The following is a 72,089-nucleotide window of genomic DNA, read 5'->3' as shown; positions in this document are numbered from 1 at the left end:
AGTCAAGAATCTTAATTTTCAAATCTCCTTGAATTTTGATTTGACACTTATATTAGAACAAACAATGGGATACTCAATATAAAATGTGGTTAAAAATTAAGAAAATAATTCTAAATTGTTTATTATTTACTATATTATTTATAATTTTTTTTGATAGGCAGAGTTAGACAGTGAGAGAGAGAGAGACAGAGAGAAAGGTCTTCCTTCCGTTGGTTCACCCCCCAAATGGCCCCTTTGGCCGGCATGCTGTGCCGATCTGAAGCAAGGAGCCAGGTGCTTCCTCCTGGTTTCTTATGCAGGTGCACTTGGGCCATCCTCCATTGCCTTCCCAGGCCACAGCAGAGAGCTGGACTGGAAGAGGAGCAACTGGGACAGAACCCGGTGCCCCAACCAGGATTAGATCCCAGGGTGCCAGCGCCGCAGGTGGAGGATTAGCCTAGTGAGCCACGGCCTTATTTTTGCTTTTTAAATGTTTTATTTATTTGAAAGAGTACAGAGAGGAATAGAGAGAGAGAGAGAGAAAGAGAGGTCCTTCATCCACTGGTTCACTCCCCAAATGGCTGCAACCACCAGAGCTGAACCACCTGAAGCCAGGAGCTTCTTCCAGGTGTCCCACGAAGGTGCAGGTGCCCAAGGACTTGGTCCATTCTCCACTGCTTTCCCAGGCACATTAATAGTGAGCTGGATTAGAAGTGTAGCAACTAGGACTTGAACTGGTGCCCATATGGGATGCCAGCACTCTAGACCAGGGCTTTAACCCACTGTGCCACAGTGCTGGCCCCTGTAATTTATTTATTAATATAAATAGAAAAATTTCATGTAGTTTATAGATACAATTCCAAGAATATAATGATCCTGGGAAGCAGTATGATCAAATTGATGTCTAAAATATATACATAACAAAACATTTCCAACTGTAATATAATGTTATTTGAAAGTTTTTTCATGGAATATTTGACAGTTTATCCTTGTACTTCTGTACAGATTTTATAATTTGTTATAAATAGATAACCAGAGACATGAAGATATAGGTCAATGTTAATTATGATGATGAACGGTGGATGGTCAAGGATAATAATATCAGAGAGTACTAGGAAATTGCAAAAGAATTAAAAAAGAATCTCAGGCCGACATGGAATATCTCCCAAGTTTGCTGGTGAGTGTCTTAACTTGTGAACAGGAGTAAGGTAAATGAAGTCAGGTCATCTGGAGCCATTCTAAATATGCACATGTGGAACAGACAATACATACATAGTATTTAAAGCATTTCATCATTATTGGGATGTGAAGTGTCAGGCACTGGTTTGTAAGTCTGTATGGTGGACGTCTTATTAAAAAATTAGAATCAGCCCAATAAAATTAGGGAGATACTGAGAAGATTTAGGTACTTGAATTGAATTGCATTTGAGAGGTCAATCTGACATGTGTGAGAAGGACAGATGTGAGAAGAATAAGAAAGGGAGACAAGAAAATCTAAAACAGTGATAACAGGTTTCTAAGTCATGATGAATTAGATTGTGAATAAGGCCAAAAGCAAAATGGAAGGAGACAGAGAATAAGGGAGGGAGAAATGCAGGGAGGAACAAAGGGAATATCATTATATTCTTAGAATTATGCTTATGAACAATCTGGTCTCTTTGTATTAATATCACATTAACATGAAAAAAGAAAGCAAGAAAAAATTAGTAAAATCGATGGAAGAGATGGATTGATTCAAAAATAAATGGAGAGTAAACTTGGGGAAACTGATGAATTGTAAGAGAGAGTTAGGGAGAAAAAGTCAAGAATAACTTCTACATCCTAACTGGGTTAATAAACACAAAACTCCCAGCACACAGGGAAAGCAGGGAAATGGGTCCTGGGAGGAAGAACATTTGTTCGATTTTGACATTTTTAAAGTTTTGTGTGTTGCTTATGTTTGTGTAGCAAGCAAATTGTTGGATTAATTAATCCTAGACTGCAAAGAGAGTTCTAGGAGAACAAATAAATTTGGACAAAAGAAGCATATAATTAGTAGTTGAAACAAGGAACGTCAATGTAATCACTTAAAGGTAGTGTATGGAAAGAAAAAAGTCTTGTGTAAGGAAACACATTTTAGGATGAATATAAAGATGTCCTTGAAAGAGAGAGAGACTAGAAACCCTCAAACATGGAAAACAATAGAATGAGTTGTCTCCACCAGGAAAGCTAACAAGAAACTGGCAAAAAGGTAGGATTTTCCAAACTTGTCTCTGACATTGAGCTTCCTAATAGCCAGCCACATCCCAGCCTGGCAAACAGCAAGAGTTTAGGAGAAAGTTAGTATAAAAAAAGCAAAGAAAAGAGGCAAACAAAAGCAAAAATTAAAGTCAAAATTTTCAAACATAAAGACAACTGGGTATAATGACTGGAGATGGAGTCTCAGCTTTTAGAAATAAGGTGGCCAATGCCATAGGAAAGCTAATGAGAGTCTATCCGCCCCCACTTCCCCCCACTTTTTAAGATTTTTTTAAACATTTTATTCAAAATTGAGAGTTGCAGAGAAAGAAGGAGAGATGGAAAGAGAACTTAAATCTGCTGGTTCACTTCCCAGATGGCCACAACAGCTTGGGCTGGGCCAGGCCAAAGTCAGGAGCCTCTTCCTGGCCTCCCCATGTAGGTGGCAGGGATCCAAACACTGGGCCATCTTCTTTTGTTCTTCCTAGATCATTAGCAGGAAGCTGGATAGGAAATGGAGAAGCTAGGATACGAACCAGCACTCATGTGGCGTGGCAGCTTTTACCAGCTCTGGCATCCCAAGTTTATCTATGTTGTTAGCATTCCAACCACCTTCTGACTATCTTGCCAATGAGGAAAAAAAAAAAACCCACAAAAATCAAAACAACAACCAAAAAAAACAGTCTCCGTAAAAAATAAAACTATCAGGCTTACTCTGGCAGAATGCAACTGACCTGACCTAGGCCCAGGAAATACAAGCTGAACAGTTTTTAAATGAGTATTGGAAAGTCTTCTAAAGTGGTCAGATTCTAGCCAGAAATCATATATTCCATGGCAGTAAATTTTCATTTATCATTACAAAGTAAACATGCATTGGCTTGGCCTGAAAAGGTATACGTTAGGCAACTGATAATTTTTAGATAATTTTCACTTGTGGGGTTATGTTTTCACAGGGTGATTGGTTCCGAACACCTTCAGAGTCAGGGTCTCCTGGAAAGAAGGCTATTGGATATTTTTAAGGAAGACATTTCTGAGAACAGACAAGAAAGGTACAGATAAAGGACAAAGGATTACACAAGGTTGCTTCAGCTATGCAAGACAAAACAAACCCTTATGTGCACATCCTGCAAGCCAAATTGACCTGGTAGAAAAGATTAGTAGCTGTTGGGACACCTCTCAGATAGGTCACAGTAAGTATGTTCTCTTGAATCATTTGTAGGCATTTTAGGGGTCGTTTGTTCTCACTCCCTAACCTATTGAAAAATTTAGAAACTAATGAAAGGTAGTGTATTTTGGGGAAAATATGCAAAAATCAAAACAAAGGAGAGAAAGGCCTCATCCATGTAAATCGTTTGCCCCCAAAGTTAGTTACAAATTGATTGATAGAAAGTAAAATTTACAATAAAGAAAAGTAGTATTAAGGGGTTGAAATTCACCATCCTTACAATAAGAATCCATCATTTGATGTCTTTGAATTCTAGCAAAAATAATTTTTCTGAGGTATTGAAAACTGGTTATTTTGTGACTGCATAAACACGGATTAACTAGGAAATTAAGGTGGAAATAAGAAGTGATTGCTGGGAAAATGAATTAGGTAAAAAATCTGATTCTGTAATTGACCTTGGACAAATTAGTTGGTCTTTTTGCATCTAATTCTTCAATCCTGTATAAAATAAGACATTCCTGTATAAAATAAGACAGTAAAACTATATCACCTTGATTTTCAATGCTAAAGTAAATGATTTTAAAATTGCATCTATGGTCAATATGTCAGATAAAGTCTTTCTTAACCCCACACTCGGTCACATACAATATTACACAAAGATAAAATGGCATAAAATGATATAAAACCATAAATGGAATGATGGAGATATGAAAGGAGAGAGGGAAAGAAAAGGGAAAAAATTACAACAAAGAAAAATAAGAAATATGTTCATATATTCCGAAGAAAATTGCAAGAGTAATAAGAAAATGTACTTGAGGGGCTGGTGCTGTGGCACAGTGGGTTAACACCCTGGCCTGAAGCACCAGCATCCTATATGGGCGCCAGTTCTAATCCCAGCTGCTGCTCTTCCGATCCAGCTCTTGGATATGGCCTGGGGAAGCAGTAGAAGATGGCCCAAGTCCTTCCTGCATGGGAGACCCAGAAGAAGCTCTTGGCTCCTGGCTTTGGATCCACACAGCTCCTGCCACTGCGGCCATCTGGGGAGTGAACCAGCAGATGGATGACATCTCTCTCTGTCTGCCTCTCTCTCTGTGTAACTCTGCCCAGCACCTCTCTTTGCCCAAACTTGGCGAGATAGCAAGCTACTGCGAAAAGCACCTGGAAGAACTGGAGGGTAGGAGAGAAGTGACGTTGAGGAAAAGGCTTCCGTTCTTGGAGATGAGTGTGTGTGTGCGCGCGCGCGCGTGTGTGTGTGCCACATACGGAGTTCTGAGAAAGGACCGTCTCTGTAGGATTGCTTTTGAAATTCTTTGGAACAGATGAAAACCAAAACGGTTTGATTTACTGACTGACGTTGGAGCTGCACCTGCCAGCTAAACCCCAGTGGCTTTAATCCCCTCTAGAGCTCGTTTGCCATTTGCAGTTGGATCAGGCTGTGGACTCAGCTCCGGGGGTGGGGTTGGAGGTCGGGTTCGGGGCTTGGGTAGGAGAGAGCCGGTGTGAGGGACAGCGACTGTTCCCTTTCCACCTGTCCTCCCGACTCTTCTCAGCCTTGCCCCCCTTTCCCTGCGTTCCCCACTTCTGGGCGCAGTTGAGAGCTGTTCTCTTATGTATGCCTTGCTCTTGGCACTGACCTCACATCCAGCCCAGAGAACACTGGAAGAGGACACTCCGGTTGGTTCTGCGTGTCCGTTTTCCTCTGTGCCAAAGACAGATAGAGGCTGAGTGGCCACTTTCAGGTCCTCGCAGGAGCCGGGTTTCCCCCAGAACCGGATTGCCTGGGAGGGGCTGGGCCTCTGGAGACAGCAGGAGCCCTGCCCCTCTGGCCCCTGGTGGCCCTCCGGGGTGGTATTACCAAGAGGGAAGGGGTCCATGGGCTGTCGTTGCACTTTGGGGAAGGCTGGGGGCTCCTTCCTGGGGGACCCCTGCTCATCCCCGCCCCCACTGCAGAGATGGCTCAGGGCAGCTCCCTCCTGGCTTGGCAGACCGGCCGTGGGGAGGGGCCTGTTAGCTGTCAAGGGTGCCTTCCCCTCTCCCCGCCCCAGGCGGACCCTCTGCCCAGCTGGGAGCCAGCTGCACTGCCAACTCCCTCGAAGAGCTCACAGGGCCTGCTCCAGCCTCCCATCCTCGGGGGCCGCCTCCTCCCCCGCACCTCAGGCACTCCCCGTGAAGTGTTGGTGGGAGGGGTTCCTAGTGGCTTTATGGTTCCAACTCCATGCCTGTTTTCCCAACTCGTTGACATCCAGTAGGAGGAAAACACCGCCGGTCCTAGTGATTGCAGGAAGCAGAAGAGACCCTCACCCGTGCCAGGGGACGTGACAGCCATCTTCCTTCCAGGGATTCCATGACTTGGATGCATGTTCTCTCGCATTTCCACGTATACTTCCACGAGCGGGAATCTCCCCGGTGTCTTTCCATTGGATACACAGGGCTTCTCCCTTGGGTAACAGGAGGGGGTAGGCCACGCCTAAGCGGCTGGAGAGGCTGGGCAGGGCCCTGGCCCCAGCCCACCCCCGGCCCTGCGACCCTCTAGGCACAGTCAGCAGGTTCAATACGGACTGACAAGATGAAAATGACTTTTTGTTGTTGTTCTTAAATGAAATAGCAAGGAGCTCCTTGGGAGCATGTGTTTTGAGTAACCACAGTTAATGGATGCTAGAGTATAAATGGATTAACTACCTCAATCCTTACAGTCAGATTAAAGCTGAGGGCAGGGACTCGTGCTTCAGGGTTTGGATCCCAGCCGGAAGTGGATTTGAAGCTTGTGCCACGAAAGGTTTGTCCTTGGGGGACAGACACGCCAGCCAGGACCCCCACTCAGACAGGTTGGGTCCCGGGGGAGCTGCTTCTTCTGGCACCCACCCCCGACCTTCCTTGCCCATGTTCTGCCCAGTCAGCTCTCACTGCTACAGCCATGTTGAACTACATGGTGAGGAAAGACGTAGCTGCCCCCTCTCCCAGAGGGATTGCCCGGGCTGGGGCTGGGGTCTGGGCCTGGCCTGGCGCCCATCACTCGGCCCCAACATCAGGAAGCTGGGGGGAGGCAGAGCTGAAACCCTTTTCAGCCGTGTCTGTGGGGTCCCCCGCCTCCCCTGTGGTCCCCCCATCGTCTTCAGTGGGACGGCTGACTCGGGGGCACGGGAGGTGCCGAGGTCCGGACCTCCACCACGCGCAGGCGTCTTGGTAGTGGGGAAGCGTCACCGGGCGAAGCCGGCCCCTCCCCACACGCTGATGGACCTCCTCCTAGAAGCCCCGTTTCACTTTGTTTTACCTACCTCTTAGCAGGCAATAGAGATGAATTAGTAGTGGCAACTCCACTTGCTTAGGTTAGGGGGGGGAAAGATGTCTTTTTCCAAAGGAAAAAAAAAGTTACCTTAAAAATACTTTCCAAAAATCTACAAAAAAATGGTTTTTTTTTTTTTTTTGATAAAAAGAGGGAGATATTTTCCAGTGACCACTAGATTGTTTTAATTTCCCAAACTTTACTTACCCCCCCCCCCCAATAATGAAGTTTCACTCTTTGGCTATTTTCTTCACGTGTTTAAGATAATGCTCTAGCTGTTCCGACAGGTACACCTGTCACTCTGTCCCCTTGGCTCATCTCACCTGTACCCCGTTCCAAGGGGCCCTACCTGGACCCCTCACCTCCTCCCCCTCCCAGCCAGGTGACTTCCAGAGGCTTCACCAGGGACGAAGGCATGTGTGTATGTGTGTGTCGTGGGCACTAACATCTGGGCCCTGCACTGCCTCCGGAGGGGCTGGGGGACCCCTTGTAACATTTCTGTGTGGATTTCCTGGAAGCCACTGCTACGGGAGGGTGTTCGGAATGAATTTCAGCAGCTCATGAGTTGGCATAATGACTGAACCACCTCTGTTACTGTGAGTTCTTGCTCTTTTTTCAGAATCTGAAGCCAGAATGTGTCACAAGAGCCCCTTTCCTGATGTCGGGTGGGTTGGTGTGCATCTCCTCCCATCTTGGGAGAGCGGCGGGTGTATTTTTATGAATGTGGGTGGGGGAGGGCTGAGCACTCCCTCTTGTGACTTGTGATTTTCAGAACGAGTGCCACCTTACTCTGTAATCGCGAAAACTTTGAAAACTGTACATGACTGGAAATCTGCCAGCCATCGCCACCCCAATTCTGATTGTACCTCTCTTCCCAGCCTTGAGTCTGTTCTGTGCTTGTCTGGGGGTGGGGCAGCTGGCTCTGAACTTCCCAGGGCACACCATCCGCTTCTCTTCCCTGTGACAAACCACTGCATTCAGCTGTTTCAATTTCAAAATAAAAGGAAACTTATATTCAAAAAAAAAAAAAAAAGAAGAAAGAAAATGTACTTGAAAAGTTTTTTTTTTTTTTTTTTTCCAAAGAGTAAGAAATTAAACTGAATTGGCCAGCGTGAGGCTCACTAGGCTAATCCTCCACTTGTGGCGCCGGTACCCTGGGTTCTAGGCCCGGCTGGGGCACCGGGTTCTGTCCCGGTTTCTCCTCTTCCAGTCCAGCTCCCTGCTGTGGCCCGGAAAGGCAGTGGAGGATGGCCCAAGTGCTTGGGCCTTGCACCTGCATGGGAGACCAGGAAGAAGCACCTGGCTCCTGGCTTCGGATCGGCACAGCGCGCCGACCGTAGTGGCCATTTGCAGGGTGAACCAACGGAAGGAAGACCTTTCTCTCTGTCTCTCTCTCGCTGTCTAACTCTGCCTGTCAAAAAAAAAAAAAAAAAAAAAAAAAAAAAAAAAAAAAAAGAAAGAAATTGACCTGAGTTGAATTGACAATTGGGAAACAGGTATTTATAATATGTCTGCCATTGCTTTGGCTCTATTGCTGGATGGGGTGAAATTGAAGTGTACTAAATGGTGTCTTTAATTAAATGAGTTTTGATTGCCCTTATTTTTTAAGACTACAACAAATTTCAGATCTGGAGTATTTTATAGATTTACATACTCATTGTTAGATATGAGTACTATGTCAGGACACAAAATCACTGCAAAATCACAGGCATAATTTAGGTAATGAATTTTAGGATTTGCTTTTTTTTAGAACTCAGAAACAGGCAATGTGATGAACATAGAACATCAAGAAATAAAATATGGTGTGATTAAATGGAAGGACTATGATGTCAGTAACACTGGGAAATTGAAAAATCTAACTGAAGCCTATCTTCTGGGATTAAGACCCAGTATTCAGATTACAAACTCCTTCCTCCATCACAGTCCCAAAGCGCAGGTAAATAGCATTTTTAAGTGTATTATTTCAGTAGTTACTTCTTGGGTGTTTGGGTTCTATGAGGTTTTCATGCAGTAGAATTTGGCAAGTAAACATGAAATGCTTCACTTTGCAGAGTCTACTTCAAAAGTGAAAATGGTGTCCTTACCTCTGGAATATAACTCTTTAGTGAAACTCTATCATCCATCTTCTGTCTACCACTGAAGATTTTTCTAACTAATACAGCACCACTAAACATGTAATATTGCCATGTTTTTGGTCAACTCTTCACCTGCAGATGTTTTGCCTCTGTCACAATTTTAGTTACAACATGCATGGGAAAACCTAAAGCCTCTTCACTGTGCAAAGTCTTGTGTTAGAAAGTAGGAGATGATAGGTTATATAGAGTTATTTATTGTTTTTTTTGTGTGTGTTTTTGCAAAAATTTCTTTTTTTTTGTTTTTTAACTTTTATTTAATGAATATAAATTTCCAAAGTACAGAATATGGATTACAATGGCTTCCCCCCATAACGTCCCTCCAACGCGCAACCCTCCCCTTATCCACTCCCTCTCCCCTTCCATTCACATCAAGATTCACTTTCGATTCTCTTATATACAGAAGATCAGTTTAGCATACATTAAGTAAAGATTTCAACAGTTTGCTCCCACACAGAAACATAAAGTGAAAAACACTGTTTGAGTACTAGTTATAGCATTAAATCTCAATGTACAGCACACTAAGAACAAAGATCCTACATGAGGAGTAAGTGCACAGTGACTCCTGTTGTTGACTTAACAAATTGACACTCTTGTTTATGGCCTCAGTAATCACCCTAGGCTCTTGTCATGAGCTGCCAAGGCTATGGAAGCCCCCTGAGTTCACTGACTCTGATCATATTTAGACAAGGCCATGGTCAAAGTGGAAGTTCTCTCCTCCCTTCAGAGAAAGGTACCTCCTTCTTTGATGACCCATTCTTTCCACTGGGATCTCACTCGTGGAGATCTTTCATTTAGGTTTTTTTTTTCCCCCCAGAGTGTCTTGGCTTTCCATGCCTGCAATACTCTCATGGGCATTTCAGCCAGATCCGCATGCCTTAAGGGCTGATTATGAGGCCAGAGTGCTGTTAGGACATTTGCCATTCTATGGGTCTGCTGTGTAGCTCACTTCCCATGTTGGATCATTCTCTCCCTTTTTGATTCTATCAGCTAGTATTTGCAGACACTATTCTTGTTTATGTGATCCCTTTGGCTCTTAGTCCTATCATTATGATCAATTGTGAACAGAAATTGATCACTGGGACTAGTGAGATGGCACTGGTACATGCCACCTCGATCGGATTGAATTGGAATCCCCTGGTATGTTTCTAACCCTACTGTTTGAGGTAAATCAGCTTGAGCATGTCCCGAATTGCACATCTCTTCCCTCTCTTATTCCCACTCTTATATTTAACAGTGATCACTTTTCAATTAAGTTTCAGCACTTAAGAAGAATTGTGTATTGATTACAGTATTCAACCAAAAGTATTAAGTAGAACAAACAAAAAAAAATACTAAGAGGGATAACATATTAAGCTGTTCATCAACAATATTGTTTTTACACAGTTTGTAAACTGAAAACATAATTTTGGAATGGACCAGAAACTGGAGAAAACTTTGACTCCTAAAACTCAGAAAGAGTAACTTAAATATACATAATATATTCAGGTTAGGAACTTTTTTGGAGAACTAATAGCTAAAACTTTCCTAACCTGAAATCAACTTTTTGTCAAACTTAAGTACCATATAGGGGAACTATTTCATTAAATTTTTCCCTAGCATTCAACTGAATAATATTTATATTATAACAACACTATTTACAATTTTCTTATATATTGATTCTCAAGAATCTGAAGGCAAATAAGATTTATTTGTTTGTTTTTTGTAAATTTGAATATAGCATCGTTTTTTATTGGGGCACATTTTTAGTTTCTATTAAAGATAATATACTGAATGCCCACCAGATGGCAGTAAAGGTCTGCAAATGTTTTATTTCCAAACAGAAGAGTAAAACTTACAAAATGACACTCCTAAAAGAAATATATCATAAATGAGTTGCACTGGAAAAATTAAAATTTTTTGATCATCTATGCTTCACATACATCTACTCTAAATTTTTTGAAAATCAGTTTCTTTGAGGTTTTTATTCAAACCAAATACAAATATTTCATGTTGTCAATTTGATATGCTTCTCCTTGCACTGGATTGATAATAAATATTTACTTAAAGTTATAGAGTTAGGGAACTACTAATTGAAAGTTTTTGTAAAAATGAATCTACTGACATTTGGTTAATAAAATTGCATACCTGGAAAATCATAGAAAATTTATTATTCAATTAAAATAATAAATTAATTCTATAAGGTGATCAGCTATAAAATTATGGAGTAAAATATGTTTATTTCCTATATTCTTGGCAAAAATAGAAAATATGTGGAAGTAAATAAAGCATTATAAACAGAATGATAAATGTGCTTTACCTACCAGAGGAATAATTTATAACTATGCTAGCAAACATTAAATAGTACAAAAAAGTGAGGTTAGTGTTGTGGTGTTGCATGTTAAGCCTCCACTTACAATGCTGGCATCACATATGCGTGCAGGCGCAGGTCCTCGCTGCTCCACTTCTGGTCCAGCTCCCTGCTAATGTACCTGGGAAAGCAGTGGAAGATGGCTCATGTGTTTGGGCAACTCTGGCCCTTGCAGCCATTTGGAGAGTGAACCAACGGAAGGAAGATCTTTCTCTTTGTCTCTCCATCTCACTTTAACTTTACCTCTCAAATGAATAAATAAAATCTTTAAAAAAAAAAAAACACACATAGGGGCCGGCGCATAGTCCAGGTTGGAGCGCCGGATTCTGTCCTGGTTGTTCTTCTTCCAGTTCAGCTCTCTGCTGTGGCCCAGGATTGCAGAGGAGGATGGTCCAGGTTCTTGGGCCCTGCACCCTCATGGGAGACCAGGAGGAAGCACCTGGCTCCTGGCTTCGGATAAGTGCGGTGCGCAGGCCATAGCGCGTTGGCCACAGCGGCCATTGGAGGGTGAACCAATGGAAAAAGGAAGACCTTTCTCTCTGTCTCTCTCTCTCACTGGCCACTCTGCCTGTCAAAAAAAAAAAAAAAAAAAAAACACATAGGAAAGAGTAAATATCATTGGAAAACAGGATGAAACTAGAAGCCATTATACTTAGTGAAATAAGCCAGTCTCAAAACTACAAACACCATATGTTGTCCCTAATCCGTGGTAACTAATAGAGTACAAAAACATGTAATGTATGTGAGTGGAGCTGACATTTTGATACTTGATTATTGTTTATAGCCCTTGTATCTACTATTGTGGAACAGTGTTTTCAATTTCTTATTTTTTCATCTATTTTTGAATTCTTTACTTAGTGATGGGTTAAGTTTATTATGCTAAAATAAGCTGAAAGCATGTCAATGTAAAATTTAAGAGAATAAGAAAGAAAGGAGGAGGGAGGGAGGATGGGGTGGGAAGCATCATTATGCTCCTAAATCTGCATATATGAAATATGTGGTTTGTTTATATTATATAAATAAAAATATTTTAAAAGGTTATATGATATGACATAGTTAACATATAAAATAACAATATAATACATAAAGAAATTGATGAAAGAATGTAAACAATGAAATAAAGGTCATAATCACGGCAAAAATACAAGAAAATAGTAATTAATTAGAAGAGGTGATTATTTGTCATCAAAATAGGAAGAAAACCCCTCAACTTATTCTTTTTGAGTTTGAAAAGACAAAATTTTTTTTTTATAACAGGCGGAGTGGACAGTGAGAGAGAGAGACAGAGAGAAAGGTTTTTCTTTACTGTTGGTTCACCATCCAATGGCCGCTGTGGCTGGTACGCTGCAGCCGGAGCACTGTGCTGATCTGAAGCCAGGAGCCAGATCCTTCTCCTGGTCTCCCATGAGGGTGCAGGGCCCAAGCACTTGGGCCATCCTCCACTGCACTCCCGGGCCACAGCAGAGAGCTGGACTGGAAGAGGGAAACCGGGACAGAATCCGGTGCCCCGACCTGGACTAGAACCCGGTGTGCCGGTGCCACAGGTGGAGGATTATCCTATTGAGCCACAGCGCTGTCCGAGAAGACAAATTTTTAACCAGTTTTTGATCCAGTCAAAAACCAATGACATTTTAGGCCCTGATATTTTTCTGCCTAGAACTTTTGCTATTCAATCTGTAGTAATACCTGGAGTAATTAAGTTAGTTCTTTATGAAAACACATATGTCAAGTTCCCACTATGCATCAAGTACTGTTTAAAAGCTCAGTAAACATTTGTGTGTAAAATAAAATATTCTGCTCTACAATTTGCACCATTCACACATAATATATTAAGATTAGGGACTTCTTTGCAAAAGTGATAACTAAAGCTTTTCTAATTAGAAATAAACATGTTTCAAACTTAAGTACCATATGTAGGGGATATGCTTCATTAAATATTTTTCCTCACCTTCAATAGCGTAACTACTTGAAATATGCAAGATGACTACCTGACATGGGCTGGATTTACCTGGCTTATTTACCTTCTTATTGCCATTTTGGTTTCCTTCTATACACTACCTGCTTCTATTGTTCCTCATTTTCTCTGTAATGAAGACAGCTATTAGTCTAAAAATATTCATTAGAGGAAGACATAAAGATGGTCCTGGAGCCATGAGGCTGATGGTTCCCATCTGGGCTAAAAGTTTTCTCCCTAGAAGAGACATTAGGCTCTCCAATATTATCAGGAAGGCATTTGTGAAAAAACAAATAAGTCATTCTAGTTACAGCCTAGGGGCTGGGTACAATATCTAACCAAAGGTTTTCTATTATGCATCTCACTGTCATACTAAGGGAAGAAGGGAGACCTGGATTTGCGATGAAATAAAGGTAGCTCCAGTTTCTAAAAGAAAGTCAACTTGTATTCCTTCTACGCTTAGGACCAGCTGGAGTACTGAATACTAATGATCTGGAAAGTAGGAGCCATAGGAAAAGCCCCATGTCCCTTCAGTCCTTCTGGGACTCTGCGGAGGGGGACTAGAGGCCTTGGTCTCTAGGGGCAGTCAACCCTCCATTGACACCGATTACATATAAGACAGGGCTGTGGGAGCTTTCTCTGGTGACAGGAACATGGACATTCATTCTTGAAGTACATCATCTGACCAGACCCATAGTACTTTGGAGACTCCTGGAGACCCTAAGGTAGGTAAGGGCTTGGGGCCTTAACCAAAGCTGTGATCTTTCCAATACCCAGTTTCTGAATCTTTATCTTAATATTTGAAGTTGATTGATTATTGAACTTATCCTTCAAGTCTTCATTCCCTTCTTTAGAATTGGGAGATAGGGAAGTGTGTGCTTCTCTCAGTTTCTATAGGAAGATAGAAGGGTTTTCCTCTGAACCTTGGTCTATGATGGACAGCTTGAAATAGTTTATAGTGTTGTTCCTGGTTCTTCTTAATTCTTCAAAGACACAAAGAATTAAATGTTTTTATTTCCATTCACTTACAGAGTCAACTGGTGTCCATTTTGCGTAAGGGTTTTCCTGAAAAACAGCCTGTTTTATATAACTATTCCTTGCTTCCTTAATCAAGAAAATATGTAAATGTTATAAAAAGTCTGTCCTTGAAAGTTTCTGCAGGTTGGTGAACATCCTGTTTCTTAGTCTCTGTTGGGGTCTGATTTTATATCCTGTCACTTTACCAATCTCTTTTATAAGTTCCAATAGTCTCTCATTACAGTCTTTTGGAGAGGGGCAATGTTGGAGACAGCAGTTAGGATTCCTGATACCTCAAGACAAGAGACTAGTCATACAAGAGAATAAGAGGGTGTTGTTGTGGGCATGTTCCCCAAAATATAGGGGGTGTTTGTAAGCCCTCACCATGTTGCATACAGACAATAGGATTAAAGTCAAGTAAAGTCTAGCCATAGCATCATACTGTTAGTTGAGGTAAGCGGGTGAACACTCAGATGAAAAGAACTAGAATCCTGAGTAACACTATTAATAAAACAACTGCTGCTCAATGATATAATTGAGGGAGGATGTATAGGGAAGAGTGAACATAACAGATTTGCTTACCTTTTAAGGAGGTTTGAGTCCTTTGGTGGCTGTACAGGAGTGTTCATCTTCCTTGAAAGTGTTAAAGGCCTTCATGCAGGAAAGGTGAATCCAGGAATTCAGTCCAAACCATTTTAGTACAGTGATAGTGAAAGGAATCATAGTGTAGGGTCCCTCCTAAAAAACCTCTAATGAGACAGAATGGTTTGGAAAAGGCTTTGTTGAGTCTTCTGTGGTTAAACTTGGGATTTTCTGTAACCCTAGACTGTGTCCCCAGGAGATCTTGAATGTTCTGTTGCAATTTGTCAAGTGTTTTGATGGATTGATCATGTAGGTATTTTATTGTCCAGTAAGGGATCATTAGTAAGAAAATGATGACCATACAATACTCTAAAGAGTATTGTATGCATAGGTATACATACTCTGGCATGTATACATACTCTGGTATGTATACCTATGCAGAATCTTCTGCATAGGTAAGGTCACAAACAACAGACTAAAGAGAAAATTGCCAGGTGGGGAGAAAGTATTTGCAAAGGATTTATATCCTAAATATACAAGAAAATTAAAATAACTCAACAACTTCAACAAAAATGTTAGCCATTAAATGAGTGGGGGAACTGCACAGGCATTTCACAACAGAAAGAATGTAGATGGCCAATAAATATATAAACAAATTTTCAATATAATTAGCCATCAGAGAAATGCAGACCAAAGCCATAATGAAATATTGGCCAACTCAAGTTAGAATGGCTATTATCAAAAAGACAACAAATGAAAACTTGCCTGCGAGAATGTAGAAATAAGAGAATACTTACATACCTCTGATTGGAATACTAATTAGTTCAGGCATTAGGAAGAATAGCATAGAGTTCCCTCAATAAATGAAAAAAAAAAAAGCAGATCTACTCTGTGACTCAGATATCACTCTGCAGGGTATATACTTGAAAGAAATAAATGTACCAAAGAGATAACTACACTACCATGTTTGTTGCAGCACTATTTAAAATAGCCAGGATACAGAATCAACCTACATGTCCATTTATGGATGCATGCATAAAGAAAATGTGGTATACATATAGAATATTATTCAGTCATAAAAGAAAATGAAATCCTGCATACAACTGGAGGTCATTATAGTAAATGAACTAAGCCAGATACAGATAGATGAACATCACATTTTCTATTTCATATCTGGAAGTTTCAGTCAATATGAACTTATAGTAGTGGTTATTATAGGCTAGGAAGGGTTAGAAATGTGGCAGTGGAGGCAGAGGGGTGATATTGAGAGAGGTTGTTAATAAAACAGAATTGGATAGAAATACTGCATTCTAGGGTTCCAGATCATGGGGTGGGAGACTATCATTTACAATAATGTTATTATAAGGGTAGAAGGGAAAGACAAAGAGTAGACAGACCACTAACTCACAGACAGAACAGGTTTACTCATGGAGAAACCTGGGAGAGTCTGACTCCTGGAAAACTAAGGGCAGAGAGCCCCCAGAGAACACATAGCAGAGAGAGCACATTCTTGTATAAGTTAGGGGCTTATATAGTGTAAGATGGTTGGGAGTGCTTAGGCTAATGGCTGCACACTTCAGATAGTGGTGTGGCTTGGAAGGGTTTGGGCTAACGGTCTGGGTAGTGTTGAGCTGGTTGAGGAAGAATACTAAGAGTTGGGATCTGCTCTCATCCACATAGTGAAGGGACTAAAATAGATCCAAGATTTTTGTCCTTGTTCCATCAGTTGTTATACCCTATTAAAAAAGGAACAGGGGACCTCTCAGACTCCAAACACAAAGAAAAGGTAAGGAAATGCAAAAGCTAACTTCTTACTTTGACCAATTTACAATATACATTTGTGTTGAAATATTGCATAGTGCCCCATAAAATGATACAATTTTGGGGTTGGTATTGTGGTGCAGTGGATTGAACTGTCACTTGTGACACTGGTATTCCAACTAAGAGTGCCTGTTCAAGTCCCAGGTACATGTACTTTCTGCTGATGTGCCTGAAAAGGCAGAAAATGATGGTCCAGGAGCTTGGGCCTTTGGGTGGAGTTCCTAACTCCTGGTTTTGGCCTGGCCCAGTCCTGGCTGTTGTGGCCATTTGGGGAGTGAACCAGAAGATGGATAATCTCTCTCTAACTATAGATGAGTATACATATGTTAGTGTATTTACATATATTTCCTAGCTTTATCCAATGAAATTTCTTAGTGCAGTGTCACCACAGTAGCACTGGACACAATTAACACTCAGATCTTGGTTTCTAATACCATTCTCAAAAAAAAAAAAAAAAAAAAGAATTACAACTTTTTGGAAGGGTGGATGATTTCCTACAGAGGTAGAGAATATGAAAGACAGAAAACAAATGCTAAAATATAAATAAAGGTTGGGGCTATATTGAAAGAAACACAGGAGCAAAGTAATCCCAGAGACCAGTGCTGGAGCAATTTGAGTTACAAATTAAATGGAAGTAGCATTGAATTATAACAAACTTAAATAAATTATCTCTAAATCCTTACGACTCTCAATAAATATTTGAATAAAGAGTAAATTAGGGGTAAAGGACTACTCTTCTTTGCAGACAAATTCCAAATATAATTATAAAAAGAAAAAATGAAGTAGAACAGTGAAGTAATATTTGCAGTAAGTCAACCCTCCATATGGATATTAAAATTAATAACAAAACTTTCAGGAGCAAGGAAATCTTTTGCAATATAAAGATATCTCCTCCAAAGTAAGTTTTTTATTAGTTACAAAGGGCAAAACCATTGCCACAATGTGGAGAAACTGTCACAAAACTGGTAAATATATGAATGACTAATTGAGAACTATATATTGGAATGGGTGTTTAACTTAGTGGTTAGGATCCAGTGTCCCAGATCAGAGAACCCGGGTTCAGTTTTCATCTCTGGTTCCTGACTACAGCTTCCTTACAATGCAGACCCTGGGAGGCAGCAGTGATGACTCCAGTAACTGGATTCTTGTCATTCATATGGGAAACCTGGATTGAGTTTGACGCCTGGCTTTGACTCACTCAGTCTTGGTGGGCATTTGGGGAGTGAACCAGAGGATGGAAGCATTGCCTCTGTCTCTCTGCCTCTTTAATAAATTTTAAAAAGAACAACCCTTTAAATCAAGGGCATCCTGTTCCTCAAGTACAAAGAAAAGTAAACATCCAAGGGAGAACTGACAAGATTTTACCACATGCCTAAGCCAAAAATATCCAGCACCTTTGGTATAGGTAGGCACCTTTAATAATTAGGTGGAAGCCTTCCGCTGTAGAGCTGAGAAGGCTACCAAAGTAGTAAAGGTGTTGATCTCTGAAATGTTTCCTCAGCTTGGACTTCCGAAGGGCCTACAAAGTGACCATGGGCTTTCCTTCAAGGTACCACCATTCAGGGAGCCTCCAAGGTGGTAGGTGGACTATATTATTTTAATTGTGCTGGAGGGCCCAGTCATCGGGGAACATGGAAAAGGCTAATGACTTCCTTAAGAAACACCTCAAGAAGCTATCAGGAAATTCACCTTCCCTGGATCTCTCTCCTGTCTATAGCCTTAATACATATCAGAAATGCTCCCTCAAAGTTAGATTTGAGCCCTTTTGGAACGTTGTACAGTCATCCTCTTCTTAAAAATGATCCCCTAATGGACAATGAGACCTAAGAGACCTCATACATGATCAGATCATTGTAGCACCTGCAAAATTCCAACAGAACATTCAAGATATCCCAGAGACACAGGGTATCAGTATAACCCAGTGTTAGTCAAGGCCCTTCCAATTTACTCTTCATATTTATTGTGTAATGTTTCTATTCCTGTTGTGGTAAAATTGTCCAGATTGGACTCTGGGGTCCACCAGTCCTGACTGCAGCTCTGGGGTTCCAAACCAACTTCAAACTTGATCCTAGAGGATGACTTCAACAACACCCAGAAAGATGATACTCCTGAAAAGCAAACTGATGGTGTCACATATTTCCTTAAAAGATAAATAAATCTGTTAGGTGACATCCTTCCTAGCCATTATCTCTCAATCCCATCATCTGTCAATCCTATCGTCAAACTGCAGTTATTTTGAGAATAGTCTTGCTACTTGTGAGTGCTAACTCCTTTTATCTTATTGTTTAACTGCTTTCCTCCATTAATGGTATGGTGGCGTGGCTAGATTTTACTTGGCTTTAATCCTGCTGACTGTTTGCATATATGTAACACAGTAAGGGCTTCCCCTTCATTTCTGTGTACATGCCCACGACAGATCCCCTTTACATTCTTGCATGGCTTGTCTTTTCTTATCTAGAGGTTATCAAACTACAAATGGTCCTGAAAATGAATCAAGGATGCAGGCCTTCTATGAGGGTCCCTGGAGAGAACTCTGGAGGAGGAACTCTGATTGCTAATCCAATGTTGCCCCTTCCAAGCTTGAATTAGCCAAAGTGGTCATTGCCCCTTCTTCCTCATAGCACTTAGATTTACCTCTTCAGAAGGGGGACTGAGAGAGGGGTGGGGGGGGTGGGGAGAGAGAGAGAGAGAGAAAGAGAGAACGATTCATTGCCAGCTTGGTAGATATGGACCAGGGGCTTTCTTCCCCATCATTTGGAGATGTGTATTGGAGGACCTGAGAAAAGGCAAGCAACAGCTTTTGTGAAAGATACTGATATCATGTGCTATTCCTTGTAATCAAGGTTGTTCCATGCTATTGTAACTGGTCTTGGTAAAGAAAATGTTGCATAACTGGTAGAAAAGTTTTATGTATTTTCTGTATTTCTCTCTTGAGTCTAAATTGAATCTTTCACCCAATTAACTGATCAAAACTGAACCTATCATAGACTAATCAGGAGAAATTCCTCTTTTATGGCCTATGCAAAAATAACCCTAGACAATCAGCTTTCAATGACTCCCAGTAGAAAAAATTAATTGTAATAATTGCAGACTCCTGCAAACAAGTATTTGGGGCATCTTCTGCTACCTTCTCAGAAACATTATCAGGGAACTGGATCAGAAGCAGAGCAGCCAGTACTCAAACAGATGCTCTGACCTGAGATGCCTACATCTCACTCAGCAGCTCAACTGTCTTCCCACAATATCAGCGCTGATGCAAATATTCTGTCAATAAAATAAAAGATATTTGAGTGAGCAACATTCACTTCTAAAAGCAATGGGAAGTCTTTGAAAAATGTCAGGCAGTGAAGTAGCCTAAATAATCTATGTCTTTGAAAAATGATACCAGATGCAATATAAAAAATAAATCAATGAACCACAGCAGTTTCTTAGTATATTCTTTAATAAACACAATCCATTTAACATAATTCAACTATGCTTGTCCTAGTATAATTATAATTGATGAAACATTTGTGATTTTTTTTATTAAAACTTGGTTAGATTTTACTTTTATTTGAAAAAAAAAAAAAAACAGAGAAATGGAAAGACAGATGTCTTAGCCTCTTGTTCATTGCCCCAGATAGCCAAAATAGTCAAGGCTGAGCCATATTGAAGCCAGAGGTCAATAACTCCATCCAAGTCTTGCATGTGAGTGGTCAGTACCCAAATACTTCACCCATTGTCTGATGTCCCCCAGGGTACACATTAGTAGGAATCTGGAATGGAGAGCAGAGTTAGGACTCAAACCCAGGCACTCCAACAAGGAACACAGGTGTCCTACGCAACATCATAATCCTTGGGACAAATGCTCAACCCTAGATTTTTTTTTTAAGTAAGTATTTCTTACTACTGATACTCCTCATAGCTTTGACTTCTATTCCAATGGTAACTACTGTCCAGAGATTTACTGTATAAAACTTCATCCACATTATAAATATTACAAAATCTGGGAGAAAACAGTTTTGTTACAACACTGTTTTGATGAAACAGTTTTGTGACAAGTCTAAGACCTTTGTGAGACCTATTCTCCTTCCTGCTGAAAAAATTCTACTCTGTTGCTGTATTATGCTTGTGTTGTGTTTGTTGTTGATAAATAATTAACTATATGATTGTACTGTTTTATATGAACTCATATATTTTCTTCCACCTACCCCAAAATATAAATTATTTTGCTTTACTTTGAAACTGTTAATATATAGAAAAATATGAAATGATCATATTAAAATATTCATTTTGTTTTCATGAAAGTGATATGCTAGGTTGAAGGCTGGTTAGATTTGCTGAACACTAAGAATTTCTTTATAGAGTGCCAAATACTACCTCAATGGTGAAATTGTATGTGTAATACTAAGACAAACATTTTCTACAAATGGGCAGCAATTGCAGCTAAAATACATGAAATTCACAGTGGCTTTGAAAGTATAAAAGATACTTGATTTAAATGATTATAAAATTATAGGATTTTTTTTCCTCAGGCAAAATGAAATTTCCTGTTGTTAGTATATGCTGACCTTTATTTCAATTTCTAAAAAGGAGAAAGCATATGAGTGCATTTTAATTTATTGTTAATGTATAAAGTTTAAAGTTTTAAATTTTTTATTGTTGAATTCAAAAAAGCACCAGTTTTCTAGAGCATTTTATTTCCCCCTCTAATACTAAGGACATGTGAATCACCTGGCTGTGCTTCTGTATTGTCTTCTCTTATGTGAGTCAAATTGACATCTTGGGATTTGATTATTGCTTACAGCCCATTTCTATGTGGTCTTTTTGCTTATCACTTTTTGAACTCTTTATTTAGTGGAGAATTAAGTCTGTGATTATAAAACAAGGTGAAACTTATTATTACAAAAATAAAAAAAATTAAAGGAAGGAGAAGAGGGTAAGGGAGAGAGGGAAGTATTATATTTTTTTTCTTTTCAACTTTTATTTAATAAATATAAATTTACAAAGTACAACTTTTGAATATAGAAGCTTTTCCCCACATAACCTCCCTCCCACCACCAACCATTCCATCTCCCACTCCCTCTCCCATCCCATTCTTCATCATGATTCATTTTCAATTATCTTTATATACAGAAGATCAACTTAGTATATACTAAGTAAAGATTTCAACAGACTGCATCCACAAAGACACACAAAGTATAGAATACTGTTTGAATAGTAGTTTTACCATTAATTCTCACAGTACAACACATTAAGGGCCGAGGTCCTACATGAGAAACAGGTACACAGTGACTCCTGTTGTTGATTTAACAATTGACACTCTTCTTTATGGCGTCAGTAATCACCCAAGGCTCTTGCCATGAGCTTCAAAGGCTATGGAAGCCTCTTGAGTTCACCAACTCAAGATCATATTCAAAGTGGAAGTTCTTTCCTCCCTTCAGGGAAAGGACTGCCTTCTTTGATGGCCCATTCTTTCTGCTGGGATCTCACTCACAGAGATCTTTCATTTAGGTCATTTTTTTTTTTCCAGAGTGTCTTGGCTTTTCATGCCTGTGAAACGCTCATGGGCTTTTTAGCCAGATCCAAATGCTTTAAGTGCTGATTCTGAGGCCAGAGTGCTGTTTAGGGCTTTTGCCATTCTGAGTCTGTGGTGTATCCTGAAGGAAGTATTATATTCTTAGAGATGTTATCTATGAACTATTTGAAATCTGTCCTCTTTATATTAATAAAAAATTAAGAAAAAGATATCAATGACAAAAGCCACTTTTGTTTACCCATAAATATGTCCTATGGGACTGTCAGTTATTTAAATTTTCTAGAATCTTGATTCCCCTTATTTCTTTCCTAGAAATATTTTTCTATGTCAGCTGACCCAGAAAAATTAACCTCTTTGTAATTCTATTTAAGTGATATTGCATTTTAAAGGCCAGTTCTGACCCTAAATTCTCAAATAGAAATTGTCCCTGCTATCTTTTCTACTTCTTTATATCCCAAGCATATTTAAACCATAAAATCTATCAAAATTTATTATAATATTTTCATCTCCCTCTGAGGGATTTTGGAAGCAGCATCTATATCTGCATTTGCTTTCATAATCTTCAAATATGTGTGGCACATTTAAGTCATTAAATAGCATTGAGAATTTCAGTCACTGCTCACACCAAAAATGTCGTGTAAATCCCAAAGAACAACGTGTTCCATGTTACATAATAAAAATGACCTTTATTGTATATTTGATCATTTTATTAGTAAATACTTAAAATCATCATCACTAACTTTACAGAAAATTGTTTTCAAACTTCCCCACATGATGCAAGGTGGTACATATAAGCATATATGTATATATTTATGTGTGTATAATTTTACAATAATTATCCTCATATAATTTAACCATGTAACTATTTACAAGGCAATGAGAGATAACTTTTCAAAATGTTTCAATAAATTTACTTTATCTTCAATAAAATATAATATTGTTTTGCTCCACATCTTTATCAACCCTCTCCTGGAGAGTGAAGTCTTGTGTAAAACTGACTGGAAAATTTCCCATCCCTTTCCATGGATCCAAAGGTCTAGGTTGCTTTTGAAGAACATATTAAAATGTCATCTTGGTCTCAGGCACAATTGTAGTATCATATTTTTTTCTTTATCTTATTCAATATTTATGTCCTCATTGTTTGGGAAATTGAATTTTATATATATGTACAAAGTTATCATTTTCAGAATGTAACACATGGGATCTTGGCAAGGAAACTGAGGAACTGGCAAAAAAAAATGGTGTTTGGGGACCATTTTATACCATGCTGAGAACTAGTCCCTTTTTGTAGCTGTTGCAGCAGGTGCGTTCAGGCAGGTGAATGTTTGTAACAGGTGCAGGTTTGAGCAATGCAAGTTGCCCAGCCCTGGTGAACAGATTGTGCAGATCTCAGCATCCAAAAAACCTCAGCACTTGTCCTAAGCTGCCGCAGGTAAGGGGATAGATAAAACCATGTGATGATGAGAATGAAAATGATTTCAAAGCAAGACCAGACTCACTTCAAAAATGACAGAGGTTCAAAATATGTTGAATGTCAAGCATTAGTGGGTTGGACAATTTTTACTTATTTCATTTTATTTCTCAGCCAGGTTTTTAGTCTTCAGCTAAAACTACACAAGTGGCTAAAGTTGGCATATATTACAGAATAATCAGAATAATTTTATTTCATAATTTGACCTATTAAATTAATGGTGCTTGTGTGTTTTTTTTACTCACAGATTTGTTGAATTCTTTGTTTAGTGGGGGATTGTCATTATAAAATAAACAAAATTGTCACTGTAAAAATTAAAAGAAAAAATAAGAAATGAATAAGGGGGAGGGAAGATAGGGGCATGGATGGGAGGGACGGTGGGGTGGGAAGTATCTTTATGCTATTAAATCTGTATTATATGGGGGCTGGGGCAGTGGTGTAGCAGGTAAAGCAATGGCCTGTGCCATCAGCATCCCATATGGGTGCTGGTTCAAGATCCAGCTGCCCCATTTCTGATCCAGCTCTCTGTTATGGCCTGGGAAAGTGGTAGAAGATGGCCCAAATGTTTGAGCCCCGGCACCCACGTGGGAGACCCAGAAGAAGATCCTGGCTCTTGATAAGCCCAGCTCTGTCCATTGTGGCCATTTGGAACATTGTTAAAAAAATACTGATACCCAATAAAGTAATCATTCTTAGATATTTTTTCAAAATTTATTTATTTGAAAGGCAGACACACACACACACACACACACACACACATCTTTCATCTCCTGATTCACTCCCCAAATGGTCATAGAAACAAGTTGGGGCTAGGCCAAAACTGAGTCAAAAGTTCCACCTTGGTCTCCCACTTTGGTGGCCGGTGCCAAGTACTTGGGCCATTTTCTCCCGCCTTCTCAAACATATCAGTAAGAAGCAGGATTGGAAGCAAAGGTGATAGGTCTCTTAACTGGATGTGGTATCACAGATGGAAGTTTAACCTGCTGCGCCACCTTGCTGGCCCCAGATATCTCTTCTTGTAAGGAGTGCTTTAAAGGTTTTTCTGTTTGTATGTATGTATTTGGGTATTTATTGCTTTGAGGGAGTATTGTGCTTTCCCTGTAGCAAAATATAAATTTCCTTGGAAAATACTTTGAAATTTTGATTGAAAGGATATTAAGTAGGTGGACAAATTTGAGAAGGGATACTTTTTTATTAGAGCAAATATGAATGTTTTCTCTACTTCTTGAAATTTGAAATACTTTCTTAGTATCCATAATTGTCTAAGTCATTTTCTGATTTCTGAGTGGTGATTTACACACTATATGGATTATGATAGACAATATTATGGATCGAATATTGGTGTTACCCCAAAATTTGTATGTTGATGCCTTCTCAGTGTTGGCTGTATTAGAAGATGAAGTTGAGAATTATATTAAGTGAAGTCATAAAGATAGGACCTTAATTTGACAGCAGTAATGTCTTCATTATAAGAGACATTACAGAGCCTATGCCCACACTCCCCATAGCCTCACATGCATTGAGGTAATGCCGTGTGAATACACAGCAAGAAAACCATCACCTTTGAACCAGAAAAAGTGTCCCTACCTGAAGCCTAGCCTGTCCAATCTTGACCTGTGACTTCTCTTCTCTAAAACCATGAGAAAATCAATTTCTATTATGTAAGCCATCAATTTCTATTTTATTTGGTTATGCCAACACTAGCAGAGTAACATTGAATAGTTTCATTCTTTCTAATATGTAATAGTCAGGAATTGTTCTATCTTTGGTCAGAACCAACAATACAATTCTTAACAGATCTCACAATTGGCCCGTTTTGTTTTCAGAAGACTCTTGGGGTAAATCTGCTCTACTAATGCCAGAACAAACTTCAAGTGATATCAGCAAAAAGGCAGGATAGGAATTCTCTGGGTTCACTCCACCATGCAAAAATTCATCTAGCAATTACCCAGAGCAAAACACAATCTTCAACATCCCAGAACTCAAAGGTGAAGCTAATTCACACATTTAAACTGAGAAAAGTCCCTATTGACAAATAAAATTAATTTTCCCCATTTGAATTCCTTCTTTTTGGGAAATATCTGCTCAGATCTTTTGTTCATTTCTCAACTAGTTGCCTTCCTAATTTCTTCTATATTCTGAATATAATTTTCTGCCAGGTGAATATTTTGCAAATATTTTCTCCCCTTCTGTCACTTGTCTCCTCATTCTACTAACTGTTTTCTTTGTTGAGAAGAACTTCTCAATTTGATAAAATATCATTTCTCTTATTCTGTGCTTTTTATTTTTTGCTTTGGCTTTGGAATCTAATCCAATAATACATTCCCCATAACAATGTCTTAAAGTGTTTACCTTATGTTTTCTTCTAGTAGTTTCATACTTTCTAATCTTACATTTAGATTTTTGATGCATTTTGGTTCAATTTTATGTAATATGAGAGATAGAAAAATACTCAACATCACTAGTCTTTAGGAAAATACAAAGCAAGGTCTCAATAATGTATTATCTCACTGTTGTTAAATGCCTATTATCAGAAAGACTAAAAAATACTTTGTAAGGCACAGGTATCCTTGTTCTAGGTATGAATCAGAAATAAATGAAATCAACACATAAAAACCTGCAGTCCCATGTTCATTGTAGCAGTATCCACAATAACTGAGATATGGGGTCAACTTGGGTGTTCACTGACGGATGAATGGATAAAAAAAATGTTGTATGCATACACAATGGAATATTATTGAGTCATAAAAAAAAGAATGAAATCCAGGGGCCAGTGCCGTGGTGCAGCAGAATAACAAGTTGGCCTGAAGCGCCAGCATCCCATATGGGCGCTGGTTCGAGATCCAGCTGCACTACTTCTGATCCAGCTCTCTGCTATGGCCTGGGAAAGCAGTAGAAGATGGCCCAAGTGCTTGGGACCCTGCACCCACGTGGGAGACCCGGAAGAAGCTCCTGGCTCCTGGCTCCCAGCTTTGGATCTGCACAGCTCTGGCCATGGCAGCCAACTGGGAGGTGAACCATCAGATGAAAGACCTTTCTCTCTCTCTCTCTCTGCCTCTCCTCTCTCTGTGTAACTCTGACTTTTAAATAAATAAATAATTAAAAAAATGAAATCCTGAAGTTTGCAGAAAAATGAGTAGAATTAAAGATCATTATATTAAGTAAAATAAGCCTGACACAGAAAGAAAAACACCACATTTTCTCTCTTATATATGAACTTTTTTTTTTTTTTAAAAAAAAGGAGGTTGAAGGGCCGGTGTTGTGGCCTAGCAGATAAAGCTGCCACTTTTGATGTCTGCATCCCATATGGACACTGGTTCAAGTCCCGGATGCTTCACGTCTGATGCAGCTTCCTGCTAATGCACCTGAGAAAGCAACAGAAGATGGCACAAATGCTTGGGCCACTGCATTCATGTGGGAGACTTGGAAGAAGCTCCTGGCTCCTGGCTTCGGCCTGGACCACTCCTGGCCTTTGTGGCCATTTGAGGAGAGAACCAGCAGATTGTAAACGTCTCTGTCTCAATCTCTGGAACTCTGTCTTTCAGATAAATAAAATAAATCTTTTAAAAAAAGAGAGGTGGATCTGAACATAGAATATTGATTAGTAGATAGTAGAGGCTGGGAAGAGCTGGTAAAAGGGGTTGAAGGAAAATTTAATAATGAGTACCACAACACTCAGAAATGATAACTTGTAGTGTTTCCCACTGTAGGATGGTGCCTGCTCCACTTGTGATTCAGTTTCCTGCTTTGGGAGACAGCAGAAGATGACCAAGTATTTGCCCCCCCCCCCCAACTTGAGAGACCCAGATTGAGCTCCCAGCCCTTGACTTTGACCAGAGTGAACCAACACCAGGGAATACGAGATCTCTCTTTTTCCCTCTGTCTCTCCTTCCTAACCCCTTCACTCCCCCAACCCCTCTACAGTCAGTCCTTCTGTCACTTTGATTTCCGATAAGCAAATAATCGTTTAAAAATAAAGCTGGGGGAAAAAAAGGAGCTGGTATCCTCCAAGTACAAAGCAAAGGTCAGGCTAGTTACTGGGTTACATTGGTTTACACTCTGTATATGATAAATTACCTTCCTGTACCCTGTGATAATGTTTAATTACATCTTGTGAGTCAAAAACTTTAACAATTTTTTTTTTATAAAACAATGTTTCTCACTGACTGAATTGCCCCTGACCCATGCCAGCGTGTGCCACACAAAGAGAATTATCATGATCCCCATTTTTAAAACATGATAAGTGATCAAAACAATACTACTATTCGAACAATACCCTATACCTTCTACGGTTGTGTGAGTACAGCCTGTTGAAATCCTTGCTTAGTATATACTAAGTTTTTGTTTGTTTGTTTGTTTGTTTGTTTTTGACAGGCAGAGTGGACAGTGAGAGAGAGAGAGACAGAGAGAAAGGTCTTCCTTTGCCGTTGGTTCACCCTCCAATGGCCGCCGCGGCCAGCGTGCTGCGGCCGGCACACCACGCTGATCCGATGGCAGGAGCCAGGAGCCAGGTGCTTTTCCTGGTCTCCCATGGGGTGCAGGGCCCAAGCACCTGGGCCATTCTCCACTGCACTCCCTGGCCACAGCAGAGAGTTGGCCTGGAAGAGAGGCAACCGGGACAGAATCTGGTGCCCCAACCTGGACTAGAACCCGGTGTGCCAGCACCGCAAGGCGGAGGATTAGCCTAGTGAGCCGGCCAGTATATACTAAGTTGATCTTCAGTATATGAAGGTAATTGAAAATGAAACTCGCTGAAGGGTGGGATGGGAGAGGGAGTGGGAGAGGGGAGGGCCACGGGAGGGAGGGAGGTTGGGGGGGAAGCCACAACAATACAAAAGTTGCACTTTGTAAATTCACATTTATTAAATAAAAAAAAACTATATAACAAACAAAAAAAAAGAAAAAAATGAACTTAATACTTTACCCTTTTAGTATTTTTTATGTTCTACTTAAAACTATTGGTTGAACTCTGTAATTAATACACAATTACTCTTCGGTGTTTAATTAATGCTATAACTAGTACTCAAATAGTATTTTACACTTTGTGTTTCTGTGTGAATGCAAACTATTGAAATCTTTACTTAATATATGCTAAATTGATCCTCTATATATAAAGATAATTGAAAATTAATCTTGATGTGAATGGAAGGGGAGAGGGAGTGGGAGAGGGGAGTGTTGTGGGTGGGAGGGAAGTTATGGGGGTGAAGCTATTGTAATCCATAAGCTGTACTTTGGAAATTTATGTTCATTAAATAAAATAAAATAAAAATAAAAAATAAATTAAAAATTTAAAAAAAGAAAAAAAAAACATGATAAGTGAATTGGAAACAATCCACTCCCTCATTATCCTAGGATTCCACATTTCTATTACATTGAACCATGAAAACTTGACCTCAGTCACTCCATGTTGTCTCTGGATAATCTCTAGTCACTTTCTTTGTCCTTAAGTGCCCTCTAATTTTTTTCTAACAGGTCGCACAACTACTATCTACTCAAAACTAATCTTGTTAGAATGTTATCTGTTTACATTAAGTACTGGGAAAATGGGTTTGATGCCCCCAGAGATAAATGTAACCTTGCTTGTTCTGGCTTCCATAATGAATGCTTGGCTTGTAATTAACTTCCAACAAATGCAGTTTTTGCCTTTATAAGCCCACCCCTGAGCTGAATCTGGGCGGCATGATTTGGAGAGCACATGTCCCCGAGCAACTGCCAACTTTCTGGAATAAAGACTAAATAGTTGGCCCTGAGACTTTGCAGTATTATGTAACTCCCTGTTTCAAATATAACAACATCAACCTTGCGCATTGTATTAAAATTTCTATATCTTTGTATTATCATGGGTGTTATCTGGTATTTTCTGTAGCCATCAATATGAAAGAGAGGTAAGTAAAAATCATTTCAGGGGCCAGTACTGTGGCGTAGCAGAAAAAGCTGCAGCCTGCAGTGGTCAGCATACCATATGAGCATCATTCCAAGTCCCAGCTGCTCCTCTTCCGATCCAGCTCTCTGTTGTGGCCTGGGATAGCAGTAGAAGATGGCCTAAGTCCTTGGGGCTTTGCATTCATTTGCGAGATCTGGAAGAAGCTCCTGGCTTTCCATGGGGTAGGAGGGAGTGAACCAGCAGAGGGAAGACCTTTCTCTCTGTCTCTCCCTCCCCTATCTATAACTCTACTTCTCAAAATAAAATAATTAAATCAAAAAAAAAAAAGACAAGAAGGGGACTTCCCATTTTTTTTAATTGCTTTAAAATGCTTGTAATTACAAGTGCAATGCTAATGATTACATGTTCTCCCTCTTTTAGTATTTGTGCTGCCTAAGGGAGCAACTTTCTCCCTCTTTTAAATGTATATTACCCTTTGTAAATCAAAAAGACTTTGTCAGCCTTCCAGTTTAGGAACGTCTTTTTCAAGGGCCTGGAAGCCATTTGTTAGAAATGTAAGAAAATAGAGCCCCATTCCCATACTACAAAAGTGTGGGAGCCTAACTGCAGTGAGTGCCTTACTCCAAGCTGCAAAGCTACCTCTTGAGGTCTGAGCTGCAGCCTATCCAGTAAAGCTGGCACCGGAACTGCCGCCATCCCATATGGGAGCCGGTTCAAGTCCCAGCTGCTCCACTTCCAATCTGGCTATATGCTATGGACTGGAAAAGCATGGAAGATGGCCCAATTCCTTGGGCCCTTACAGCCCTGTGGGGGACTTGAAAGAAGTTCTTAGCTCCTGGCTTCAGATTGACCCAGCTCCAGTTATTGAGGCCATTTGGGGTCTTAATTAGAAGATGGAAGATCTCTCTCTCTCTCTCACTCTCACTCTCTCTCTGCCTTTCAAATAATTTTTTTTTTTTTAAAAAAACTACCTCTTTATGATAAAGGTAAAACAAGTTTGTATTTCCTTTGAATAAAACCAACAAACTAACACAGCAGATCACCCAATTACCCAATAAGGTTCAGATGAATTAGGAATGACAAGTCTTATTCTGATTATAGGGCCTAATTTTAATTAAATTTATTAATTTCCTACAAATGCAAATTCTTACCATTATAGTTAGTGAAATAAGCCATTACCAAAAAGGCAAATATCATGTTTTCTTTGCTATGTGACAGCTAATATAGAATACAAAGATATAAGAATGATATAAGATATAAGAATTATTTTCAGCCTTGTTTATACTCCTGTGGAACTGTGTTCTTCTCATTTTCACTTGTTGAACATTATTGTTAGTGGTGAAGTAAGCCTTGATTATGGAGGGGGTTGAAATTATGTCTTTGCAAAGATTATGGAAGAAAAAGAAAGGAAGGAAGGAGGGGTATTGAAAGAGGGAAAGGAGGGGGGAGGGGAGTATGGTTATCATCTTAGAACTGTACTTATGAAATACATGAAATATGTTCTTTTTACATTAATAAAAATGTAAAAAACAAAATGCCAATTCTTAAACTTTCTCTTTTTTTTTTTTTTTTACTGTTTGAAAACAAGTTTTATAGTTAATTTTCATAGTACAACTCATTGAGAACAAAGGTCCTACATGGGGAGTAAGTGCACAGGGACTCCTGTTGTTGATTTAACAATTGACATTCTTATCTATGATGTCAGTGATAACCCATGCAGTTTTTGTTTCATGTCATTTGATACTTTCTTTTGGTCACCTTAACATTTAAAATTGTTATATCATTCTGATATATAATCCATATATTACCATGAAAAATCTTGATAAAAATTGCCACTTTTATATTAATCCATAAAGATAATTCTACATCTATACTTTAAAAATAAAATGTGACATTCAAACCATTGAAAATGAGTACAAAAATTACAAGAGAAATTCAATCCAAGACACATGATAAAGTATTGTAATTTAAAAGTTTTGGACTGTCTCTGTCTCTCTCTCACTGTCTAACTCTGTCAAATAAATAAAAAAATAAAAAATGTCTTGATTGTCAAGAAATGTTTGAAACAAAAAAAGTCAGTGGGTATGTGGCCTGGCAGTTAAGTCACAAGTTGGGATGCCCACACCCAATATCATAGTGCTTCTACTGGAGTTCACCATAGTCCAGTAGAAAAATAGGCAAGGGCTATAAACAATAGTAAAATGAAAAGATATGCAATCTCACTTATATAAAGTAAATTTTTAAATAGTCACAACATTATTAAAATACAGTAACATATAATTCCTATCAACACATATAATGAATATTTTAAATAAATTTTGACAATTTATTTAAAATTAGGATTCAGAAATCCCACTACTGGATATATATTTGAAAGACATGAAATCCTTGTATCAGAGAGTTACAGCACTATTCACAGTAGCTAAATATGGAGTCAGTGGAGTTTCATTATCAAATGTATGGATAAAAACATATGTTACCTATACACAATGGAATACTACTCAGTCATAAAAGGAATGAAGTCTTGTCATTTGCAGCAAAATGCTGGAAACTGGAGTTCAATGTGTTCAGTAAACCAACAACATGGATACATGTAATGAAACATCACATGGTATCCCATAAGTATGCATAACTTTAAAAATCTGGCTAACATTTCCCCACACTGACTTTCTTCTTACATTTAGTGTGTCTACTATACAACTTCTGTAAACAGTGAAATATGAAGGGCTTGTTTATTAATAATTGTATGTCTATTAATAGGTCCTAGATTTACATTTTCAGCATTACCAGAGAAAGGGTAGGCTTTATGCCCTATCTGCATTGCATAGGCCTGAATGGAATTGCAAGATATCTTGACTACATTTATTACCAAAACAGTTGTATTGAGTTTCTAAATACTGTTTCAAATGGATTCTTTTGAAAACACTAAACATGTTTGTCTATATTTCAGTATACATTCTTAAAGGAAATTTTGTAAGAATGCATGCAATTTAAGTAAGGCAAATTTGTTCTTTCCTGCTCTTTATTATTTGAGAGGCAAATGGAGAGACAGAGAGATGGAGGGAGAAGTCATAAACAGAGCACCCTTATACTGGTTCATTTCCCAATTGTTCACAAGAACTGGGAGTGAACTCATTGAAACCTGAAGTCAGGAACCCAATCCAGATCTCTTATATAGGTGGTATGAATCAAAATACTTGGTCCATCACCTGCTGCCTTCCAGGGTGTCCATTATCTCAAAGCCAGAATCTGGAATAAAAACTTTCTTCTTTTTTAGATTTATTTTTATTTTATTTATTTATTTGGGAGGTAAAGTTACAGATAGAGAGAGGGAGAAACAGAGAAAGGTCTTCCACCTGCAGGTTGACTCCCCAAATGGCTGCAACTGCTGGAGCTGGGCCTATCCAAAGGCGGGAGCCAGGAGCTTCTTGAGGGTCTCCCACAGCTCCAGGTCTCCCATACGGCTACAGAGGCCCAAAGACTTGGGCCATCTTCTATTGCTTTCCCATTGAAATTCCACTATTGATTCACTTATTTTTGTTTATGTTAATGTTTATTTATCTGCTTAAAGGAGCAACAGAAAGAGAGAGAGAGAGAGAGAGATCTCTTCCATACCCTGGTTAATTCTCCAACTGAGAGAGACAAAGGCTATCTTCCATTCTCTGATTAACTTCCCAACTGCCTGCAACATCCAATTCTCAGTCAGGTTGAAACCAGAAGCCTGGAACTTCTGAGTTTTCTATATGTATGAAACAGCCCCAAGCAATAAGCCCACATCTTCTGGCTCCTGAGGATGCATTAACATGAAGCTAGATTGGTAGTAGCCGGCACTCAGATATGGGACAAAGGCATCATAAACAGAGTCTTGACCCACTGAAACAGTACATTTGTTGCAGAACAACACCCCAAATTAGTTGGAGATGTTGCTGTAGAACCTCCAAATCAGGTCCCCTCGCCAGATTTACAAAGCCAATCACTGACATCAGAGTGGTGGAACAAAGTATGTATTTATTGCAAAGTGCAGAGCAAGGAGCCAGGCAGCTATTGCTTAATTCCAAGCCTCCCAAATGAGTTAGAGGTGAGGATTTTTATAGGTTTAAATTTAGGCTGAGAGGTATGTGATCAGGTCATGCCCAAGTTCCTGTTTGGTCAGTGGTGTTCATGACCTTCCTTTGATTGACCAGTGCTCTACAGGGAATTTATCATGGCCAGGTGGGCCCCAGTTCATCTCTGGGTTATATGAAGGTGGAGGTTACTTTCTGTCCAGACCTGGAACTGCCCTAAACAAACCCCTCTGGACAGTACTGGCCATCCAGGTTCTTATCTATTGGAGAGGCAAATGACTTCTTTTGTCCAGTGATTAGAATCTTGTAAGGTAAGCTGTTATCACTCCCTCAAATCAGTGATTTGCTTTTGATTAAGGAAAGGCAAGGACTTCTTTGTCTAAGGGAGACAGACAAGAGGCTGGGTCCTGCTTTTTACATTACAGGGATTTGGTTTCAACCTTGCCTCAAACACGCTTTTGTTTTGTAAAATACATCTTTATATTCCTACTGTTCTCAAAAGACTTATCCAAGGTAAAAAAGAAAAGTGATAACAAGAAGATTAAAATATTGGATATTCAGCTGAATTTGTCTGAATGGACAAGGCCATGAGGGCTGAAATCCACGCCTCTATTGGTCATTGATAAATCCCTGTTACCCAGTGTGCATCCAATTTTAGCAAAAAATCCCTTCAGTGGTTAAATCTGTGATCATATAGAACTGGAATTTTTGAAGTATGTCCTTCACCTCATGAAAAGAATGAGATAGAGGTTTTGTCATTAAATTATCAAAGTCACCCAGGCCCAGAAAAATCTAATTTGGGAAATAGAATGTTTGGGAAAACAAATTGACCAAGTTCTTGTTCTTCCTGGGCCTTGTGAGCTTTGCCTCTGTAAATACATATATAATTGCCTCAGAAAATTAACTAACAAGTGATTCTCTCGCTGAAATAAAAAAGGGAATATGACAGAAGCTTTGTTTCTGTTTTTATTTTTATGCTAAATGGCACATAAAAATGGATGCATTTATCAGGTACTGCCTGATAGTCTCAAGGTTGTGAACATTGTGTAATGCTTAAATCAGAGTAAATTTATCAATTTGAGTGCATTTAATTGGTAGAGGAAGTTTCAGAGCTGGCAGCTTTAGCAGCAGCTAACTATACATAGAGTCAAAGACACTCAGAAGATTGTTGGGTGGGTGACAGACACTCTGAAATGCCAGTCAGCACTCAGGGATGCAAAGACCTAACCTCCTAAGGTTCTACACCTTCCCCAAACCTGCTGCTGTTTTAACCAAATGTTTTTACATTCCTGTTGTTCAAGTTTACTTTGAAAATAGCCTGAAAAGAATGTGCCACCACTGTTACAGGATAGAAAGGAAGCTTTAGCAAGGTAGCTTATATAATTGTTTCATGAAGTGGTGTCAAGGATACAAGGTTGGGGAATGATGGAAATTATGTCGTTTTAAATATATTGAATCAGGACACACAGCTTTCAGATTTGATGACTTAGGTTCATCATGATAAATTTCTAAACATACCAAGTAGACAAGGATATATAAAATCCACTTCAGTATGTGATGGTGGAAAGCACTCTCTTCTATCACTTAACTGATGGACTATTACTCCTAATTAAATTTAAAGTCTGAAAGAATTATATCCATTACAATGATTAATTTATGTGTCACCTTGACTGGGCTACCATGCCCAAAGAGGGGATCAAACATTATTTTGGAAGTTTCTCTGAGGGTAGTTTCCGATGGTATTAACATTTAAATCAGTGGAATGGCCTTTAAATATAATGTAGATGATCAAAATTGATATTTTGAGATTTGATTATTGTTTATAGCCCTTGTCTCTACTGTCGAAAAATAGTGTTTTTTTTCTTATTTTCTGTTTTCTTATTATTATTTACTTAGTAGAGGGTTAAGCTTATGATTATAAAATTAACTAAAAATATGTCATTGTAAAAATTAAAAGAAAGAATAAGAAATGAAGGAGGAGGGCGGGTGTAGGGTGGAAAGTATCACTATGCTCCTAAATCTGTATATATGAAATACATGAAATCTGTTCAGCTTATATAAACAAAAATTTATATATTTTCAAATAATATATAATATATAAATTATAATATATATTTATATTCTGAATTAGCCTCTGATTCATTGTGTTCTTTATCCCATAGCTGGGATTTACAGGTCCATGTATGAAAGAATAGAAATGGAAATGGTGGGACCCTAGTGACACAATAGTAAAATTTTTGCTTCTTTTCTTAAATCTAATCCTCTACTTGCCTAACCATATGAATTCTAAAGTGAGGAATGCTTCAGGTAGGAGACACGACACAGTCCCATTACACTGAAAGATAAAACCACCACCCAGGAACTTTGGACTCTTCATCCTCTTGAATCAACAGATAAAACAGCGTCTGTGTTGGCTGAAGAAACTGATGCAGATCATAACAGGAAAATTGGGCTATTACTTCACAACAAAGATAAAGAAGTCTATGTAGTGAATACAGAAAATTATTTAGGGCTTCTCTTAGTATTATAATGATCTATGATTATAGTTGATAGAAAACTACAACCCAATCCAAGCAGCAGTACTAATAGTCCAGACTCTTCAGAAATAAAAACTTAGATCATCATACATAGGTGAAAAACTATGAACAGCTGAATGCGTGCCAAAGGCAAAGAGAATGCAATGTGAGTAGTGGGAAAATATATTTATAAATACCAGTCATGTCCATGTGACCAATTAGCAAAAGGACTACTGTAGTCATCACAAGCATATTATGAATGTGTGTCTGTGTACCCTTGATTCCTTCACTTTCTTATCCATTAAGCATGCAGCATTAAAATACTGACATTACATTAGTATTTAGATGTTGTTAGCTCTCTATCATAGCTTTTAATCTATGGGATATTAAAAAGAAAGGTAAACCTTACTCAAAGAATTGTCATTCTCTTCTGGAGGAATGAATAGGTGCATTTTTGGTTATATATGGGACAGTTGTATCATATTATTACCTTTATTTCAGTGCAAATTACTGTCAAGTTGACAAGAGGTGGACTTTTGATGATTAATTTTATGTGTGAGCTTCACTGGACCACCAATCTTGATTTGTATTTGAACGGTAAGATTTTTTAGTGAAGATGCTTTTGGATGATATTAACATTTAAATTATTGACCTTGAGTAAAACAGATTGTCCTCCAAAATATGGGTAGGTATATTTTAATTAGTTGAATGCCTGTGAGGAAAAAAAAGAAAAATGATTCCCTGACCAACAGGGCATCCTGCCAGCACACAGCCACCTGTGTGCAGAATAGGTTCTTTGGGTCTCAGCCTAAAAGACCTTTAGATTTAAAGCGCCCTATCCACGCTACTCTGTTCTGAAGCTCCAAGCCCACTGTGCAGATTTTGAGGTTACCAATATTTATAATAATATGAGCTAAATACATTTATTTCTATGCATAAATATATCCTATAGTTTTGCCTTTTGGGGGTGATATACTCATTATGACAGAAAACAGTACAGTTTGTTTCTGCTGAATGAATCCGAAAATCCAGCACATAAGCAAATGAGATCCTCTAAGACAAACAGAATGAAAATTAGAGAAAGAATAATTGTGGGTAAACTCTGTACATTTAATGCTTATGCAGCTTATTTCTAGATTTCATATCTCTCCTATAATTTGCTAATGTAAGACCAAAAACATACTTCTTATCTTAATATTATTAGCACTTTATTATTTATTATTTGAATTTGGTAATGTCATTCATACAAATTATGTAGCTTCACAAGAGAAACCGCAGACAATATTCTGGTGAAAATTAGAGATGGTAAATGAAATAGGTAGTTAATGTTCAACCCATAGTAAAGTAGGGCCTGAGGATTCATTGTTTAAAGTCCTCTTATGAATTGTTTTTAGGCCTTACTGAGGTAGAAGCAGAACAGTGCGCAAATAACCAAAGGGAACATTTGTTTAAATTGGTGGGAGGATTTTGAAGAGAAAAGGATAACAGCAAGTTCTCCAGTAGGTACTAAAATGCCTATAGGTGTTTGGTATGTTATTTTCTGGGTTGAATCATCTTTGAACTCTAGTTTTAGAAAAATTGAAAAATAAAATTGGTTAAAGAATTTCCCAAAAGAATAGGTAACCTAAAAAAAACACCTAGCAATTCAAATTTTATAAACAAATTTAAAAGAAACAAATGTTTTGGTCTACCAGAAAAATATTTAAATATTCTAATAATTCCACTGTTGTGTATATTAGAGGTCTTCAAATAGTTCATAAAAAATATGTTTTATGAGGTTTGGATGTTGTGGTTCAGTGGTTAGGATGTCTGAATCCCATATCAGAGTGCCTTCTTTAAGTCCCAGCTACTCTGTTTCTGATTCAACTTCAAGTTAATACATACCTGGAAGACCAATGATTCAAGTACGTGGGTCCCTGCCACCCAAAATGGGAAACAGGGCTGGAATTCTAGGATCTGGGATTTATCTTAGCTTAGTCCAGCTCTTGCGGGCATTTGGTCAGTGAACTAGCAGCTGAAAGATTCTCTCTTTCTCTCTCTCTCTCTCTCTCTCTCCCTCTCTCTCTCTGTAGTTATACTTTTCAAGTAAATTAAAATAAATAAATTTTGAAAGAAAATAAAATGTGTATAATAATAAATCTATTCGTGGGCTTCAAAAACTTATTCTAACAATTATTTTATAATTTTATTCTTTGTGAATTTTTTGAGCTCCCCATATACATTTAATAAAAATTAATTCTTAAGTTTGCCAAATATATATTTATTTACATTTCTGATATTTTTATTCATTATAACCAAAAATTGGAAAACTAGAAGCTATAACAAACATTTATTAACACTGTAATGAGTAAGTAGAATTTATTCCAAAAGTTCACAGTAAAATGTGCAACTCTACTTCAAAAGTTCATGTTGGGAATGGCATTGTGGCATAGTGGGTTAAGCTGTTGCCTGTGACACAGGCATATTATATGAGTGATGGTTTGAGTTCTGGCTGCTCCACTCTGATCCAACTCCCTGCTAATGCACCTGGAAATTAGCAGAGGATGATCCAAGAATGATCCAACTCCTTGGGCCCTTGTGGGAGACCTGCATGAAGCTCCTGGCTCCTGGCTTTGGCCTGGTACAGATCTGAACACTGCAGCTGTTTGGGGGAGGGAATCAACTGATGGATGACCTCTCTCTCTCTCTTTCTCTCTCTTTCTCTCCCTCTTTCTCTCTCTCTGTCTCTTGATCTCTCTCTGTAACACTCCTTTTCAAATAAATAAAAGTAAATGATATTTTTTAAAAAGCCATGGAAAATTAAAATATAAGTTTAGTAACAAACATTTAGTTAACCTAGTAGGTATGACGTCATTTAAAATGAGTCCATCCCATATAAAAATACCTAGGTTCTATTCCTTGCTCTAGCTCCTGACTCCAGCTTCCTGCTGATGCAGACCCTGGGATACTGTAGTATGACTCAAGTAACTGGGTTTCTATCATATATGTGGGAGAGTTGGATTGAGTTCCCAACTCCTGTCTTCAACCTCAGTCCAGTTCCAGCCATGGTAGACATTTTGGGAGAGAACCGTGAAACAGGATATCTCCCTCTCTGTGTATCTGTCTCATTCTGCTGATCAGATAATCCACTTTTAATACCATATAAGATTATTTTACTCCCAAAATTTTAAAATCAATTCATTGTATCTTCACAGTGTGCATTTTTCAGAAACTTTTTGAACTAGGAGCAAGAGATAGATCAAACCTGGGCACTCTGACATGGAACAGCCGGATTTTACTTGCTAGTCCAGTGTTTTAGATGCTGGTTAAGATATCCATGTCCTACATCAGACTTGATTTGATACCTAGCTCCAGTTCCCAACTTGCTAAAGCAGCCCTCAAAGGCAGTGGTCACGACTCAAGTAAATGGGTTCCTGTCACCCATGAGGGAAATACAGATTGCAGATTATCAGATCTCGGCCTAAATTCCAGTCCAGCATCAGTAATTGCATGCATTTGGAGAATAAACCAGTTGATAGGAGGGCTCCCTCTCTGTCTCTCTGTGTCTCTGCTGCTCAAATAAATAAGTAACATTTTAAAAGATGAAAGAATATTAGGCATGACATCAATAACTTAGAACCTGGATCATAATAGCATTTCAATAAATGTAGCTTTTATTATCATACTATTATCAATTACAATTATTTTTGAATACACCAAAAGGAGAAAATTAGACACCCTGTGGCTATGTTGATTAAAAATGTCCAACCATGTGAGAGTAGAATTAAGGTTACGCTTTTTTTTTTACTGTTTTATAATTCATGATAATGAAGTAGCAGAAATTATTCCTTAAATATGATTTGATTGTGCCTCCACTGATTATTATCCCATATATAAAAATAATCCAACAGTGCAATTCTTTTTACTCCATAAAACGAAAGATGGTACAGGCATGTGTGACATTTTGCAAATCAAAATCTTAATGTTATAAATTCATTTGAAATCTACTGTTTCAGGTGTGCTCAATCTTCAGTGACTTTAAAGAATACTTAAAGCACAATTTTGTCATACTACATTTTCTTATAATTCTTATACATAAAATGTTTAAAATTTACTACTTGGTCTGTGGTATGGTTTAAATATATGTGTTTTTCCAATAGTTATATGTTGGAACAGCCTACAAAGTGATGGTTTTTAAGATGTGAGGATTTGGGGACATTGATTAGGCCATGAGGGAACTTCTCTTACATAAGATTTGCACTCTTAGGAAAGGAATTAAGGGAGACAGCCCTTCTTGTAGTTCCTTCCCTTCTGCCATGTAAGGACAGTGTTTGTCCCCTCTAGAGTATGTAGCAATGAGTTGGCATCTTGGAAGCAGACAGCCAGTCTTCACCAGATACCAAATTTGCTAGCACCTTGATCTTGGATTGTAGCCTCCAGAATTGTGATTAATGAATTTCTGTTATTTATTTGTGTTATTGTGTTATCATTATGTTATTGAATTTGTGTTATTACCCAGCTTGTGCTATTTTATTATGTTGTTTCTATTGTTTAGTTTATTTCTGTACTATAATTCATGGAGAAGAAACTTTAGCCATGAGTAAGGCAATCTTGAGCAGTGAGCCATGGAACTCCACTTGTATGCTGGGAAATAAATACTAACAGAAATAGACTAAGACAGAAATGGATACCAAGAAATGGGGTTCTGCTATGATAATAATCTAAAACTTTGGAATTGGGTAGTTAATAGAGGCTATAGAATAAAGGACAATTCTGGTGAGGGTTCAGAAGCAAAAGAAGTTACAGGGACAGTTTAAATTTTTATAGGTGATCCAAGCGTTTATGAATGGAACGTCCATAGCAATAAAGTGCTGGAAATTCTGTTGATGTCTTAGACATAAATGAGGAACAAGGTCATGAAAATTGGAGGAAAGTCCACCCTTGTTATAAAAAGTCAAAGAACTTGGCATAATTGTGCCTATGTCTTAGCACTATGTGAAAGACAGAACCTGCAAACAATAAATTAGAATAATTTGGTAGAAGAAATTTCTTTGAAAAGCATTCAGGGTGCTACATGGCTTCTCCTGGCTGTTTAAAGTAAGATATGAAAACAGAGAAATGAGTTAAAGTCAGAATTTATAATCAAATTTAATGGAGAACTTAAAGATTTAGGGAATCCTCAGCCTGTTCATGCTAAACAGAATTAAGCATGTGCCATGTTGAAGAGAAAACATCCAGGTCAAGCAGATATTTGTTAAGGAAATAAATACAGGTGCCAAGCACCAAAATAAATGAAGAATGATACCCCAAATTTCTGAGTTCTTGGATTCCCCACCCATCACACGCCCAGAATTCCTGACATTTGAGGTAGAGCAGTTTCAAAGGAGGGCTCAGTGCATATATGGGATCCAAGGGCTCATAGCTCAAAGTCACCTCAAGTTTCTATTCTTTGCATTGTTTTACACAGCTCCTCATTATCCCAGATGTGACTCAAGCAAGCCCAGGTACAGCTCAATCTGAGATCCAGAAGGCATATGCTATAACCCATGATGGTGTCCATGAGGTGCTAACTCCATAGGTGAACAGAGTGCATGAAGTGTAGGGACATGACCACTTCTACCTAGATTTTAAAGGATGCTCTGAGGCTTATGAGGCCCAAGCAGAGAACTCCCATAGCAGCAGTGTCACCCAAGAGTCTGCTAGAGCAATATTGAGAGAATCTGTGGGGTCAGGGACACTCCTGATAACCCAGATGAGTAGAGCCATGATCATGTAACTCTAGTCTGAAACAGCCACAGTCACACAATTCCAACCTGTGGAACCTGTGTTGTGGACTATAACCAGAAAAGCCCTGCGAATCTGGGACCACCAGGATCATTTATCAACCAGATCAAATAGTCATCTATAGGACCCTCCAGCCCACAATGACAGAATAGCAATTCTTCTTAAGCACATATTGTGCATTCCCCAAGATATGGTTGACCATATAAAAATCTCCATATTTTTAAAAAGATTCAAATCATACAAAACATGTTACCTTACCATCATGAAAACAAATTAGAAATCAACAGAAACAATATTTGGGAAATTTGCCAATATATAGGAAAGCAAATGCACCTTAAAGTAATTAATGAACAATGAAGTATATCCAACATAAATATAAAATACTTTGACATTGCTGGCATTGTTGTTTAGGAGGTAAAGATACCATATGTGATCACATGTGGGCATCTATTTGTGTCTCAGATGCTCCACTTCCAATCCAGCTCCCTGATAATGGCCTAAGAAAAGCAATGGATGATGGCTCAAGTCTTTGGGCCCCTGGAGACTCATGGGATACTAGGATGAAGCTTCTGGCTCCTGGCTTCAGCCTACACCAGTCCTGGCAATTGTGGCCATCTGGGGAGTGAAGAAGCATAAGATTCCTCTCTCTTTCTTTTTCTCTTTCTCTTTTTCCTTCTCTATAACGCTGACTTCCAAATAAAATAAATAAATCTTTAAAAAATATGTATATAAAATACTTTGAGATGTATTAAAACAAAAAGAAAATAATTAAATATATGCTGTGCAGCAGTGTTTAGACTGAAATTTATAGCTATAAATGCATATATAACATGATATTAAATATATCAAATAAAGAACAATCTTCCACTTTAGAAGCTATAAAATCAAGAACAACCTAAAAATAAAGCAAGCAGAGGAAGGAACTAATAAAGATTAGGGATTGAATAAGTGAAATTGAGAATAGGAAAAAAATAGAACAAATGAGAAAAAGTTGATTCTTTGAAAGGTTCAATAAAATTGCAAAAGTGGGGGGAGAGCATTGTGGCTTAGTAGGTTAAGCCTCTGCCTGTGGCACTGGCATCCCACATGGGTACCAGTTCAGGTTCTGGCTGCTCCACTTCCAACCCAGATCCCTGCTGATGGCATGGGAAAGCAGTGGAAGATGGCCTAAGTGCTTGGACACTGCACCCATGTGGGAGACCCGGGAAGGTCCTGGCTCCTGATTTCAGATCGGCGCAGTTCTGACCATTATGGCCATTTGGGTAGTGAACCAGAAAATGGAAGAGTTCTCTCTCTGTTTCTCCCTCTCTCTCTTTCTGACTGCAACTCTGCCTCTCAAATAAATAAATAAATCTTTAAAAAGAACCCTACAGTAAAGTGACCAAAAATCCTAGAAGAAACAAAACCTATTAACAAGTTTTTAAATAATCAGAATATATATCTCACTGAAAGTAAAGAATTTAAAAGGACTGTGAGAATACTAGGGACAACTGTATTCCAATCAAACAGAAACTTAAATTAATTGTACAAATGGGTTCTCTATGCAGGTGTGAGGAGCCCAAATACTTGGGCCATCTTCTGCTGCTCTCCCAGCCATTAGTAGAGAGTTGAATCTGAAGTGTAGTAGCTGAGACAGTAACCAGTGCCCATGTGGGATGCCAGAGTCACAGGAACCAAACCACAACACCAATCACTTTTGGCCACTTCTCAACATTTCAAGCTGGAGAACAAGCTTCCAATTATTGATCCTTTGGAGGCACACTGTAACCAAATCCCAACCCCAGCAAGCAATCATTAGCACCCTTGGCATATTCTGAATAAGAATATTTTTTAATTTCTGAGTACTTGTGCCACAGTGTGTCAACTTTGAGTGCTAGTTTTGGTTAACTATGCTATGTGATTTATAACTAATGCCTATTTGTTGTTGTTATTTGAGTTTGATTTTAGAGACAGGAGCAATGGATTCTGAGTAGCTGGACTCACTCAGACAGGTACTGCATAACTATGAGAATGACTTCCAGGAAAAACCTTTCACAGCAATCCTCAAGTGAGCTTTCTAGCTGGCAAAATTTCTGACACAGTGTTTCACACTACTGCTAAAAGAAATAAGCACATCTGTGCAATTCTGTTGGATGACATCTCAATATTTGTGCTTGGCTTCTTCCAAACTTCTTCCCATGTGACATTTTCCTTGCTGATTTTAATCATTTTGTTTTTCTAAACCATAAATGTGAACACAAGCAGCTAAGTCATCTGAGTTTTTCTAGTGAATCAGTGACCTTGAGTGTGGATTTGGAATTTTAATAGAAATTATTTCTGTAAATCTATAAGAATAAAAATTAAATTATAATCACCCCAAATAAAGAGCTAATCCAGGTGGTTGGCTACTTATCACAGTACAGAATGATTTGGTAGTTTAAGCCTCACCAATTAGACTATATTATGAAATACCTCAGAATTTTCCTTAGATACACTAAAGAAACACCTAGAGAGTAAAAAATATGTGTAAAACAACTCAAAGGCAAAATAGCTCAATATGAAAAATTAAGGGGGGGGGGCAGCGCTGTGGTACAGTGGGTTAACACCCTAGCCTGAAGTGCTGGCATCCCATATGGGTGCCAGTTCTAGTCCTGGCTGCTCCTATTCCTCTTCTCATTCGGCTCCCTGCTATGGCCTGGGATAGCAGTGGAAGATGGCCCAAGTCCTTGGGGCCCTGCACCACATAGGATTCCCAGAAGAAGCTCCTGGCTCCTGGCTTCCGATTGACACAACTCTGGCCACTGCGGCCATCTGGGGAGCGAATCAGCTGATGAAAGACCTCTCTCTCTGTCTCTTACCTCTCTCTGTAACTCTGACTTTCAAATAAATAAAATAAAGCTTTAAAAAAACAAAGAAAGAAATATTAAGGGGACTTCCAAGATAGCTGAATGGGGAAAAATGTACTGCAAAACACGAGGGGAAAGTAGCAGGAAAAAAAAGGGAGGCAGTGCATTCTCAGGGGAGAGTTGGAGAACAATCTGCAGTAGAAAATCTACAGAAGAAAGAGTGATGCTGTGGATCAATGTGGAAGTGCAGACACACAACAATGAGCTCCGACACAATCCCCACAGCTGAGGCTTGTGGATAAGCCAGTTTTGGAGAGCAAGATGAAAGCTGACTGCAGCAGCCATGCCACTGGTGATATTTCCAGAGGGAGAGACTTGCAGACCACATTGTCTTTGAGTCCAGTCTGGAGTCCTAATCCAGAGGAAAAAAAAGCATATTTTTTCTCCCCATCACCCCACAAAAGCATCCAGGAACTGGTGGGGATAAGGCACTGTTTTGACAATAGTAGCAGCTACAGAGGCTCTTGAACATGCACGTGTGATCTGAGGATTTTACCCGAGGTAAAATTCTACCTTTCCCACTGACTTTGAATCTGGCTTGGGAGGACTGACAGGTGCTGGGCACCCACTTAGGACTGTGAGGTTCTTCTAGCCTTTCACTATATCACAAGCTCCAGGGCTCAAACCTCAGAGTTGAGCATCCACAGAAACTGATCTTGGAATGTCTTGGCACTCTTTGTGGATGGGGCAGACTATCAGGGTAGAGTGGATATTCTGCAACCCATCACTGTGAGAGACTTGTGTGTTGGGGATGTGGAAACTGTGACTGCACAATAGAACACAGGATATAGTCTCTGGGGAATCACTGTATCAAGTGCCGGAAGCTCGGAGTTCCTCAATTGCCAGGGGTAGGGCATTACAGTGGGATTCATGCCCATACTGATGACTGCACAAATCCTTTGCATGTTTCATGTGACAACCCAGGTGAGTGTTGCACCCACTGAGGGCTAACAGGTAGGAATTAATCACCTTGGAAGAGAGGAGGTGGAAATGTGATTACAACAACAAAGATGATAATATCCCACCCCCCTGCTGACAACAAAGGAGACATACCAAGCCTAATTTGAGTGGGACTTTGGATACCTTGGGACACTGACAAAAACTCACTGCCCACATCAGCATACCACTCTAAATATTTATGGAAAGATCAGACACTCCACTAAGCCACAGAGGCAAAGTTCAAAAATAAAATCCATCAGAGGAGAAAAACAAGTATTTTCACAAATACCCAAAAGTAAATGCAGAAATTTAAGAAAGAAGAATAAGGAAGACAACATGACTCTCCCCTAAAGGAACACAACAACATTTCAATATTCGAATGAGCAGATGAAGAGACTGATGAAATGCCTAAAAAGCAATTCAAGAGATCAATCATAGAATCACTCAGAAGCAATGAGAAGCAAATTCCCTAGTTAAATAAATCCATACAAGGCATGGAGGAAAACATTCCCCATGAGATAGAGATTTTGAATAGAAATAAAACTGAAATATTACAAATGAAGAATTCAATATATCAAATAAAAATACAGTGGAAAGCCTTAGCAACAGACATGATGAGGAACAAGAAAGAATATCAAGGCTAGAAAACAAATCTTTGGAAATACCTCATCAGACCAAAAAAAGGGAGGGGGGAGAAGAAATTAGAATTAGAAAAATTAAAAACAATGTTCAAGATTTACGGGATACTATCAAAAGACTCAACATACAGGTCTTAAGAGTTCCAGAAAGTGTAGAAAGAGAGAATGGATTAGATACATAATCCATGAAATAATTATAAATAACTTACCTGATTTGGATAAAGAAAATGATGCCCAAATTCAGAAGGCACATAAAACTCCCGATAGACTTGACCAGGTAAGATCTTCACCATGACACATTGTAGTCATACTTTCAAAAGTCAAACATAAAGAAAATATTCTAAAACATGCCAGAGAAACTGTAAGAGAAATGCCAGATTGCTTTCAGAAGATCTCCAACTGGACTCTCATCTGATTTCTCAACAGAAACTATATAAACTAGGAGAGAATGGAGAGACATAGTTCAAATCATTAAAGAAAAATATCTGTCATCCCAGAATACTTCCATAAGAGAGATTGAAATAATTTGTCACCACTCACTCAGTCTTAGAAAGGATACTTAAGAATGTGCTACATACAGAATCACAGAAAGATAACAATCATTATGAAAGAATGTGATGACAGAAAATCCCCCAGTAAAAGTACAAAGAAAATCTAAAGCAAAAAATAGGAATATTTATGTGAAAAAGGCAGAGTCAAGTCATTACTAACCAATAATAGAATATAAGTAGTCTAAATTCTCTAAAAGATATAGGCTGCCTGAATGGATTAAAAAAAAAGACCTATCTGTTTATTGCCAATGAGAAAGACATCTCATCAACAAAGATAGAGTCAGACAGAGTGAAAGGGGCGAAAAAGTAATTCCATGCTAATGGAAAGTAAAAAGGAGCAGGTGTAGCCATCCAAATATCAGACACAATACACTTTAACACCAAAACTGTAAAAAAGAAATAGAAGGGGACGAATAAAGATTAAAGGGTCAATTCAGCAGGAAGATGTGACTATAATAAATGTATATGCACCCAATGTAGGTTGCCTGCTTATTTAAAAAAATGTTAATGGATCTAAAGGGAGACATAGACTCCAGTACAATAGGGATGGTGGACTTCAACACACTACTTTCATCAATGGACAGAGCAACAAGACATAAAATCAACAAAGAAACAACAGAGCTAATCTACACAATGGACCAAGCTGACTTAACTCATATCTATGGATGTCCCACAGTTGCAGAATAGACATTCTTTGCATCAGTGCTTGAAACTTTCTCTAGGATAGACCATATGCTAGGGCATAAAGCAAGTCAGCAAATTAAAAAAAAATTGAAATCATATCATGCATCCACAATGGAATGAAGCTGGAAATAAACAACTCAAGAAATTCTACAAAATATGCAAACACATGAAGACTGAACTACATGCTCCTAAATGAACAGTGGGTCATAGCATATATCAAAAGGGCAATAAAAAATTCTGTAAATGAATGAACAGAACAATATAACATTTCAAAATATAGGAAACAGAAAAACCAGTGTTTAGAGGGTTGTTTATGGCAATTGGTTTCTTCATCAAGAAATTTGAAAGGTACTAAATAAGTGACCTATCAATTCACCTCAAGAACTAGAAAAACAATGGCAAAGTGACCCAAAATTAGTAGGAGGAAGGAAATAATTAAATTAGAGGAGAAATTAATTAAACCAAATAAACCAATACAAAATATCATTCAATTCAAGAGCTGTTTTTTTGAAAAAATAAACAAAATTGACACAGTGGTAGCCCAATGAACTGGAAAACGTGGGAGGCAAGAGAAGAATCAAATCAATAGAATCAGAAATGAAAAAGGAAACATAACAACAGAAACCACAGAAATAAAAAGAAGCATCAGGAATTGCTTCAAAGAGCGGTATGCCAACAAATTGGAAAATCTAGAAGAAATGGAATGATTCCTGAACACAAACAATCTACTAAAATTGCATCATGAAGACACAGAAAATCTAAACAGCCTATTAACCATGATGGAGACTGAATCATTAATAGACACTCCCAATAAATAAAAGCTCAATACCAGATGGCTTCACTGCTGATTTCTACTATTTTTTAAAGAAGAATTAATTCCAATTTTTCTCAAGCTTTTCCAAACCATACAAAGGGATGGAATCCTCCCAAACTCCTTCTATGAGGCCAGCATCACCTTAATTCCAAAACCAGAAAAAGTTATAAAAAGGAAAGATAACTATAGACCAATATCCCTAATGTACATAGATACAAAAATCCTCAACAAATACTAGCTAATCAAATCCACCAACACATCAGAAAGATCATTCTTTTGGACCAAGTGGGCTTTATCCTTGGTATGCAAGGATAGTCCAACATTCACAAATCAATACATGTGATACACCACATTAACAAACTGAAGAACAAAAATGATATGATTATCTCAATAGATACAAAGAAAGGATTTGATAAAATTCAATACACTTTCATGATTGAAAAAAACTGTAAGCAATTTGAGTATAGAAAGAATATTCCCCAATCAAGGTAAATCATGATGAACCAATAGTCAGCATCTTACTGAGTGGGGAAAAGTTGGAAGCATTTCCACTATGTCCCAGAACCAGATAAAGATGCTCAGTCTCACTAATGCTATTGAATTAGTCCTGGAAGTTTTAGCCAGAGTCATTAGGTAAGAAAGAGAAATCAAGGGGATATATTTTGGAAAGGAGGAAATTAAAATAGCCATATTTGTAGATGACATGATTCTATGTAGATGGCAACCAAAAGACTCTACCTTGAGACTATTGGAACTCATAAAAGAATTTGGTAAATGAGCAGTATATAAAATCAACGCACAAAAATCAATAACCTTTATATAAACAGACAATGCCATGGTTGAGCAAGAACTTCTAAGATAAATCCCATTCACTATAGTGTCACAAAAATTAAATACCTTGGAATGAATTAAACCAAGGAGCTAAACCATCTCTATAAGGAAAATTGCAAAAGTTAAGAAATAAATTAAGGAAGACACACACACACACACACACATAAAAATGAAAACTCTTCAATATTCATGAATTGGAAAAATGATATTATCAAAATGTCTATACTACTGAAAGTAATTTATAGATTTAATACAATCCAAATCAAAATACCAATACATTCTTCTCAGATATATAAAAATTAAACCAAATTCATATGGAAATATAAGAGATCCCAAATAGCTAAAGCAATTTTATACAAAAAAAAAAAAAGCTTGATGCACCACAATACCAGATTTCAAGTCACAATACAAGGCAATGTACTCAAAACAGCCTAATCCTGGCAAAAAAAAAATAGACATCTAGACCAATGGAAGAGACAGACACTTCAGAAATAAAGCCGTGTTTCTACACTCAATGAATCTTTGCTAAAGGAGTTAAAATCAACCTCTGGAAAAAAGGACAGTCTCTTCAATAAATGGTGCTGGTAAAACTGGATCTCCACATGCAGAAGTATGACAGAAGACCCTTAGCTTCCACTTTATATAAAAATCAAATCAAATTGATCAAGGATCTAAATCTATAGCCTGATATCATCACATTGGTAAAGGAGAAATTTGGGGAAACTCTGCAAGACATTGATATAGGCCTAGACTCCTTGGAAAAGACCCCAGAAGCACAGAAAATAAAAGCCAAAGAAAGCAAATGGGATAACATTAAGCTAAGAAGCTTCTGCATTGCAAAGAAAACACTAAGAAAAGTAAAAAGGCAACCAACAGAATGGGAGCAAATATTTGCAAACTATGAAACAGATGAAAGAATAATATCCAGCATTTACAAAAAGTTAAAGAAACAACAAAACAAAGAATCCAGTTATGAAATGGGCAAAGGACTTGAACAGGCATTTTTCCAAAGATAAATTCCAAATGGCCAGAAGACACATGAGAAAATATTTAGGATCACTAGCCATCAGGGAAACACAAATCAATGCCACAACAAGATTTCACCTCACCCCCTTTAAAATGGCTTTCATACAGATGTCAACAAACAATAAATGCTTGTGAGTGTATGGGGGAAAAGGTAGCCTAATTCACTGTTGATGAGAATGTACACTAGTACACCCATTATGGTATACATTATGTAGATAACTGAGAAATCTGAAACTAGATCTACGTATGACTCAGCTTTGTAGTATTCCATAGCATATATATCCCATAATTTCTTTATCCAGTCTTTGGTTGACAGGCATTTAGGTTGATTCCATGTGTTAGATACTGTGAATTGAGCTGCAATAAATGTTGGGGGTTCAGAAAACTCTTTCACTTATTGATTTCATTTCCCTTTGGTAGATTGTGAGGAGTGAGTTCACTGGGTCAAATGGTAGGTCTATATTCAGATTTCTGAGGTATCTCCATACTGTTCTCCCAAGTGGTTTTATTAGTCTACAATCCCATCAACAGAGGATTAGGGTACCTTTTCCCCTACATTCACACCAGCATTTGTTGTTTTTTCATTCCTGCATGAAAGCTATTATAACTGGGGTGGTTATAACCTCGATATAGCCTCATTGTGGTTTTTCTTTACATTTCCTTGATGGCTAGTGATCCTGAACATTTTTCATGTTTCTGTTAGCCATTTAGATTTCCTCTTTTGAGAAATGTCTGTTTAAGTCCTTTGTCCATCTCTTAATTGGTTGTTTGTTTTGTTGTTGTGGAGTTTCTTGATCTCTTTGTATATTCTGGTTATTAATCCTTTATCAGTTGCATAGTTTGCAAATAATTTCTCACATTCTATTGGTTGTCTCTTCACTTTACTGTTTCCTTTGTAGTGCAGAAACTTCTCAATTTTATGTAATCCCATTTGTTAATTTTGGCTTTGACTACCTGTGCCTCTGGATTCTTTTCCAAGAATTGCCTATGCCAATGTCTTGCAGGTTTTCCCCAATGTTCTCTAATAATTTGGTGTTGTTGGGTCATAGATTTAGATCTTTAACCCATTTTGAATGGATTTTTGTTTAAGGTGTAAGGTAGGGATCTTGCATGTGGAAATCCAGTTGTCCCAGCACCATTTGTTGAAGAGATAATCCTTGCTCCAGGGATTAATTTTAGATCCTTGGTCAAATATAAGTTGGTTGTAGATGCTTGGATTGATTTCTCGTGATTGTGTTCTTTTGCATTGGTCTATCCATCTGTTTTTGAATCAGCACAAGGGTGTTTTGATTATAACTGCCTTGTAGTATGTCTTGAAATCTGGTATAGTGAAGCTTCCAGCTTTGTTTTTGTTATATAAGATTGTTTTAGCTGTTTGATGCTTCTTTGTTTTCATGTGAATTTCAGTATCATTTTTGCTGTATCTGATAAGAATGTCTTTGCTATTTTGATTGGTATCACATTGAATCTGTAAACTGCTTTTAAAAGAATGGACATTTTGATGATATTGATCCTTGCAATACATGAACATGGAAGATTTTTCCATTTTTTATCTTCTTCTATTTCTTTCTTTAATGTTTTATAATTCTCATCATAGTGAACTTAGACATTCTTGGTTAAATTTATTCCAAGGTATTTTTGTAGCTATTGTTATTGGGATTGTTCTTAGAAGTTCAGTCTCAGCTTTGGCATTGTCTGTATATACAAAGGCTATTTATTTTTGTGTATCAATTTTATATCATGGTATTTTACCAAACTCTTCTATGAGTTACAATAATCTCTTGGTAGAGTCTTTTAGATCTCCTATATATATATAATCATATCATCTGTAAATAAGGATAGTTTTACTTCCTCCTTCACAATGTGTATCCCTTTGATTTGTTTTTCTTGACTAATGGCTCTAATACTTCCAGGACTATAATGAATAGCGATGATGAAAGTGGGCGTCTTTGTGTGGTACCAGGTCTCAGTGGGAATGCTTTCAACATTTCTTCATTCAAAAGGACACTGACCATGGGTTTGTCATAAACTGCCTTAATTGTGTTGAGGAATTCTCCTTCTATACCCAATTTTCTTAGAGTTTTCATCATGAAAGGGTATTGTATTTTCTCAAATGCTTTCTCTGCATCTATTGAGATAATCATATGGTTTTTGTTCTGTAGTTTGTTAGTGTGATGTATCACATTGATTGATTCGTGAATGTTGAAGCATCCCTGAGTACCAAAGATAAATCCCACTTGTTCTGGGTGGATGATCTTTCTGATGTGTTGTTGGATAGGATTGGCAAGAATTTTATTGAGGATTTTTGCTTCCATGTTCATCAGAGAATTTGATCTTTAATTCTCTTTGTTGCATTTTTTTCAGGTTTAGGAATGAGGGTGATGCTGGCTTCATAGAAAGAATTTGGGAGGATTCCCTCCCTTTCCATTATTTTGAATAACTTGAGAAGAATTGGAGTTAGTTCTTCTTTAAATGTCTGATAGAATTAAGCAATGAAGACATCTGGTCTTGAGCTTTTTTTTTTTTTTTCTGTCTACGGCCATACCACCCTGAACGTGCCCGATCTCATCTGATCTCAGAAGCTAAGCAGGGTCGGGCCTGGTTAGTACTTGGATGGGAGGGTCTTTATAACAGATTCAATATCTGTCTTGGTTACAGGTCTGTTTAGGTTTTCTATGTCTTCATGGATCAATTTGGGTAAGTTGTATTTTTCCAGGAATCTATCCATTTATTTAAGTTTCCCAGTTTGTTCACATGCAGTTCTTTGTAGTAATTTCTGATGACTCTTTTTATTTCTGTGGTGTGTGTTGTTACATTTCCTTTTGCCTCTCATTTTGTTGATTTGGGCCTTCTCTCTGCTTTTTTTGGTTAGTTGGTCCAACAGTGTGTAAATTTTGTTTATTTTTTCAAAAACCAGCTCTTCATTTTGCTGATCTTTTGTATTTTTTATTCAATCTTATTTATTTCTTCTCTAATTTTATTTTTTCTTTTCTCCTACTAGTTTGTTTTTGTATGCTGTTGTTTTTCTAGATCCTTGAGATGCATTGATAGCTCATTTATTTGGTCCCTTTTCAATTTCTTGAGGTAGGCACCAATTGCTATAAACTTCCCTCTTAATCCTGCTTTTGCTGTAACCCATAGGTTTTGATATGTTGCATTGTCATCTTCATTTATTTCCAGGAATTTTTTATTTCTCTTTTGATTTCTTCTATGACCCACTGTTCATTCAGGAGCACATTGTTCAGTTCCATGTGTTTGCATATGTTCTAGACTTCTAAGTTGTTGATTTTCAGATTCATTCCATTGTGGTCTGAGAAGATGCATGGTATGGTTTTGATTTTTTTGAATTTCCTGAGACCTGCTTCATGTCCTAGCATGTGGTCAATCCTAAAGAAAGATCCATGTACTGCTGAGAAGAATGTGTATTCTGCCACTGTAGGATGAAAAGTTATGTAGATATGTGTAATATTTGGCCTATAGTCACAATTAACTCTGCTGTTTCCTTGTTGATATTGTCTGATTGATCTGTCCATTGCTGAAAGTAGGGTATTGAAGTTTCCCATTACTATTGTATTGGAGTTTATGACTCCCTTTAGATTGCTTAACATATCTCTTATATATTCAGGTGCCTTGTAATTAGGTGCATATAAATTTATATTAGTTACATGATCCTGTTGAATTAACTCCTTAATCATTACATATGCCTTTCATTATCTCTTTTAACAGTTTTTGTGTTAAGGTATATTTTTGTCTGATATTCGGATTGCTACACCGGCTCTTTTTCGGTTTCTGTTACCATGGAATATCTTTTTCCGTCCTTTCACTTTCAGTGTGCATTCATCTTTGTTGGAGAGATGTGTTTCTTGTAGGCAGAAAATAGATGGGGTTTGTATTTTTTTTTAACTTTTATTTAATGAATATAAAGCGTTTTGTATTTTAATCCATTAGCTGGTCTGTGTCTTTTAACTGGAGAGTTGAGGCTATTTACATTCAAAGTGACTATTTATAAGTAACAACTTTACCCTCTGTTTTTCCAAACATACTCCTATTTTTTACTTGAATTTTCTTTGAACTTTTACTGGGAGATTTTCTTCCTTTCTTTTGTAGTGTTGATCATATTTCTGTGTTTCTGTGTGCAGCACATCCTTAAGCATCTTCTGTAGGGCCAGGCTAGTGATGACAAATTCAATTTCTGTTTGTTTTGGAAGGTCTTTATTTCACCTTCAATCATAAAGGAGACTTTTGCAGGGTATAGTGTTCTGGGTTGACAATTCTTTTTTCTTAAGGATGTGGAATATATCTTGCCATTCTCTCCTAGGCTGTAAGGTTTCTGATGAGAAGTCTGCTGTGTCTAATTGGAGATCCCCTGAAAGTAATCTGGCATTTCTCTCATGCACATTTTAGAATCTTTTCTTTATGTTTTACTGTGGTGAGTTTGATTACTATGTAATCAAATGAAGATCTTTTCAGATCATGTCAATTAGGAGTTCTCTTTGCTTCCTGTACTTAGATGTACCTTTCTTTCTCCAAATTAGGGAAGTTTTCTGTTATTATTTCACTAAAAAGGCCTTCTAATCCTTTCTCTCTTTCCACACCTTCAGGAAATCCTAGAACTCCTATGTTGGATTGTTTGATCATATCCTGTAGATTCCCAACAGTGTTTTTCAGTTTTCTGATTTCCTCTTCTTCTTGGTTTGACTGTACAATTTCCTGTGTTTAATCTTCTGAATCAGATATTCTTTCTTTTGTTTCACTGATTCTGTTGTTGAGACTTTTCACTGCATTTTTTATTTGTTCTATTGAATTCTTCATTTCATTTTTATTTCTCTTTAAGATCTCAACTTTTTGGGAGGAATTTTCTGTCATATCATGTACAGAGTTCAGGAGCTTGTGCATTTGCTTCTGATTACTTCTGTTTAATATTATGATCAATGTTCTTAATTCCACTTCTGGCATTTCTTCACTTCTTCAGTCTCATCATTTTCACAATCTAGTATTGAATTGTTGTGTTCTTTTGGGGGCATAATAATGTCTTCCTTATTCTTGTTTCTTGAATTGGTGCATTTTATTTGGCATTTGTGGAGATACTCAATGGTTTCATTGTTTTTTCCACTGTGGATATGTTCCTCTGTAGATATGTGGAGTGTCTGCTTTTAGTGAATATCTAGAGGTGTGTGGTGGTATAGCCAGGGAGCTCTCTCTCTTTCTATTTTTTAATCAGAAGGGAGATTTATTCTGCTCAGCTGAGCTCCTTTCATCAAAGGAGACCAGTGCCTGAGCGCTAGTCTCAGTGGATGTAATATTTGTCTGCTTTGTCCCAAGGACCACACTAAGAAACTGTGCAGTCTTCAGTGTAAGCTCAAATTCCCTGGCAAGGCCCCTTACCAGGTAATCAAGAAGCCCTGAGAATGTAGAGTCTCCTACAGTGACTGCCCAAAATCCCAGCCACACTGTGAATCCTCCCACCCAGCCTCAGATTTTTTTTTTAAGTTCTGGCACACAAGCCTCCCAGAGTCACAAGCACTCAGCCCCATGTCAGTTCTCCATACCACAGTCACAAGTTTACACTTGGCTGCTTGCTGGGCATGGATACAAACTGGCACAGCTGTTACATATGTCCAAAATGACACCCACTCTATCAGTTTGTTACAGGACACTGTTGTGAGGAGATTGGAGAGAAACGTGTCCCTCCTGTGTGTGTGTTTTTTTTTTCCTCTAGTTCAGTTGGTATACCATCCCCCATGTGGCTCCAAACCAGATTCTCTCTAGGCTCTTTCTGCAGCTTTTTTGCCAGTGGCTTGGGCTACTGTAGTCTGGTCTCACTTTACTCTCCCATGCTGTGGAAGCTACTGGCTGCTGGATTCCTAAGCCGTGGGTGTCCATGCCCTCCAAGTAGCTCTACTGTGTCCCTCTAATTTGCATAGAATATCCTCTTCCATTTTCTTCCCAACTCTTCCTTGAGACTGTACTCTCTCCACTTTTTTTAAGCTATCTTCTCCTAGACCAGAGCAGTAAGTTCCCTCCCTACTTCACTATCTTGGAACCTCCTATCTATTCTTGATGTTACAATTCTCTAACCAAAAATTTGCAAAAGAAACCAAGAATAAAAGAAGGAAGGAAGGAAGGTTGGTTAAGGGAAGTGTCACTACAGTCTTAGAATTCTATCTGTGAACTACACTGAATCTGTCTCTTTATATTAATTTCACACCAACTTAAGAGTTGATGAAAACTGTGTAGTAGTAATTATTATACATTAGCTATGATCTTGAGAATCTAATGTTTTAATAAATTCCTTAAAATTAAAAAATAAAAGTTAACTAATGAGAAATGAAGAAATAAGGAAGAGGGAAAGTTGAGATAGAGAAGATAGAAGAAGAGAGGGGAGGGTATGGGAGAAAAAGAGAACAAGTGCAATAAGACAGGAAATAAAATGAGCCACATATTGTGTTTCAGTTCTATGGAACACAATTTTGTATTCTTGTTGATGCAAAGCCTGATTTCATTAATATTGCACACTTTTTACTTCCAATGTATGAAACATATTCTTAAAATAAACCTACTAATTAAATCACCCTTTCATGTATATTTTTTGGATTTTCCTAATTTATATTTTCATAATTATATATTTCATAATTCTTATTTTATATTTTCATTATCAGATATGCTTCTGCAGGAGCCAGATAGGTTAAATAATTGATTGAAGCCACCTGTTTGATAAATCACATGCCAAAACTACAGGAGATTGGGACTGCTCAATACTGGGTAATGCTGCCAGAGAGAAATATGGAATTAGTATAGCCAGAGCTACTGATTCTGAAAGAGAAATCATCGATGTTATTTTTATTTGTTGTCTTTTGAAATCAAATGTTGGCTCAAATTTTCATATTACAAAACCAAGTAAACATATGATCTTTTAGCCAATTAGTCAATTTCTAAGCAATTTATGACTTCCAAAAATGAATGTTTCTAAATATCCCTTGAATCAAAAGAAAAGGAACTTTAGAAACGCATACTCTTCTACAACATCTGGATACAGGAGAGATTGTGTTTCTCTAATGGCTCTGTGATACTTAGAGGTACAAAAACAAGTAATAGAATTTGTATTTCTAGATAATGTCTCACAGAGGCTTAAAACATAAGACATTTTTTTTAACAGGCAGAGTGGACAGTGAGAGAGAGACAGAGAGAAAGGTCTTCCTTTGCCATTGGTTCACCCTCCAATGGCCGCCGCGGCCTGCGAGCTGTGGCCGGTGCATCGTGCTGATCTGAAGCCAGGAGCCAGGTGCTTCTCCTGGTCTCCCATGCAGGTGCAGGGCCCAAGCGCTTGGGCCATCCTCCACCTGCACTCCTGGGCTACAGCAGAGAGCTGGCCTGGAAGAGGGGCAACTGGGATAGAATCTGGCGCCCCACATGGGACTAGAACCTGTTGTGCTGGCACCACAAGGTGGAGGATTAGCCTATTGAGCTGTGGCACTGGCAGGCAAAACATAAAACTTTTAATCTATTGTAGTTTTAAGTGTGTTCATTGCCCCCCCTTGTACGATGAAGAATTTACTGTGTAGTCTCAAGGTATTTATAATTTTTATTCTAAGTTGGTGTTATAATTTGTATAAAGCATACTGTTCTTCTTTCATAAAAACCTACCTGGAAAGCTGTATTTCCAGGCTATTGCCTGTCATTGACCTTAGGACACAGACTATAAAATGTTTCACAATTAGTGGAAAGCTCACCATTGTTAACTACTTTATAAAATATTTTTGTTTTTTTTTTAACTTTTACTTAGTAAATATAAATTTACAAAATTCAGTTTATGGATAACAATGGCTTCTTCCCTCATAATTTCCCTCTCACTTGCACCCCTCCCATCTCCTGCTCCCTCTTCCATTCCGTTCACATCAAGATTCATTTTCAATTCTCTTCATATACAGAAGATCAATTTAGTATAGCTTAAGTAAAGATTTCATCAGTTTGCACCCACACAGAAATACAAAGTCTAAAATACTGTTTCAGTACTAGTTATAGCATTACTTCACATTGGACAACACATTATGGACAGATCCCACATGAGAAGTAAGTACACAGTGACTTCTGTTATTGACTTAACAATTTGACACTCTTCTTTAGGGCATCAGTAATCTCCCTAGCTCTAGTCATGAGTTGCAAAGGCTATGGAAGCCTTTTGAGTTTGCCGACTTCGATCTTATTTAGACAGGGTCATAGTCAAAGTGGAAGTTCTCTAGTTCTCTAGTTCTCTGTTTTTTTTTTTTGTTTGTTTGTTTGTTTGTTTTTTCTGCCAAAGTGGCTTGGCTTTCCATGCCTAAAATACTCTCATGGGCTCTTCAGCCATATCCAAATGCCTTAAGGGCTGATTCTGAGGCCAGAGTGCTATTTAGGACATCTGCCATTCTATGAGTCTGCTGTGTACCCTGCTTCCCATGATGGACCGTTCTCTCCCTTTTTGATTCTATCGGTTAGTATTAGCAGACACTTGTCTTGTTTGTGTGATCCCTTTGACTCTTAGACCTATCAGTGTGATCAATTGTGAACTGAAATTGATCACTTGAACTAGTGTGATGGCATTGGTACATGCCACCTTGATGGGATTGAATTGGAATTCCCTGGCACATTTCTAACTCCACCATTTGGGACAAGTCCAATCGAGCATGTCCCAAATTGTACATCTCTTCCCTCTCTTATTCCCACTCTTATTTTTAACAGGGGATCAATTTTCAGTTAAAATTTAAACACCTAAGAATAATTGTGTGTTAATTACAGAGTTCAAACAATAGTACCACAACAAAAAATATTAAAATGGATAAAGTATTACACTGTACATCAACAGTCAGGACAAGGGCTGATCAAGTCACTGTTTCTCATAGTGTCCATTTCACTTCAACAGGTTTTCCCTTTGGTGCTCAGTTAGTTGTCGCTGATCAGGGAGAACATATGATATTTGTTCCTTTGGGACTGGCTTATTTCACTCAGCATGATGTGTTCCAGATTCCTCCATCTTGTTGCAAATGACCCGTTTTCATTGTTTTTTGACTGCTGTATATTATTCTATAGAGTACATGTCCCATAATTTCTTTATCCAGTCTACTGTTGATGGGTATTTGGGTGGGTTCCAGCTCTTAGCTATTGTGAATTGAGCTGCAATAAACATTAATTTGCAGACCGCTTTTTTGTCTGCCAATTTAATTTCCTTTGGGTAAATTCCAAGGAGTGGTATGGCTGGGTTGTATGGTAGGGTTATATTCAGGTTTCTGAGGAATCTCCAAACTGACTTCCATAGTGGCTTAACCAGTTTGCATTCCCACCAATAGCGGGTTAGTGTTCCTTTTTCCCCACATCCTCTCCAGCATCTATTCTTGGTAGATTTCTGAATGTGAGCCATTCTAAGCGGGGTGAGGTGAACCCTCATTGTGGTTTTGATTTGCATTTCCCTGATTGCTAGTGACCTTGAACATTTTTTCATGTGTCTGTTGGCCATTTGGATTTCCTCTTTTGAAAAATGTCTATTGAGGTTCTTGGCCCATCTCTGAAGTGGGTTGTTGGTTTTGATCTTGTGGAGTTTCTTGATTTCTTTGTAGATTCTGGTTATCAACCCTTTATCTGTTGCTTAGTTTGCAGATTTTTTTTTCCCACTCTGTCAGTTGCCTCTTCACTTTCCTGACTGTTTCTTTTGCAGTACAGAAATTTCTCAATTTGATGCAATCCCAAATGTTAATTTTGGCTTTGACTGACTGTACTTCTTGGGTCTTTTCCAAGAAGTCTTTGCCGGTACTTATATCTTGCAGGGTATTTCCAATGCTCTCTAATAATTTGATGGTGTCAGGTCGTAGATTTAGGTCTTTAATCCATGTTGAGTGAAGTTTTGGCTAAGGTGAAAGGTAGAGGTCTTGCTTCATGCTTCTGCACGTGGAAATCCAATTTTCCCAGCACAATTTTTTGAATAGACTGTCCTTACTCCAGGGATTGATTTTGGATCCTTGATCAAATATGAGTTGGCTGTAGATGTTTGGGTTGATTTCTGGTGTTTCAATTCTGTTCCATTGGCCTATCCATCTGTTTCTGTACCAGTACCATGCTCTTTTGATTATAACTTCCCTGTAGTATGTCCTGAAATCTGGTATTGTGATGCCTCCGGCTTTGTTTTTGTTGTACAAGATTGCTTTAGCTATTCGAGGTCTCCTGTGTCCCCATAGGAATTTCAGCATCATTTTTTCCAGATCTGAGAAGTATGTCTTTGGTATTTTGATTGGTATTGCACTGAATCTATAAATTGCTTTTTGGAGAATGGACATTTTGATGATATTGATTCTTCCAACACATATGCATGGAAGATTTTTCCATTTGTTGGTATCCTCTTCTATTTGTTTCTTGAAGATTTTGTAATTTTCATCGTAGAGATCTTGAACGTCCTTGGTTATGTTTATTCCAAGTTATTTGATTGTTTTTGTAGCTATTGTGAATGGGATTGATCTTAGAAGTTCTTCCTCAGCCATAGCATTGCCTGTGATTACAAAGGCTATTGATTTTTGTGCATTGATTTTATATCCTGCTACTTTGCCATACTCTTCTATTTTTATTATTTTTTGACAGGCAGAGTGGACAGTGAGAGAGAGAGACAGAGAGAAAGTTCTTCCTTTCCCGTTGTTTCACCCTCCAATGGCCACCACAGCCGGCACCCTGTGGCTGGCGCACTGCACTGATCTGATGGCAGGAGCCAGGTACTTATCCTGGTCTGCCATTGGCCATCCTCCACTGCACTCCCTGGCCACAGCAGAGAGCTGGTTTGGAAGAGGGGCAACCAGGACAGAATCCGGTGCCCTGATAGGGACTAGAATCTGGTGTGCCGGTACCACAAGGCTGAGGATTAGCCTATTGAGCCATGGTGCCAGCCCACCACACTCTTCTATGAGTTCCAGCAGTCTCTTAGTAGAGTTCTTTGGAGCCCCTAAATAAAGAATCATATCATCTGCAAAGAAGGATAGTTTGAGTTCTTCCTTCCGAAGTTGTATGCCTTTAATTTCTTTTTCTTGCCTAATAGCTCTGGCTAAAATTTCCAGAACTATATTGATTAGCAGTGGTGAGAGTGAGCATCCCTGTGTGGTACCAGATCTCAGTGGAAATGCTTCCAACTTTTCCCCATTCAATAGGATGCTGGCCATGGGTTTTTCATAAATTGCTTTGATTGTATTGAGGAATGTTCCTTCCATACCCAGTTTGCTTAGAGTTTTCATCATGAAAGGGTGTTGTATTTTATCAAATGCTTTCTCTGTGTCTATTGAGATAATCATATGGTTTTTCTTCTGCAGTCTGTTAATGTGGTGTATCACATTGATTGTTTTGCGCACATTGAACCATCCCTGCACACCAGGGATAAATCCCACTTGGTCTGGGTGGATGATCTTTCCGATGTGTTGTTGCATTCTATTGGCGAGAATTTTATTGAGGATTTTTGCATCTATGTTCATCAGGGATATTGGTCTGTAATTCTCTTTCAATGCTGCATCTTTTTCCGGCTTAGGAATTAAGGTGATGCTGGCTTCATAAAAAGAATTTGGGAGGATTCCCCCTTTTTTGATTGTTATGAATAGTATCAGAAGAATTGGAGTTAGTTCTTTAAATGTCTGGTAGAATTCAGCTGTGAATCCATCTGGTCCTGGGCTTTTCTTTGTTGGGAGGGCCTTTATTACTGTTTCAATTTCTGTCTCAGTTATGGGTCTGTTTAGGTTTTCTATGTGTTCATGGTTAAATTTAGGGAGTTTGCATGTGTCCAGGAATCTTTCCATTTCTGATAGATTTCCCTGTTTGCTGGAATACAAGTCCTTGTAGTAATTTCTGATGATTCTTTTTATTTCTGTGGTGTCTGTTGTTACATTTCCTTTTTCATCTCTGAATTTATTGATTTGGATCTTTTCTTTTTTTAGTTAGTTGGGCCAATGGGGTGTCAATTTTGTTTATTTTTTCAAAAAACCAGCTCCTCATATGGCTGATTTTTTGTATTTTTTTTTTTTTTGGATTCAATCCTGTTGATTTCTTCTCTGATTTTAATTATTTCTCTTCTCCTACTAGATTTAGGTCTGCTTTGCTGCAGATTTTCTAGATCCTTGAGATGCATTGAAAGCTCATCTATTTGGTGCCTTTCCAATTTCTTGATGTAGGCACCTATTGATATAAACTTTCCTCTTAACACTGCTTTTGCTGTATCCCATAAGTTTTGGTATATTGTGCTGTTATCCTCATTTACTTCCAGAAAGTTTTTGATTTCTCTTTTGATTTCTTCTATGACCCAGTGTTCATTCAGGAGCATGTTGTTCAATCTGCATGTGTTTGCATATGCTTAGGGATTCCTGAGTTGCTAATTTCCAACTTCATTCTCCTATGGTCTGAGAAGCTGCATGGTATGATTCTAATTCTTTTGGATTTGCTGAGACTTGCTTTATAGCCTAGTATGTGGTCAATCCTAGAGAAGGTTCCATGTACTGCTGAGAAGAATGTAAATTCTTTAGGTGTAGGATGAAAAGTTCTGTAGATATCTGTTAGATCCATTTTGGCAATAGTGTCATTTAAATCTATTGTATCCTTGTTGATCTTCTGTCCTGTTGATCTGTCTATTTCTGAGAGTGGAGTATTGAAGTCCCCCAGTACTATTGTATTGGAATCTAAGTCTCCCTTTAAGTCCCTGAACAAATCGCTTAAATAAACCGGTGCCCTGTAATTAGGTGCATATACATTGATAATCATTATATCTTCCTGTTGAATTGATCCCTTAATCATTATATAGTGCCCCTCTTTGTCTCTGTTAACCGTTTTTGTGTTAAATTTTATGTTGTCCGATATTAAGATGGCTACGCCTTCTCTTTTTTCATTTCTGTTGGCATGGTATATCTTTTTCCAGCCTTTCACTTTCAGTCTGTATGAATCCTTGTTGGAAAGCTCTGTTTCTTGTAAGCAGCAAATAGATGGATTTTGTTCCTTAACCCAATCAGCCAATCTCTCTTTTAACTGGACAGTTCAGGCCATTAACATTCAATGTGACTATTGATAAGTAGTATCTTTGCCCTGCCATTGGCAAAGATATTTATTTTTATTTTTTATTTTTATTTAATGAATACAAATTTCCAAAGTACAGCTTATGGATTACAATGGCTTCCCCTCCCCAATGACTTCCCTCACACCTGCAACCCTCCCCTTTCCTGCTCTTTCTCCCCTTCCATTCATATCAAGATTCAAGCAAAGATATTTTCTAATATATGCTTTTAACTTCCTGTGATCTTTTGCTGTGAGTATTCCTTCATTTACGTTCTTTCATATTGATGACCATGTTTCTGTGTGTAACACATCTTTAAGCATCTTTTGCAGGGCTGGACAAGTGATGACAAATTCTTTCAATTTCTGTTTGCTATGGAAGGTCTTTATTTCACCTTCATTCACAAATGATAGCTTTGCAGGATATACTATTCTGGGCTGGCAGTTTTTCTCTCTTAGTACCTGGGCTGTGTCTCACCATTCCCTTCTAGCTTGTGGGGTTTCTGATGAGAAGTCTGCTGTGGGTCTAATTGGTGATCCTCTGAGAGTAATCTGACCTTTCTCTCTTGCACATTGTAGAATCTTTTCTTTATGTTTCACTGTGGTGAGTTTGATTACAACATGTCGTGGTGAGGATCTCTTTTGGTCATTTTTACTAGGAGTTCTATGAGCTTCCTGTACTAGGATGTCTTTGTCCTTCTCCAAACCTGAGAATTCTCTGCAAGTATCTCACTAAAAAGGCCTTCTAATCCTTTCTCTTTCTCCATGCCTTCAGGAACTCCTAGAACCCGAATGTTGTCTTTTTTTTAATAGTATCCTGTAGATTCTCAACAATATTTTTTAGATTTCTAATTTCCTCTTTTTTCTTTGGTTTGACTGTATACTTTCCTGTCTCTATCTTCTAATTCTGATATTCTCTCTTCTGTTTCACTGACTCTGTTTTTAAGGCTCTCTAATGTGTTTGTCATTTGATCTATTGAGCTCTTCATTTCATTTTGATTTCTCTTCACTATCACACTTTCCTATTCTACTAGTTCCTGCATTTCATTTTGATTCCTCCTTAAGGTTTCATTTTGTCAAAGGAGATTTTCTATCCTGTCCAGAAAGGATTTCCGTAGCTCAAGTATTTGTTTTTGAAAACTTCTAATTGTTCTTATCATAATTTTTTTTGTAATTGGTATCTAGCATTTCTTCCATCTCATCATCTTCATAATCTTGGCTTGGGGTCTCCTGTTCATTTGGGGGTGTCATAATGTCTTCCTTGTTTTTGTTTCCTCAGTTTCTGCATTTGTTGCTTGGCATTGTGGAGATATTCTTTGGATTCTTCTTCCCTCGCTGTGGTGTTTTTTCTTGTTATACTATGACTGTATTAAGTGGACTGTCTACTTTTGATGGAGCCTTGGAGGCTTGAGATGGGTGTGTCCTGAGAACTCCGTTTGGTTCCTCAGGGTTAAGGGTGTCCCACTGGTTTGCCAAAGTTAAGGAATTGTAGCATTTCTGGAGAGTACTCACATGAATTCCGTGAGTTCTCTCCCCACCATCTCTTTTTTCAGAGTCTCAATTCATTAGCACCGCACATTCATTAGGCCATAATCTCCTGTTATGTCACCCCCCACCCAGAGTCAGGTTTTTCTGCTTGGCTGAGGGCGGGTGCAGACCTGAGGTCGCCCTGCTTATGACATATGTCCAAAATGGCACCTGCTCTTTGTCTTGCTCGCCTTTGAGAGGTGAGCGGTGAGAGAGAAACTCGTGTCCATATCGGTTACTTTTTTTTATTTCCTCTCTCTTCTAGTTAGCCTGGTGAACTTTTCCCCATGGGGTTTCAAGCCTCATTCCCTCTAGTCTCCTCTTTCCGCTTTCCCGCTGGTGTCTTGGGCTATTGAGGTTCACCTCACCTCTCGTTCTAGCACTGGTGTGTTGATTCTGCTGCTGGTGTCCCAAGCCGTGGGCTCCCATGCTCTCCACGCAGGTCCACTGTGAATCACTAGTTCCAGAAGAGTTTCCACTGCTGTTTCTTCCCCTGCTCTTCCTTGAACCTGCAGTATCTCCACTTTTATTAAACTGTCTCTTCCTAGGCTATCAGTGTGCTCCCTTTCTATTCCGCCATCTTGCTGCTCCTACTTTATCAAATATTTCACTTTTTTATTTCCATTCTCACTTTAAAGTTTTGCATAACTTAGAAGGTAATTTACTGGGAGCTCAAGTGAGTGTATTATCATTGCAACTACAAAATAAGTGGTAACATTCAAGTGAATTTTAAATTTTTAAAAAGCAGGCCAGTGCTGTGGATCAATAGGCTAATCCTCTGCCTACGGTGCTGGCACACTGGGTTCTAGTCCCATTTGAGGCACCGGATTCTGTCCCGATTGCACCTCTTCCTGTCCAGCTCTCTGCTGTGGCCCGGGAGTGCAGTGGAGGATGGCCCAAGTGCTTGGGCCCTGCACCCGCATGGGAGACCACGAGAAGCACCTGGCTCCTGGCTTCGGATCAGCACTGTGTGCCGGCTGCAGTGCACCAGCTGTGGCGCCCACTGGGGGGTGAACCAACGGCAAAAGGAAGACCTTTCTCTCCGTCTCTCTTTCACTGTCCACTCTGCCTGTCAAAAAATAAAAAGATAATAATAATAAAAAATAAAAATATAAAAAAGAAGTATTTATAGAAAAGTAAGCCGAAGACCTTAGATGATAAACATATACTGACATTATAGAGAAAACGTGACTTCTTATTTTGTCTTTAAAATAGAGACTGAAAAATTTTAAAACTAAAAATCGTGTGCATGTTCCCCTTTATATGTGGGAGCAAAATTAAAAAAAAATACTATCTGAACAGGTATGTTGATTACTAGAAGCAGGGAGGAATGCAAGGGTTTGCATAAAGAAAATAAGAAAGCTGGGTTTGATTCATTAACTGTGACAAATATATTAATATTAGATGTTCATAGTGGAGATGAGGTATATGAGAATTCAATACTATCTCAGATGTTTTGTTTTTAAGCTTAAACTCGATACTAAAAAAGAATAACTAAAAAAAAAAAAATTTGAAACCAACAATATCCATGTAACCTGTTTCTAGCCCTAAACACAGGAGCAGAGGTCACCTGGCATTTCCTCCAGGCCTTTTTCTTCTTCTTTCTTGGAGTACAGGTAAAAATTCAGACTACAACAATCATTGATGAGGAAAATATGGAAAAAATTACGAGATCCACTCCTTGATATTATTAGTGAGGCATAATTCCCGTCTCAGAGTATCTACCTGTAGGTTTATTTTTTGCATGATAATTCCATATTTTCTTCATCTACTGTAATCAGGTCTCTCTTAGGAAATACAGATCTACATAATATATAGTAAGCAGAGAACTTTAAAAATAGTATCATGTACACCAAAGAAGCAGAGACATGGTCTTAAATGCCCAGCATTGTTAGAAAAATAAAATGCATTTGAGTATGGATAGAAATTCATTTGTGCTAGAGCAGAAAGTAGTCCTGCTAATACATGAAATGCATTATCATACTTTATTATACATAATTATAATGAAAAAAATACAAACATTTTGAAAATATCAGCTACATTGATTAGTATAATTAAGAAAAATTCAGATTAGTCTAAAAGAAATTTTTTATAATACTTCCATACATATCTTTTACTGTCATAATGAATTCTACTTATAGTCAGCTAATTAATAATCTGTTATGACAACAAAGCAAGCTTATCACTTCTGGATCTCAGTTCACTGATTGGCGTATGTGCAGTCATTTGCTCTGACAGTTGGTCTTAGGGCACTGATACTCATCACTGAGAATACCCTGCACGTTGTGGAAACTCTCCCTATTTGTAAAAGGTCGGGGATGGGTGAGCTTAAAAACAAGTATTTAAAGAATTTTGACATTCTTGAATTGGAAAAAACACCAGAAACTTCTAGCTTGCCCTGGAAAATGAATCTCTAGCAGAAAGGGGCTTCTGATGCACATGACCTTGTCCATCAATCCCTGAACATCTTCTTACTCCTCTGGGATATCACCCTCCATGACAATACCACTCCATCAGCAGTGCACAGAGAACAAGCCCACACAAAAATGTTTGTTTTGTATTCACATCACTAAAAACTTGAGAAATATAAGAAATATGAGCTAGTTGGAAGTCTTAACAAGGAAGGAAAATGGAGTTTTATTTTATTCTTACCATGTAGCTCTCTACTCCCAGAGAAATGTCTTAAAACAAAAAAAGAAATATTGATTTGTGCCATCTGCTCTAATGTCAGTCAAACAAAGAATTTTAGCATTCTATTCCTTACTTAACTTTTAGGAAAGAAGCTATTGATTTTTTTCTTTATAGAACATAAGGCAAAAATATCTCCTTTAAAACATTTCTCTTAGTCTATTTTGCAGAACAATAGAAAAACAGAGAATAATATAAAATAGGGTCTTCATTGCACATGAAAATGCTTGTCATGAGTGTATGTTAAAGAATCGCAGCAGGCATTGTAACTAAATAGTTAAAGAGAAAATAATGAATTGTCTTGGGCAATAAATCTTATCTGTAAAGTAGGCATATTTTTATTTTTAAAATAATTAAGGTATGGCGTTTTATGTTGATTTTTGTTCATGATAATAGGTGAAGATGGTCAGTTGAACTGAAGTGATATGTGATTATAACCACCATGTTTTCTTCATACCATAATTAACGATGAATTTACCTTCTGTTGATTTAGGCACCTAAATCTCTTAATAAAGTACTAACAACACTTAGTGGCAGCAGAGTGCATGTACAATTAGTTTACACTAGATGGCAATATTTCCTAATCAGGGGCCTCATTTTTTGCTTATAGAAAGTAGCCCTTTTACACTGTCAGCCAAATCTGTTTCCTTTCTCTTCCCTCCTCCTTATTACTCCAAATATACGTTTTCACTACTGGTTTACTTTAATATTTTGGTGAACAGCATTGATTCTCTTGCTGCAGGCTTTGTTCCTTCATGTAGAGAGGTCTTTGTCCCCAGCTGTGATAATCTATGAAGACCATGGAAAGAAGTATGCTAGCATATTGGAAAGGTAGGCAACATAGTGGGAAAAATGGGTGGCCTTGATAGAAATGAGGAGTGATTTTGAGACATTGACTCAGATATTAAGAAGTCAACAGTCCAATATAAAGTATGAAGGCACCATGTAAATTGAAGTTTGATTCCACTACCTTTTAAAAAGAATATGTTTTAGATAATTGAATTTATTTTCTTTGTATATTGAGTTAAGGGTTTTCATTTTATCATTTATACTTTATCTGCTGTTTCAAAGTTAATAATACTATACACTTTTACCTATTTCAGTTTATTAAATAGATCAGCAAAATTTGCCAACTAATGCAACTTGTACTATTTAAAATAACCTGATCTTATTTTTTGCCCTGCAGAGGTTATAAGTTCATGGGAGATGGTCAGAGACATTTAAAGTGTGCCATTCATGAGCTACTTCTTTATCCTGCTGGACAGTCTGATGCCTTAGTATCTGACTGCTCATTGGGATTCGCTTTCACAGCAAACTTGCTTGAACTGGAGTATGTTCTGCGATTCTTTTCTGACTTGTGTCCGGTTTAGTTTTGTCATGGTAGCTACTCTCTAGGAGAACCATTACTGGCAGGAATGTCAAGTTTAGATGTTATCTGTAAAGAGTCCCTGTGCAGATGCAGAACAATATAAAATGTGGAATAAGAGATGTTCTTTGTCATGAGAGAAGAAGGGTGCCCATGAGGACCAGTAGGAAGTCCAGATACATCAGGGAGCTCAACCAGTGGGTGAAGAGAGAGAGAGACAGAGACTTTCGTGTCAACCATTAGTTTTTATCATGGTCATCAGCTGTGGGATGTTTTGGGTTTTGACCACAGAGAAGGGAAATAAGCAGAGTGTACTGCAAAGAACCATGCTGGGAGTAAAAGTATTCAATAGGCCAAAGGTGACCCAGATCCAACTAGATTTGAAATAACCTATCAGGCCTGAAAAATGAATGTTGAGGAAGTTACTATGTCAATCAAAATTGTGACACAAATATGAGACTTGTATCAACACATTTGTGTTTATCAACAAGTAATGGCTGAAATGTTGAGGTCAAGATATTCCTTCTGTGTTTAAATGCTCTGTGGTATAAGATGTAAATGCTAGTTCTTGTTATTGCCAATTTACAGTTTCTGTGAGTCATCTAGTTGGGTAGGGATGTCCAGCAGCAGGAATACAGACAGAAGGACATAGATAACAGACAATGCTGCTTTGGTAGGCAGTACTTCATGTGTTAAAAATAGAGCTGGAATGGGTGATTGGTCTAGTGGCTACCCCTTCAGCTGGGATACAACATCCCATACTGGAGTGCCTGAGCTCAAGCCCACCTTTGCTACTGACATTGCAGCTTCCTGAACATGTACAAGCTGGGAGGCAACAATCACGGCTCAAGTGGTTGAGCTCCTGTCATCCACATAAAATTTCAAGATTGAATTGTCAGCTTCCAGTAGCAGAAAGTTTTAAAAATTAAATTAAATTAAGGAACTGGAAGTATAAATATATCACATTTTTGCTATGGCCATCATTTATCATGCTTAATACAAGGGGACTTCAAAATATTCATAGAAATGGTATTAAAAGTTAATTTTGTCAGCCGGCGCCGCGGCTCACTAGGCTAATCCTCCGCCTTGTGGCGCCGGCACACCGGGTTCTAGTCCCTGTCGGGGCTCTGGATTCTGTCCCGGTTGCCCCTCTTCCAGGCCAGCTCTCTGCTGTGGCCAGGGAGTGCAGTGGAGGATGGCCCAAGTGCTTGGGCCCTGCACCCCATGGGAGACCAGGATAAAAACCTGGTTCCTGCCATCGGATCAGCGCGGTGCGCCGGCCACAGCGTGTGGGCCACGGCGGCCATTGGAGGGTGAACCAATGACAAGGGAAGACCTTTCTCTCTGTCTCTCTCTCTCACTGTTCACTCTGCCTGTCACCAAAAAAAAAAAAAAAAAAAGTTAATTTTGTCACCAAAACTTTTAAATCTGCACATAATTTTGTAACATGTTTCCATACAGACTTCTTTGTGAAGACTTCTCATATTGATCAGACACTACATAAGCAATTGTTCTATTACATTTAACCCTCATAGCAAACCTATTCCCCTGTCCTTTGAAAGGTTTCAATCAAGTTGCCCAAAATTCAAAGCAGATAATATGATAACAAACAGAAGCAGATATTCAATAGGAAAAATTGACATCATTAAAACCAGTGCAATGCAATGGGTGTGTTTTGGGACAAAAAAGTGATTATATTATACAAATAACAGAGTATTCCCTACAATTATGTATTAACAAATCGATCTTCCTCACTTAGTAGTGGAATAATTTGTTTGATTAGACTATCATCCTGTCTCTGCTCTGCTCTCTAGAGGACTTCCCTGATATGCTATTCTTCATGTGAATAGAGAGGAGAATTGGCAAGGATGTCTCATTTGGAGGGCTGTACCTGTATAGTACCATTTCTTTTTAGCTTTGAGGATCCAGGTTCTGGATTAAGAGTTGAACCTTACTGCTCTTTGATTCTTTATTTTGAGATTTCTCTGAAAACAAATTTATATTTGATTTATTCCATACATTAACTCAATCCAGAGAACTTGGTGCTTAGTGATCCTTTGCTAGAATAAATTCTGAATTTGTTGAATTCAACTCAAAACCACTCTTCCATTATTTGTCTCCCTTTTAGCTACAATGATCTTCTTGTCTTATATTACATGGGATAAAAAAGGGGGAGGGGTGCTGTGGCACAGTGGGTTAATCCTCCGCCTGTGGCGCCAGCGTCCCATATGGGCACTGGTTCTAGTCCTGGCTGCTCCTCTTCCAATCCGGCTCTCTGTTGTGGACTGGAAAAGCAGTAGAAGATGGCCCAAGTGCTTGGGCCCCTGCACCCACATGGAAGACCAGGAAGAGGCTCCTGGCTTCAGATAGGTGCAGTTCCAGCCTTTGCAGCCATTTGGGAAGTGAACCAACAGAAGGAAGAACTTTTTCTTTGTCTTTCCCTCTCACTGTCTATAACTCTACCTCTCAAATAAATAAATAAAACCTTTAAAAAAGGAAAGAAAGAAAAGGGCAGGGGTAATCAGATAAGCATTCTGTAATATGATCCATCTGCTCAGGCAGCTTACTACTCCTTTAAAGCCTGTCCCAGCCTCTTTTTTGCAATCCGGGCTGCAATACTCCTATTGGTGGACTAGATTAATGCGTTCTGATGAGCAGATGATGTCATGAAATTTTACTTAATCTTTTTTAAATTTTTTTTTAGCTTTTATTGAATGAATATAAATTTCCAAAGTACAGCTTATGGATTGCAATGGCTTCCCCCCAAAAAAAACTTCCCTCCCACCCGCAACCCTCCCTTTCCCACTCCCTCTCCCCTTCCAATCACATCAAGATTCATTTTCAATTCTCTTTATATACAGAAGATCAGTTTAGCATATATTAAGTAAAGATTTCAACAGTTTGCACCCACATAGAAACACAAAGTGAAAAATGCTGTTTGAGTACTCATTATAGCATTAAATCACAATGTACAGCTCATTAAGGGAAGAGATCTTACATGAGGAGTAAGTGCACAGTGACTCCTGTTGTTGACTTTACAAATTGACACTCCTGTTTATGGCATCTGTAATCTCCCTATGCACCAGTTATGAGTTTCCAAGGCTATGGAAGCCTTTTGAGTTCACCGACTCTTATCTTATTTAGAAAAGGTCATAGTCAAAGTGGAAGTTCACTCCTCCCTTCAGAGAAAGGTACCTCCTTCTTTGAAGACCTGTTCTTTCCACTGGGATCTCACTCACAGAGATCTTTCATTTAGGTCTTTTTTTTTTTTTTTCCAGAGTATCTAGGCTTTCCATGCCTGAAATACTCTCATGGGCTTTTCAGCCGGATCTGAATCCCTTAAGTGCTGATTATGAGGCCAGAGTGCTATTTAGGACATCTGCCATTCT

This window comes from Oryctolagus cuniculus, chromosome 9 (assembly GCF_964237555.1).
Source record: "Oryctolagus cuniculus chromosome 9, mOryCun1.1, whole genome shotgun sequence".
Classification (NCBI taxonomy): Eukaryota; Metazoa; Chordata; class Mammalia; order Lagomorpha; family Leporidae; genus Oryctolagus; species Oryctolagus cuniculus.
Note: the sequence above shows the minus strand (reverse complement) of the source record.